A 72,089-nucleotide genomic window follows, 5' to 3' on the forward strand; every position below is an offset into this window, starting at 1 on the left:
TTTTAACTATATTATAAATGACATTCCAGTAGTAGCCTCTTACTTTTTAAAGTCAACCAAAATGGCATGATTGTTTTCTCGTTTGTTTAAGTGCATTATATAATATTTTATTAATAATAATTTCTTTATTTTTAAAAAACTCATATAGAATGAAATAGAATCATACCCACCTGCAATTTTCTTTCTTTGCTTCCCCAAATAATCCCTAACAGTTTCTTCTTTCAATTTTATTATCTTTCTTTTAAAGATCCACATTCAATTAATGTTGCCAATATATGCATGGATCCAGGGACATCCACTGGAGCATTGAAATCTACCCATGACCACATCCACAAGAAGGAATGGTTTATTTCTTTGCACACTTATCACCCACCTATAGTTTCTGAGTTAGCAATAGGTCCTGGAAACAACTCTTTAAGTTACAGTTTTAGCAGGCTATCCTGTACACATATCACAAAAGTAACCAAAGCAACTGAAACACTAGAAAGGAGCCTGGGTGGAGGGATCGGGAAGCATATTAAGAGAGGACAATAGAGTGTGGTGGTACGGTAGAATTGTCTGTATTCTGTCAATCATGTTTTAAATAAATGTTGATTGGCCAGGCAGGAGGTGTAGGTGGGAAAAACAGACAGGAAGTGGAAATGATGCAAGGAGAACAGGAGAATTCTGGGGAGGAGGAAGTTGATTCCTCCCACTCCTGCCCAGATCACTGAAGCAGCAGGATGTGAGCTGCCTCACTGAAAAAGGTACTTGTTGGCTGCACTTTTCTGTGAATTCCCACACCCGATTCAGGTGCACGCCTTCCCGAATCAGGTCCACGAGAACGGATAAATATCCTAAGGGTTGAACAGACACACAGAGAGACAGACTCATTCACCGAAAGAGTAAATGGCAGCTTTATTAAGCACAAGTCAGGCATAAATACTATGGGGCAGAAGGACACCAGCCCCCCATCAGGAACAGGGAAAGAAAAAGTCAGGCAGCCGTGCCAAAGGTCAGAGAGCAGCTGCAGGCGGGAACCTTGCTTGCTACAGGAACCTTGCTTGCAGGTGGAATTACCATAGAAGAGGGCGAGTTCTCTCTAAACTATACCCTCGGGCTGTAGGTGGAATTACCATAACAGAAGAGGGCAAGTTCTCTCTAAGCTATACCCTCAGGCTGTTGCAACCAGCAGAGAAACCAGGAAGTAGATGAAAAATGGCCCTGCATAGCGCCTCGAGCAAAGGGGAAAAAAACCTGGGTACCAACAGGTACTGAGCCACATGGCTAACATAGATCAGAAAAATGGGTTAATCAAGATGCGAGAGTTAGCTAGTAAGAGGCTAGAGCTATTGGGCCAATCAGCATTATAACTTACTGAGTCCTTTGTGGTTGATTTTCTTTGGGACTAAACAGCTGGGGGAAACTGGGCAGGACAGAAAAAAACAAACAAGCAGGCCAGGCCTCCTCATGTCACAGTGTGGGTAAGACAAAAGTAGGGAGGTGGACTACTAGGGGTGGAAATCATTAAGAAAAGATGGGTACAGAAGTACAGGGAAATTCCAGGAGAAGGGAGGAGGACCAACTCAAAAAAGAAAGGTTGTGAAAAGCATATGACAGTCTACTGGCTCACAATTCAGGTAAATATATAATTGGAGGTATCGTAGAATACATGTGATAGGGAAGAAGAGAGGGGAAGCCTGGAGGCATAGGACTAAGAAGAAAAGGATGGCTGCAGTGGAGAAGCTGATGGGTAGATGGGTTCACCAAAACTAAGGACAAATGTAAAAGATTTAATCATACTCCCTATTTAACAACCTCAAACTATAACTGTTTAAAAGAAAAGAGTTTATATATAACTACCCTGCCCTGTGTGGGTGTGCAATGCTACTCCCAGAATACATGGATTATCAAGATAAAATTTAGTGTAAGGTATCGGATACCACAGTGAGGGAGGCCTCCAAAATTCAGCTGTCATTTCTTAGAAAAGTAACACAACTAATTCCAGGAATGAAGTTTTTATAATCTTAATATTTACGAATACTGCTAGACAAGACTGCGCTCAAATTTTCTTGCATGTGGACTTTATCCAACAGCCACAAAAGATGCAACAGAGAGAGAAAAACAGCACAATTACTTAATGGGTCTCAGTTCTCCTTTTAAGATTGACAGATGTGCTTCCAAGAGTTACATTTTCCCAACACTTCTGTTTTATTTTTTTAATTTGCTTTTGAATAAGCAATTACTCTTGTGCCTTTGAATCTGTTGAGAAAACAACAATTAAATATGCCCCCTAGCTTTGCTAGAAGTCTTATATAAATCATTCTGCCTAAAACAGATTTTACTTTTAAAAATTCCCACAAGAAAAAAACATGAACTATTATTTTTAGATTATAATACAGTCACATTTCTTCCTTTCCATTTCTCCCTCTGTGCCCTCCTGTACAAACTTCCCAGTCTCCTTCAGATCTAGGGTCTCTTTTTTCATTAATTGTTGTTGCATATGTGTGGACTGAGCTCCATAAACAACAACTACAATAAAAAATTTTAGAAAGTTTAACAGAGTAAATCAAAGTTGAAAGAGGACCTCTAGTCAGATGCAATGACACATGCCTGCAATCCAGCACTGGAGATGTGAGCAAGGAGGAGGCAAAGCTCAAGGTCAGCCTGGATCTTATTTATGAAGAAAAAAGAGAAAGGGAGACGAAAATAAGAAAAAAGTAGAGAATGTCAAGGAGAAATTAAAAAATTAACAATAACCAATAATTGGTTTATCTGAAAATAATTATGCTAATCACTTAGATACTTAGATGAATTAAAAAACATGATACACACAGAATTCAGCAAATAAATATTGACTAATGTAATATTAATGGTAATATTTTTAAATACTAAAGTATGAACAAATTCTGCATATAGATAGAAGACTATTAAAATTTTATTAGACCAGGATTTTGATGTTATAAATTATTATATACAACAATAAAGGAAAATAAACGTAAGTCCAAAACACTAACCACACTCAAACATATTCACATCCAAAACAAAACTGAGCAGCAGGCTGAGTTTAAGTCCTGATTTTATAGCTGGGTTAGAGACCTGAGAGTTCTTCCAGATACAATGGCTTCAACGCTTCCTTAATTTCTTTATCTAATTAATCAAAATATCAGTGATGCCCCTTCGTGTACAAGTAAAGAATGATTATTTATTATGAGTAAGACATTATGAAATAATTTAAGAGGTCTACCATCCTCAAAGGGAAACATTTTTCTTGTTTTCACAATTGGTTGTTTAAAAAAAAAAACTCAACTTGCCAGGAAAGTAGCATTTTACAATAACTGTTTTTATTATTAAGGGGTCCATATGGCTTCCTGACTATCAGTAAGAGTACAGAATAAAAGACAAATGAACATCTATTTGAACTTTAGTATGAAAAGGTGAAGTTGGAAAGAATAGAAGCAGCCTAGCAATGTCCTGCAGCTTTTACCTTGGGTGAGGGAACAGGAAGCCCAACAATGTTATTACTGAAGCTCAGAACTTTGTCAAAGGCCAGCCATGTTTTATTTTGTTAGTGAAAGAGAAAAATATTCTATTTACTGTTATTATGCACAATCATAATACAGTGGTTCAAGAGTTCACTGGTGAGTGAGAGAATTAAATATGAGTGCATAAGAAGAGTTTCCTCGCTCTACGAGACATAGGCTTAGGTACTTGTCCAGGAAAGAATTTTTCCTCAAGCATAGCAATTGGATTAACTCATGTTTCTTTTATTGAGTTTTTTATTTTGAATGGAATGCTTTATCTTCTTGTTCCTTCAACCTTTCACAATAGAACCTTCCTGTTTCCAGCTGAATTTCAGCATAGGTGATAGTGTTAACTCAAATGTATTTAAATTAACTGTCAAAACATGACTTGGTAAGAATCCATTAAAATAATCTCCCAAATGCCCTGTTGCATTAAACATTTTCAGGTATACCCATATAGCAGCCAGGGGATGTGTTTATCTCCACTTTATGAATAGTCTTCAATGGGAAAAAAAAATGGGAGCCCAGAAATTGACAGCTGGTCCAGACAGAATTTCCACAGACTTAGTGTGTGCTTGCACAGAGCTTTTGTTCTGTTTGTATGGATAATAATGTGATTCCTTAATTAGTTTTGGAAGGCATCAATTGTAGACTGAATGCTGTCTGGCAAACACTCAAGAGATGCAAGGTTACAATTAATTTTTCTTTTTGGAGGGATATTCCTTAAGAAATGAATTTTAAATATTGGAAAAAAATATTCTCTTCATAAAATATTAAAGTACTGTAACAATCAAATATTTTTGCCATTCTATTTAATTAAAATCTAGTTCTTGAAGACTCAAGTATCTATAAATTAGGTATGAAATAGCTAATATACAAATTAAAATGTACCAACAAAAGAAAGATATCAAAGATCTACTCATTGCATAAGCTTATATAATGAACCCTCTAAAATTCCTGTTTATATATTACGCATTAATCTCTTTATCAACATAAGTATTTTCACATAATTCCCATATCTAATATCTGGTAAAAAAAAAAAAAGAAAGTGTTGTTTAAATAATTTTCACAATTGAAAAAAAAAGATATAAAAAATGATTTTTTTTTAGTTCTTTACTTTTTGGCACCAGTAATCTCTGCATGAATAAAGTAACAAAATCTACTTTTCATATTATGCAAAATGTTTTTAATATATATAGCATTCGTTGTATTCATAGCAGTCTTCTTATGAGATTAAGAATTTACAATGGTTAATAGGGACACTGTTATCAATGAACCTGGAGTACATGGCCATTAAAGAAAATATCTATGTGGTTGTCATTTCACAGAAGTGAATGTCATTGATGGTTGTAGTCTAGGAGATAGGAAATGTTTACTTAGAAATGATTGAACCTTGTGCTGAACAGAATTTAGAGAACAGGGAGAGAACATTCGGGTTCACTACCTAACACAACAGGGAGAAAGTGACTGAGGTATCTGAAGTGAGTGTAAGAAGTGGAATAGTGGGATGTATCTGGAAATGGAACAGAGTAGTAGCAGTTGAAACCATATCATAGTAAACCCTCAAGTGCTTGTGTAAGGCATTGGATCCATATTCATGGAGAAGAAAACATGACTTTTAAGAAAAACATATTGAAGAACTTCTAAGAAATAGTTCAGTGAATGAAAGTGCACCTTGAGAGGGCAAAGAGCATAAGATAAATTCAGTGTTTATAAGACACTCTTTCCTTACGTAAACTTCTTAAAATGTGTGAATTCCATGATTAGCAGCAGCATGAATAAGCTGATGGAAGCATATTAGGACGCAGAAATGTGTACGGATAATATCAGCATACAATGAGCCCTGGGAGCAAAACAATAAGCAGCATCCAAAATGCATAGTGATTGCAGAAGATGATTGTAAATTTTAAATATAACACTAGCAACTTTCCATGCAGAAAAAATTAGTGAAGTGAAATATAAGTGAACAATTATTTGTAGGCAGGGTGTACTCATCTCTCCAATTACAAGCTATATCATGTGTTCTTTCTAGGCATGTATATTCATATCTCAGGTGCATAGGTGCTGAAATTTCAGGTGCATCTCCGAGTAGAGGCATTGTGTTTTACGTTGCTTTCATGGTCAATACCTATAGCTAGTTTCATGCTTTTCAATGAGGTAAATTATCCACAAACTTTACATGAATCAAATTTCTGTAATTTCAAGAACATCAGAGATTCTACTCCAAAGAAAACTCTTGAAGATTTGCATCACTGACTGTTATAATTACTTAGTTTTGTATGCTTACTGAAAAGTAGGTGCTACCTGAGAAGTCTGATAATAGCTAATTCAGCTCCCTACACTTTAAAATCATAGATTGTACACTGGAAGAGTTAGAGAAAAATATAGGAATTTTCAAGCAATGTGGTTCACCACTGGCCACCAATGGGAGGAAGACTCCATAAAATATTTGAGAAAGAAGGTTCTGTGGTTAAATGAATTAGGAGACTATCCTATATAATATTTTCTTTCAGATGGCTTTGGTTAGTTTTAAATGCCAACTTCCCACAACTTAGAATTACCTTGGAAGAGGGTCTAGAGTAAATGTCTTTGTCAAGTTGGTCTGTGGCCATATCCATTTGAAATTATCTGATGGTTAATTGCCATAAGAAGACCCAGGACATTGTGGATAATTGCATTCCCTAGATAGGGAGTCCTGCTTATATAGATCTCTATTGGATAGAAGAAAGATAGATTGTTGCAGGGGAGGGGAGCTGCTTGTTTGTCCCAGCCACCCAGAACCAAAATAATCACACAAAACTGTATTAATTAAATCATTTTTTGGCCCATTAGCTCTAGCTTCTTATTGGCTAACTCTTACATCTTAATTTAAACCATTTCTATTAATCTGTGTCACCACTAGGTCAAAGTCTACCAGCAAAGTTTCATCACATCTATCTCCAGAGATGGCTCCATGGTATCCCTCTGATTCTGCCCTTCTTTCTCTCAGCACTCAGTCCAGTCCTCCCCAACTACCTAAGTTCTGCCCTATCAACAGGCTAAGATAGTTTTTTTATTCATTAGTGGTAATCACAGCACACAGATGGCACTCCCACATCACCTCCCCTTTTCTTAAAATTGTATCAAGAAACCAAGATCCATACCAATGCAAATTATATATTATAATTAATTATGATATGTATTACATATAATTTGCACTGGTATGGGTCTTGGTTTCTTGATATACGTATATATCCCCCTTTAAATGTAAGCAAATAATTACAAACAGTGTTTAGAAATATGGGCATAGTTCTGTCCATACTAATTCCTACTGTTTGGGGATGCTGTTAATTAGGTCTTTCATGGTATATCCTGTGTGCTAGGTTCATCTCAGTCAGCAGTTGGGCAAAGTATTTTCTTTGTGGGGGTGTTCACAGTAACCTTTCAGGAAGTCTTGTTCCATGAAACCATATTGGTCTGGAAGCAATCCACAGATTCTCATCTTCTATGGAAACAAAAGAAGATCTTCTTTTTCAAAGCAAAATATCCTTAGACCCAAATTTGGAAGTTATGATACCTTCATAACACACATGCTGCTTTAACTTAGCAGCCCATACAATGAAATGTCTCTCTCTCATTCACAGTCAAAAAATTCAAAGATAATACAATAATATACATAATCCAGATTTTGAATTTTTCATTTATACATGGATTATTTCTTTACTCCTTTTAATCTATCTGTATTCTGTCTCTTTAAAGATTTTGTTTTATTTTTTTTTAAAAAAAAACATTTACTTCTTTTTATAACTCTCTGTACTCTTTTTCTTCTCTCTCCCAAGCCTATGTATATTTATCCCATGTATATTTAGAGGTCTTTTCCATCTGAATTTGTCTTTATTGAGTATTTGTAATTTTTTACTTTTATAGCTTCTTAAAATGCTAAGTGCTTCTTAAAAACTAAAACTGTGTCATAGCTAGGTCAAATACGGTAAATAACTGCTTGCTCCACCCAGCCCAGCATGGCTTGCACCTCCGAGCTGTGCACATGCTGCCCCACTTCCAGATACTCAGCCGATCCACTTTGCCACCAAGCAAGCTGTAGTACTTTGCTCACAAACCCCATCCAAATTCTTGGTCTTCCAAAAGAGCAAGAGGTTGCACTTGCAACACATCCCAGAAAGCCTGCATTTCAAAATGGCATGACTTTTTTTCTACTGCTGCTGCTTAATCAGGAAAACTTCTCTTAAAGGAGCTGCAGCATGCCGCCATCAAACAGCAAGAAGCTGTGTTAAACTCTGTAATTTTTTTTGTCTAGAATTCCTTTTCAAGCCCTCTCAAGTTTTACATGGATTTAGTTGACCATGTGGGCGCCAATTGTTGCATGGAGGCTGCTTGTTTGTCCCTGGCTGTCCAGAATTGAAATAATCACACAGAAACCATATTATTTAAATCACTGCTTGGCCCATTAGCTCTAGCCTCTTTTTGGCTAACTCTTACATATTAATTTAACCCACTAATCTGTGTATTGCCACATGGCAGTTTCTTACCAGCAAAGCCTTGGCGTGGCTGACTCTGTCAGCAGCTCCATAGCATCTCTCTGACTCTGTCTTCTCTCTCCCAGCATTCCGTTTAGTTTACCCCCCCTCCATGTCTAGCTCTGCTCCCCTACAGCTCTGCTATAGGCCCAAAGCTGTTCCTTTATTAATTAATGAAAGCAACACATATAGAAGCCCACACCAATAGATGAAGCTTGAGTATATTTGCTTCTCTCCATGTTTGGCAGTAGATAGAAGTGATATTCAAGTTCTAGTATTAACTACTATCATATATTGCAACTCTGGAAGGGAAAAACGACATAGACCCTTTCTTTCCCTGAGTAACTGTTGGTCAGGGTGTTTCATAACCACAATAATAAATGAAACCAGAACAGGAAGTAAATATGAATAAAGGACTTAAGAGGGCAACTAGGAAACACCACCCCTTCATTTCCTTTAAACCCAAATTTTAAAATATGTAGAGAAAATTTCCTTCAATTTGCATAATTAATAATGAAACATTCTAATCCAGATATATCTTGTAGTTCATAATACAGAGAGGAGATAAAGAAGCCACTTGCAATGGCTTTCTCAAGATTTCCATTCTGACAGTTCACCATTAGCTCTGTTGCTCGGATAATTATATTGATTTCCTAAACCATTGGTTTCTTTGTCCTTTAATATATACAAATCTGTATTTAATATACATGGTCATATACATGTTATAAAGGTTAAACATAAAGTGGTTTCCAACTAAGGATTCCTGTGGTCACTCAATAACATTAAATATTCTTTAACAATGAGACAAGTAAATATAGACATAAGAGATGAATTGAAACTAAGCAGTGTTTGATAGTTACATAAGCTAGGAGGACTCTGAAGGCCATCTATGCTTTCTTCAAACTATATGCTGCCTAATTCTTGCAGAGATCTGTCTCATTAATTAACAGTGCACACTCTCTCTCCTTCACCAAGTTCTCTTGTGCACTTTGCTGTTCTTACTCTTCCTTCTCTGCTCCTCATTTCTCATTCAAACAACCCGGTGGCTTCCAGATGGTGCACCAGGACGTAAACATCACGACCATGACATCTGCACATTCAGCACCATGCCCAATTATGTCTGTAAATGACTTTTGGCCTATCCAAGATTCTCTCTCTACTTTAAGGTAATACACCAACTTCTAATAGCTTAGAGAGCAAGGAAATGGGAAAGGCATAGTAAGGGATTTGCAAAACAGTAGTTTTTAAGAAACTGTTAAGAATAAACAGTTAAGAATAAAATAACTGTTTTTTTTAAGTTAAGAATAAAATCTCATTTAAAATGGCAGGCTCCCCATATCAAGAGAAATATGTAAGAAAAAATTAGACAGATTTTTTATAGATTGCACTCATTAGTCTTTTATGAACTTATAGACTGCCTTTTAATCTGATCGCTTGTTAGAATTGCCAACTGGGTCTATTCTTTCATGGTAACACATGAAGTTATGTGAAACTAGGTTGAATGTCATTGATATATGGGCTATGAACTAAATGTTACTATATTAAATATGACTGTTTTAACAAGTCTTTATCGTTTTCCAGTTTCCATAACCATCCCTGATAATTATTCATACTTTGCCTTAAATATTAATGCATAAAACTGCCACCCCCCCTTTAAATTTACTAAAACATTTTGTTCATTCTGTACGAAAGCTTTCCTTTCCTGTATAAAGATGATTTTTATAGTTATGGCCTTTAGATACTTTAGTTCTGGTGAATTTTGATACAATAACATCACTCAGATTTTGCAGACAATGCACCACCTGGATTGACTAAGGACCACATTTCTCAGCAGGCAGTACAGTTAGATTGACTCTACATGGACATGTGCCAAATCACCAGAAAAAGTTAGAGCCAGTTTCTGGCTCCTAATGTCTCAGGGGGAACCACAAAGAGAGCAGCTACCTCCTTCAGGCCCTTACAACTCCCTGGGACGACACGATCATTGCCTTCTGCAGTATAAGACAGCTCCTCTGAGCATGGAGCCTAGCCTTCTGCTCCAGGTCTGAGTCCCAGGCCTGAAGTTTCAAAGGTAGAGATGCCTGGCCTCCCTGAATTCAGTGTTCTGCCATCTTTTTAAAGAAGACAACAAATTCTAATAATCAACGAGGTCTCTGAGGATACTCAGAAGGTCAAGATGACCCTATTTTGGGGGAGCCTCTGCAGAGAGAGCATGGGCAGAAAGGCCCTTAGATCTTTCCTGACAGATCTCAAGTGGATGGTACTTGTATAAAGTTGCAGAGAGTGAGGTGGTCTTCTGTTGGAAGGCATGATGACTGGAATCTTGATTCCAATATCATCAAAGCTAAAACATCTTTTTACAGCCAGGGCTTCTCCATACACCAGACTCTGAAAGAACTCCTTTAAGACATCAAGAGTGAGACAATGAGGAGCAGGAATATTTTCTGTCTTCTTCCCAGGCTACTTCAGCCCCAAACCATTCAGACATCCATCTTCACAATCCAGGGAGAGGGTCAGATTTATAATCTCAAGGAACAAAATTATTTCAAATGTTTATTTTTCATATGTGTTGTTGATTCCAAATTTCCCCTTTGTCCAGAAAGTTGAACATTGCTAATATTTACGACCATTTAGTATCGTTCTCATTAATGAAATTCCATCTGTCTATCTGTTTATTTCATGTTGTAATGTTCATCTTTTTCATTTTTAGACATTATTTCTGTAGTCAAACTACCATTCTTTTCTTACAATACTGCCAATATATTCTAGTACATGGCATTTTGTTGTTTTGCTGTTATTTGTTTATTAGCACCTGCTTCATGCAGAATTATTTAATGTGGGAAAATTTGCTAGCCGTTACCTTATATATTAAGAAATGTGATTATTTTTAAAGAGATAACTAGCATCTCAAAACTACTGCATCTCATGCTATTATTTAAAGGCTCATTCTTTTACTTATGGTTTTGTTGTATCTTGATAAGTGTAGAAATTTCCTGCCTGTGATTGACTCATTTAGTCTACTCCATTTTGAAGGCATTTAAAATTAATTATTTGATACTCTCTCTCTCTCTCTCTCTCTCTCTCTCTCTCTCTCTCTCTCTCTCTCACACACACACACACACACACACACACACATATTTTGATCAAATTACCCTCACTGTCAACTTACCCCTCCCAGAACCATCCAGCAATGTCTCCCCCTCTCAGCTTCATGGTGTCTTGTCCAATTAGTGCTGCCCATAAATGCATGAGCAACCTACTAGTGACCGCATCCCTGAAGAAAACTGACACTCCCTCAGCAACCATCGGCTACCAACAAGCTCCTGATCTAGGAGTGAGATCTCATGAGAGCCCCACCAACCTATGATGGGATGTTGAGTGGCTTGACCTTGTGCAAGTTTTTGCAGGGCCCCACAACACCTGTGAGTTCATGAGTGTGCAGGCTGTGTCCTGTGCAGGGACATTGCCTTAAAGTAGCTCCCCAACTCCCAGTTCAGACAGTCTTGCTGGTCCCTCTACATTAGGGGAAGAAGTTGTGATCTAGTTGCCCCTTTGTGGCTGAGCCCTCCACAATCATTTTATCAGTTGTGAGTCTCTATGGTAACCACCCAGCAAGAAGAAGCTTCTCTGACTCTGCTTTTCCTTCACTATGCTTTTAAATGCGCTCTAGCTTTTTCATGTTTATTTGCACAGGGCAAAACTAGGCAGATTTACTTGTGACTTGAGCAGTTTGGTCTCCCATGCTTTAATGTGCCATATATTGTTCCAGACGTCTGTTCTCTAGTCCTAGGATCCACATTTGTGTTAGGTTCATCAGAATGGAGGCAGGGGGGCGGGGGAATCCTTTAAAACCGAACCACAGAGCAGGAAACAAGAAATTATTTATCCACAAAAGTCTTAAAGTCTACCATGCTAGGTCATTAGGAGAATTTTTTTTTGATGGGTATGAAAAGCATTGCAAACAATGGAGTACCACATAACATCAGCCATAGACAGACAGACAGACAGACAGATAGTTCAATTAGTATGAACTCTGTACATAAAACATTTTTGATGATCATGAACAATCTAATATTTCAAGAGATCTAAAGCTAGGTAATACATGAGTTAGATTTAAAAAAAACAAAAACAAAACAGGAACGCCTTTTCCCTTGCTGCAGAAACAGGCATCTGCCTTCTGCACACAAAAGACTGATATTATCACTAAGGCATCTCCAGGAATAGCACGCAGTCAGTAAAGAATGTTTTCCTGAGTGAAACAGGTGGGTGCTGGTGCATCCATTATTAACTAGAACCCAAAGCCGCTTAATTACACATAAAAATGGTCCCTAAAAAATTTAATCTTGCTATTTCTCACTCACCAAGATATCTAGGAACAAGAACAATTGTCTCACAAACCATGGTGTAAAATACTTCTTTTATTAACAAGTAGGAAAAAAATCAACAGAAGCTGATTTAACACAAATGTGTCCTTTCAGCGTAAGACATAATCTGTTTCAAACACAAGCAAATCATACAGCTATGTGAGGACAGCATCATGTCTCTGTGTCTTATTTCTGTATAACTTCCTATCTCAGGAATAATTACCTAAATGCATAAAGTTATATAAAATGGAGTTATGTGGACTTGCATCCCCTCTCTGAACTGGACATCCCACAGTTCACAGAAGAAGGATCTGCTCTTCTGTGTCCTGACAGTTGCAGAGAAATCGCTAAGAATAACATTTACTGAAAATGTTTGGAAGATGAGACTTGAATGTGAACCAAAACAGAGTAATTTAGAATAGAGAATAAATGATTCCCCAGAGGAAATCAGATCATTTTTTGAAAGGAATCAAGAGTGAATGCTAGTCAGACAAAAACGACAGATGTCCACCACACGCCCCTGTCTCCTTGTTGCAGGCAATGTGGGTCTGGTCCACTGAAGTTTCATCCCTCTAGAGACCACTTTGTATTTCAAAATTACTGTTTGTGAAAATCGCATTAGACTACCAAGTATACAACTGCCTTGATATTCAACACAGAGGGCTGTGTTAAACAATTTACACAGCAGCAGGTGCATGTCTCCTGAATAGAAGTGAACCTTCCATACAGAAGCCAACCTTGTCAGATGCTGCGGGAAGGAAACTGCTTTATGCACAGTTGATGTTGAGCTGCATAATAATAATATATCACACAATTGCATGTGAGCTGTGCTAAATGCCAGGTTTAGCAAAAATCAGTGTGATACTTCTCCTAGAAATGAAGCTAACAATTATTTTCAAATTTAATGCTAGTTAAAACTGATTGTTATAGAACAATTTCCTCCACACAGTGTTGGAAAGAAATGTGTGTTTTCTTTATTTCATAATCATCTTAAATAAAGCCAGTGTATCTCTCCATTTTAAGTTATTTTCTGTGAGGAAATCTCTTTATGGAACTTTGGAAAGACAGACTGAAGTCAAATTACAATGATACCACTGGCAGGCTTCATAACCTTGGCAAAATTTCCTACCACTAAGGCCTCAGTAGACTTAACTACAAAACAGGATCACCATCTCTACCTGAGTCCAGATATAATCAAGGGATTCTTGGAAAACTTTTAATGTGCTCAAAGCTAAAAGGCATAAAATGCAAAGTAAATCTCAGAGCATGGCTCAACTTTAAATACAAAATGTCCTCTGAAAGCCAATAAGTTAAAAGCTCAGTGCTCGGTATAGCTCTTTTAGATAGATAGGGCTTTGGAGTGTGGGGCTCTCTGAGGGTTCACTGGCCTTCAAAAGACTGATGATAGGCCACTGTGGTTTTTTTTTTTGCCCCCTGGCTTGTGACATTAACATTTGGCCATGTCACAAGACCCCACCAGAATGTGGTATCCTTGCCAGAGGCCCACAGCAATAGTGCCACCTGCTCTGGACTGGAACCATGAGAATTATGGCCTCAAATCCATCTTTCTTTTTGAAAGTTAATTGTCTTGTATATATTGTTATAGTATGGAAAGCCAACACAAGAGCAGCACAATCTACACATTTCAATAAAACTTTAATGACATGAAGAAAAATTCTACAGAAATATTAATTCTGGATACTAGAGGTACAATTCAGCAGTTAAGAGCACTCTGGTCCTTTGGGGTGAACCCTAGTTCTGTTCATAGCACACACGTCACAACAACCTATAGCATTAGCTTCCAGTGACCAGACACTTTCTTCCGTACTTTATGGGCACCTGCACATGAGAATCATAGACAAAGACAGAGACAATACATACTTCAAAATAAAAATTAAAATTATTTTCAATACTATTATGGAGAAACAATGACCAAATAACTTTTATGAAAATCTACTGTAAAAACTTTCTAGATTTCTAAATATATAAAAAACAGTCTAAACAGAGTTACCTTATAATGGGAGGGTACAACCCAACTAGACATCGTATGATATCAATTAAAATTCTTAATGTCAGGAGTGGGTTACAATTTTTTGAATCGCTGGTCAATGTTAGTGGTTACTGTGGAGGTTTAAATAGGTATGATCCCCTATAGACTCATGTTTTTGAATGTTTGGACCATAGGCAATGTCCCTGTTAAGAGGTGTGGCTTTGCTGGAGGAAGTGTGCTACTATAGGGGTGGGTTTTGGTGGTCTCACCCAAGCTACACCAACATGGCACACAATTCTCTTTCTGCTGCCTATGAATCAAAAGGTAGGACTTTCAATTCCTTCTCCACACCATGTCTGCCTGCACACTGCCGTATCCCACCATTGTGATAATGGCTTAAACCTCTGAAACAGCCACCTAGCCCCAATTAACTGTTTTTCTTTTTAAGAATTGCAAAGGACATGATGTTTTCTTACAGAAATAGAAACCTAACTAAGACAGAGGTTACCCTCCACAACTTGAAAGTAAGTCCTGAAAATGCATACTTATATCACAGAACATGAAGAAACCTACCTGGTATTCAGCTAGAAGCTTTAACCTCACATCTAGTTTTCAATCTACCAGAAGAAAAAATATCTTTTATCTTTTATTACCATGCTGCCTGGCAAGTGATAGCATGCTGCAAAAGTTTATCAATTTTAATTTATTTCATAGAAATTATTTTTCAAGCTCCTTGGACTTAAAGATACGTTACTTCTTTCTTTGGAAACATTACTTTGGTGCTAGATGTCTGGTGTAATGAGTCTCCAGAAAAGAACTCAAATAAAAAAAAAAACTAATTTGGAGGCATCATATTTTCAAATAAACTTCAGACCTACTCATTCAAAGCATAAAGATACTCGCGCAGCATGGAAATTAATATCACTGCCTTGTTGAAACGCATGTTCCAAGAACCTGAAATCGAGTGTGTCGATTTCATATATATATAAATATGCATTATATATATAATTTCATATATATAAATATGAAATTCATATATATAAATATGCATTATGAATCATCCTTTAGTTTTATCAACCTTGGTGACCAGCTAGATTAGCAGCCATTTAATTGTTCTTCAAACACAGAAGAATGATATTGCATAGAAAATCGTGCATTTTTGATGTGTTATTGAAATTTTAATTTCAAAGGATTTCTTAGTTTCACAGCAGAAAGGCTAATACGAAAGTACTCCTTAATAAATTTGACCAGGCTAAATAAATTTGCAATCAGAAATGCTTTTTGTCTATTCACATCTTACATCGTCCTGGAGTCTCCCACTTCAACTATTTTCACATTTTCCAAGTGCTAATAAATAAAATAGCAATGAATAGCTCTTTACGATGAAAGCCAAAGCCTTAGCGTTTCAGGATGACTTGAACTCCAAAGAGAAATGTGTTTGCTTTCAACCTCAAAAGTGATATGTGTTTTTTATTTTCCTGTAGCTTCTCGTTCTCTAATTTTAAGTACTGGTTGTTCTCGATTCTTTGGAGCTTTGAAAGCATCCTGCCATTTTAAGTTTTACTGTACGGCTTCATAACTAATGCACTTGCTGTGTTTAAGTCAAGAGAAAGAAAGTGAAGGAGGAGAAAGAACTGAAAGCAGAGCCTGGTCTTTGTCCCGGCCGTGTGCAAATATGTCTGCCACTGCTACTCACCGCTAAAACTAGCGCTCCCCCGAAGATTTTAGTAGTCTTTCTTCTGGAATGACCAGAATAGATCCACCTGTGATAGATAACGTCCAGAATAACAGATATAAAGAGCCATGGTTTGGTAGAAGCTATGTGTCAAAATCTTAGGTTCAGTAATGTATTTACGCTTTTATTCCTTATATTAAAATAGATTTTCTTCTCACATACTATATTCAGGATATGGTTTCCCATCCTGCTACTCCTCCTGGGCCCTGCCCCACATCGCCTTCCACTCAGATCCACCTCAATAGAAACGGAATAGGCTTCTAAGGGATAATAATAAAATAATATGAGCTATAATAAGATAAAACTAACACATTGGGATAGGACAAAACCAACCAACAGAAGGAACAGAGCCCAAGAGAACAAGAGAAAAGGCACAAGAATCAGAGACTCACTCATCTGCACACTCGGGGATCCCATAAAAATACCAAGCTCTGATATATAACCAAAGGACCCAGGGAGGTCTTGTGCATGCTGTCTCAGTCTCTGAGAGCTCAGATGAGCTTTAATCATGTTAATTTAGAAAGCTTGTTTACTTGGTGTCCTCTGTTCCCTATGGCTCTTATACTCTTTCTGTCTTCTCTTCTGCAGAGTTCCCTGAGCTCTAAGGGAAGAATTTGATGGAGATACTAGTTAGGGCTGAGTGCTTCATGGTCTCTTACTCTCTGCATATTATTTGGTTGTGGGTATCTGCAAGTGCTTTCATTACTGCAGGAAGAAGTTTCTCTGATCATGACTGAGCAAGGCACTGATCTATAGATGTAGCACAATGTTATTAGGATTCATTTTATTAAAGAGCAGTATCTGAGTCTTTGGTTTTGCACTAGGTTCCTGGGCTTAGTCTCAATTTTTTAGACATATAAGCACTGTTAGATGTCAGTTTACTCTACTTTTTAAGAACCATATGTTAAAGTCTATAAATTATTGCTAAATTCACTATTATGAAAAACATGATAAAATATATAATTAGGCAAGGCAAGCTATTTGGAAAGCAATGCAGTTATAACATGTAATTGTCATAGACCTCAGGTTTGACAGAGCTCTCTAACTTCAACTCATGCTCAGGGGTCGGACCTATTGTCATTGTTTTCCTTTCTTCATGCCAGCTCTACAGATTTCAAGCCTTGTGATCCAGTCGCTACAATTGCTTTAAAGATAAAAAAATATCTGATTGGTTCTTCCCTAGGCTTCTGGAGTAGAAGTCAATTCATTAATGCATTATTGTATGCTACCCCCAAAAGTCAAGTACCAAAAGTACCCCAAAGAACACCAGTCTATGCACGTTTTAGTGTCTACCCAGTGTGGGAATACCTTTATAAAATGTGAGATAGCCCATTATTCTCCCAGGCTAGATATTTTATTACTAGAGAGTCCTTTCTGCTTATAGTGAAGAGAATACAAAACTAAGACATGGGGGAATTCTACATTTAAGCTAGAACTCACATATGTGAAACTAGAATAAATTCTGGGGGAGTGCGCATTGACTACAATGCTAGAAAGAAGAAAGAAAGGAAAATAACTCCCAGAGATGCTGAAATAGAGTATTTTTGTTTATATGACAGCTCAAAAATCTTAATATCTTATTATTTTACAAGTAATGAAGGGGCATTTTAAATCATAAATAATTATAAAGACTGATCAAAATAGATATTAGAATATGTTATCCCGAGACATGACATTATCTAGTTGGTATATTTTTATTGGTAGTATTTATTTGCTTTGAAAAGTTCTGTTCCATAACAATTTTAATAATGCTCCTCTATAACTTATTGTGACTAAAAAGATAAAACCAATGGACACATTTACTTCTATCTATGCATATATTGTTGAATGTTATTTTCCAGGTGAGGAAATAATACAAGCGACAAGTGAATAAATTATTTCATAGACTTCTTAATTTTAAAAATGGTTAGCCAGATGTGGTAGAGGAGATTTTAAACAACCTTGGTTGTGTGTCCTAAGATTTAACCAAAGGAAAGTACCATAACGTCTTAAGAACCGTAGTCATTTATGTTGCTTGAAAATACTCTTGAAATGCATCATTGATGAACTCATCAAACAGAAGCTAATGGTGGTTAAGAACATGCCAAGCATTTGAGATCAATGACATTATAATTTACTTGTGAGAAAAATAAATAATAGACAAATAAGCAAGACTGTAGAGTGGACTATTTGGTGAATCAACACTGCTAAAATTTAATTTTCTTAAAATACTTGTCTCTTTAATTTTTATAATGTCAAATGCCTAAGTAGCCTTCCTATTTTGTTGACGGGTCAACAGTGGATTTGTTTGTCAGTTTTATTAAAACCTCATTTTGCGAATGACATGCAACATGAGAAGGTTGAGGTTGTTCAAGGGATCACAAGTATTTGTGGGCTTTGCCTTTAGCCGCTGCCTTGGTTAGCACCTTAGTGGATGCGACGTGTTAGAAAACCCATGCGTATCCTTTTCTTCTTTTCCGTCAGCTATCTTGAACTCCTGGGAGTTTCTAGCCCTCTGACTTATCAACTGGAAATCTAATTTTGGAAATGGACTGTGTCTCTAGCAGAAGAGGAAAGGGGCTATGCTAGTAGATGGAAAAAAACAATGACACACAAACACAGTTGATAGATCAGAGCATTTGTTTTTGAGAGTATAATATCATCACAACTCTTCTCTCCTCCCTTTCCTCCAAACCATCCCATAAAACCCACCCCATTCTCCTTTAAATGAATGGCCTCTTTTCTCACTAATTATTATTGAGTGCATATGTGTGTGTGTGTGTGTCTGTGTGTGTGTCTATGTTTTTAACTATAGCTTTCCTGAGTAACCTATAGTTCTTTATGTAGGGTTGAGGCTTTGTGGGCTTCCCCATCCATTTTGGCATGTCCATAGTTGCCATTCATAGTCTCTTGAACAGTGGGATATATGCAGCCATTTCTTCCAACAACTTGTTACTATCTCTTACCTATCTGTTACTTATCTGTTATTTATCTCTTCATGTACTAAGTCAATATTGCTTTTCTGACTGACCTGTCCTGCAATTGAAGTCTCACAGCATAGGCTGCAGGAATGGCTCAACACTTAAGAGCACTGGCAATTTTTCCAGAGAACCTGGGTTTCATTCTCAGCACCCACATGGCTTCTCACAGCTGTCTGTAACTCCAGCTCAAGGGGATCTGAGGCACTCTTGTGGCCTGTATGAACACCAGATACCCATGTGGTACACACATAAATACATGCTGGCCAAGCATTCATATATACAAAATAAAATAAATAAATCTTCTTTAAAGTATCACATCCATTTCAAACAATTTTAAAAAAAAATGTTGAGAAGTGGTTTTTGAGTAATGATCAGCACAGAGGTCTGCAGTTCCCATATCCAGACACAGCTCTGCCACACACTAACAGAGTTAATACCAGTCACCCTGGCCCTGCTGCCTCACTCCACAGGCTAACCACAGCAGTGTAGGGGAGAAAAATACCATACACATTAAAATATAAAACACTGGGAAAGTGTTACAAACAATATTAAAGTAAACAAAGATTTTTCTTTCTCTACATATAAAAATACCAGAGTTAGTTGTTAAAGGTACTTCTCATCTCGAACTTTCACTCCAAAATATTATTTTTCTCAAACAGCCAAAGAAGACCTCTTGGCTCTCTAGTACCAGCAACGGACTCCTACTTCAGTCTGAGTTTGCTGCTGACCGAGTTTAAGTATGGAAAATACAAAAATATGGGGGGTTTTTGACAAACCAAAGGCTCCCTTAAAATTCACATCACTCTTGCCTGTCTGTCGGATCTGCCACTTCTATCTGTGTTGTTATTTATGCAACCTTTACTCACGATTTTTCTTCCTTCTCCATGATGCGACCCTGGCTGCCTCTCATTCTTGCCCACAGTTCTTCTCCCTAGACCATTCTTCCAAAACCTGAGTTCTCCTGTGCTTGACTGTCTTTATCTGTTTACCACAAATTCTCTGGGAAGGCTCCAGTGTAACCGGAGCAATGAACAACAGCACCAGCAACAAAGAGCTGCAGTGAAGCAGGACAAAGAAACCTGCTTCTCCTGCTCTTTTGCCATTGTCCCCAGATTTCTATCTCCAACGCCATATTGTCTCTGGGCTTGTCATACTGTGTAAGTGACATATTCCTCTGCCTGCTGGCAATCGAACACAGCATTCGACAAAAATTACAGACCCTATTCAAAAACGAAACTCCTCACTTTCTCTCATTGGCATCATTCACCTATCAGCTCTTAGACCAAAAGGCCCTCTCTGCAGGCTTCTGAGTCAGCTTTTAGGAAGCTGATAGTCCATGTCCCCATTATTATTTTCTTAAACATTATTTTGTTTCTGTTTTACTTTTTAAAAATTTATTATTATTGTCAGTACGTAGGCACACATATGTTTTATGGCCGGTATTAGGATTCAAGCATTATGCTGGCCCCTGTCACCTGGCAAGATGCACCCAGGCAGTACCCTGGCCAGCCCAGGGTCTTATGGCTGCTATATCACTAAGTAGTCTGTACTCGGTTGCAAAAGGTCCCTTTAAGAGACAAGCTCTGCCCATTGCTGCTCTCTCCCAGCTCTTCTTCTGAAGAGGGAAGCAGGTCTCTGCTTCTCTCCCTCCCCTTTACCCTTCTCCCAATAAACTCTGCTCTCAAGCTCTGTCTGCATGGTGTATTTGTCTCCTGCCCACCTTGAGGCCTCTGGTTCTTACCTGCCAAGGTCTCTCTCACAGTGCATATTAATACATTTGGTGCAGTGAGACTTGGAAGGCTCTCCTGTCATTTCCTCCTTCCTGCCAGCAGTCTGAGGAGTGCTGGGACTTTCAACCTGGTCACTTTTCCAACTAACGATCTCTGTCTGGAATTCTACACCCAACACTGGCAGAATCAGCAGTATTCATGTGACTTTTGATTTAACTTTATGTGTGAATGTAAGCTAGCTTTAACTCTGTATGTGTGTGTATGTGTGTGTGCAACTTAAATTCAACTGCATGCATGTGTGCTTATTATTAAAAATAAAGAAAACATTTTAAGTAGTCCTAATAAGCTCTGTTCATTGTATCTTCTACACAAAAAAGTCATAAATATTTTAAATTGGTATATACTTTTAAGTGATGATAAAACAACATGGTTAGATCTGGTGCAACATACTGTATATGTGAGTCAATTCTGCTTTAAAGTATATTCTAAATACTGATAAAAATTTAAGTTTATAAAGATCTAATTCAGATTGACAAAAGTTAATTTAGAGATTTACACCAATCAACCCTTCCTGTAAGCTGTTCAGGATATACCCAACAGAAGTCCTCAAATGCTCAGAGACCTAGAGAATATGGCGTTTAAAATGTTTAATTAAAAAGGCTTTTCATAACAAAGAGACAGCTTGGTTCCTGGCACTACCCCCATTTCCTCCAAAGAAGCTGGAAGGAAACAGAAGAACCTGCACCCGGAACATGCTTCATAAATGGCAGCATGAGTCACTAAGCAGCTCTGATTCCCTGGCACCAGCTTTCTCTCTAACCCTGCAACTGAATCTCCCATTTTCCCATCACCCCACCAACCCAGTTTGTGAAGACCCACAAATGTGAGCCTATTCTACCTTGTCTGAAACTCAAGAGTTTGAGCTTATTGTTTGCTCTTTAAAGTTTATTCGCAACAGGTGTGGCTACAAATGAGAAATTCTGGCCCACGGTGTGGTTAATTAGCATTTTGAGAGTTGACATGGATCCGTAGATCTGCTCCACCTGGATCGAATTTTGGAGAATTCAAGCCTATTCCTTGTGTTATGCTAATGAAGTCTGTTGCCTCCCCTCTCACCTTTTGGAGTGAAGAATATAAGTGTGTAGGAAATGAATGAGGCACATTCAGTATTCACTGAACGACCCTCCCAATGCATGTTTTTGTTCCTTAATTCTCCTGTTTCTCTGTTCCTCCTTCTTAACATTTCTAATCCTCATGGTCCTGCCCTAGAGCATACAAACCCATCATGGCTAGGACTGTGGCAGAAGTCACCCTGAAAATGTGGCTCACGGTATATAGCAGACCAAAGTGGCATGCTCACATCACCAGTTTCCCCAGGAAATCCCATCTACTTTCCCATCCATATATGCATATATGAAATCTGTACATCCCTCTTTGCCCCCCCCCTTGTTACATAGCCTCTCTGGGGCTATGGAATGTAGCCTGGTAATCCTTTACTTTACAGCTAATACCAATTTACGAGTGAGCACATACCCTGTTTGTCTTTTGGGGTCGGGGTTACCTCACTCAAGATAATATTTTCTAATTCCATTCATTTGCCTACAAATTTCATGATGTCATCCTCTTGTTACTACTGAGTAATACTCCATTGTGTAAATGAACCACATTTTCTTTATCCATCCTTCGGTTGAGGGGCATCTAGGTTGCTTCCAGGTTCTGGCTATTTAAATAATGCTGCTCTGAACATAGTTGAGCAAGTGTCCTTGTGATATGACTGAGCATCCTTTGGGTAAATGCCCAAGACTCATAAAGCTGGGTCTTGAGGTAGCTTGATTCACAACTGTCTGAGAAACTGCCATAAACAATTTCCAAAATGGCTGTACAAGTTTGTACTCCCACCAGCAGTGGAGGAGCTTTTGCTCCACATCTTCTCCAGCATAACCTGTCATCAGTGTTTTTTATTTTAGCCATTCTTACAGGTATAAGATGGAATCTCAGAGTTATTTTGATTTGCATTTCCCTTATGGCTAAGGATGTTGAACAGTTCTTTAAATGTATCTTGGCCATTTGAGATTCTTCTGTTGAGAATTCTCTGCTTAGATCAGTATCCCGTTTTTAATCGTATTATTTGGTATTTTGATATCTGGTTTCTTGCGTTATTTATAAATTTTGGAGATCAGCCTTCTCTCAGGTGTAGGATTGGTGAAGATCTTTTACATTCAGTAGGCTGCGTTTTGTATTATTGACAATGCCTTTGCCTTACAGAAATTTTTCATGAGATCCCATCTATTAATTGTGGATCTCAGTGTCTATGCTACTGGCGTTCTATTCAGGACATTGTCTCCTGTGCCAGTGCATTCAAGGATACTTCTCACTTTCTCTTCTTTCAGGTTCAGTGTAACTGGATTTATATTGAGGTCATTGATCTACTTGGAGTTGAGATTTTTTTTCAGTGCAGTAGATATGGATCTATTTGCACTCTTCTGCATGTTGACATCCAATTATACCAGCAAGATTTTCTGAAAATGCTTTCTTTTTGCCATTGTATAATTTTGGCTTCTTTTTCAAAAATCAGGTGTTCACAGATATGTGGATTAATTTGGAATATTTGATTTGACTCCGTTGATCCTTCTGTTTTCTTTTATTTACTTATTTTTATTAATTAAATTTTTCTGGCTCACAGTTTTAAAATATACTCTCTTGTGACATAGCATGAAGCAGCTGGTCACATAATATTCATAGTCATGAAGCAGAGATGGATGAATTCTATTGAACCACTTGCTTTTGCCTTTTTGACTCTATGTGTGATGTCAGCCCATGATATAGCATCTCTCTCGTTTAGTTTGAATCATTCTTCCTTAGAAAAAACATTGTGGCTACTGCCTCAGAGACATACCCAAAAGTTGGTCTCCTTGTTATTCTAATCCTCCCAAGCTGACAATGATAATTAACCCTATCAAGAACATTGTTTCATTTATGCAAAGGAAATAAGTCATGCACATCTTCTTAAAGCATAGCATATTTAGTTGATAGTATTGCATTGTTTGCTTAAATTTTGTACCATAGATGTTGGGTTATCAACAAAAATATAAGTGAAAAACACCTTTAAATAATGATTATATGAACAGAAGTGTAATGTAACTATCTCATACTATGCACTTACTTCCAAACAAGACATGTATGTTAGTTATGTATAGCTGTTGGTATATTATCAACATATATTCCATGATCAAAATAAGAGATAAATTAAAAATAAAAGTATAAACCATCCATCTGTATCTAGAAAGCATCATATTGAGGGAGGTTACCCAGACCCAGAAAGACAAATATCTTATGTACTCACTCATAAATGGCTTTTAGACATAAAGCAATGAAGAACCAGCCTACAGTTTATAATCTCAGAGAACCTGGACAACAAAGAGGACCCTAAGAGAGACATAAATGGATCTAATCAACATGAAAAACGGAAAAAGACAGGATCTCTTGAGTAATTTGGGAGCATGGGGACCGTAGGAGAGGGTAGAAGACAAGCAGAAAGGAAGGGGGGAGCAGAGAAAAGTATATAGCTCAATTAAAAAATTGAAAAGTAAAAAAAGTATAAATACATGAACAAAATAAAAGAATTTTTAAAATGAAAAATAATAATCTGTCATCTACTATTGCCAAATTCTGTGACTTTATCCAATTTATCAGCTCCCTGACTTCAGTTTCTTTCGATTATTGTTAAGATTAAGTGAAAATACAGTGATATTTTGTAAACAATATTGTTCTGTCTTTAAAAGTATGTAAGAATTGGTGGAAATATTTAATGGAGTACCTGGGACATGGGAAAGGTACTATCAAAAAAATTGCTGTTGTTGTGGTGGTGATTATTATGATGAGAATTACATTGGTTATCTTATGTTTATTGTGAGAAAAAAATACAAAAGGCAAAATGGAGAAAATAGGTAATTTAGGTCGTAGTTTCAAAGATCCATGGCTGAATGACTCGATATCTTTCAGGTCAGTGGCAAAGGGAATTATCATACTGAAATGGCATAATGGAGGAAGGAGCTATTTACCTCGGGACAGGCATGAGGCAGAGAGCAATATGATCCTACTCACAAGCTCATTACTTTTCCCTCTTTACTTTATATTTATTTCTTTTTTAATTTCAACTATGCCAAGACTATCTGATGATTCCTTCCATGTCCAAGTTGGCCTTCCTATACAATTAGTCATCTTTAAAACAATCCGTGCAACCAGAAGAGGAATGTATTAGTCTTTTAAGCATGTCTCAATTCAATCAAGGTGACAATTAACCATCACAATAATGAAGATTCTAATTATCCGAATTCTAGTCCTGCTATGTGGTACCTGCTCTATGTGGAAGGTTGGCAATGTTGCTGAGCTTGACTTTCTTTATCTGTAAATAGAAAGAATGATTTCCACTCCTCCAAACTATTGGGAAGATCCCCTGTGACAATGCTTACGATGGTGCAATTAAAAATTTAAAGTCATGTACCTAGTTTTATGTTGGTACAAATAATGATACTATGCCTAACCATTGATAGACTTTGAGGTGAAGTCAATGGAATTTTAATATATCTCCAGATGAATGAAATATAATTGGATTGTCTCCTGAGACTTCTAAACCCTCAATAGTATTTGCTTCAATAATAAAGTGTTTCAAAATCATAAATAATCTCTCATTGGAACAACGATGAGAGGAAAGAGTTTTGAGAGTAAGCTCAAAGAACAACTTGAAATTCTGATTTTATCTGGAAGAATCTGTATGCATGCAGGAGTTCTAAGGGCAGAGGGATTACAGATAGAGGACAAAGAGCTCCAAGTGTTAGGGCAAGGATATAGATGAAGTGATAAAGGATCAGAGAAACTGGATTGTTCTAGCTCCTGTATTTCACTAACAAAAACTTTTCTTAAGATGTGGGGTGCAAAACACACAGTATAATATACATAACAAGCATCCTAACTGCCCCTCACACAGGAGGTCCCAAGGACCTTATTGTAACCCATAGCTACTCCAGAGGTTCTCTACAGTGGAACCATGGTACTTTTTAGAAGCAGAAGCAACTGATAACCAAATAAACAAATAGAACAAGCTTCCTGTGATCCCAGGCAAACCATTTAACTGAACTGAACCATATTCTTCTCAACACTGAAATAATGCTACCCCCATTTTCCTCTAAGGAATTGTCAACATAAGCGAGTTATTTATCAGAAAGAGAAGGTATCCTAGGATGAAATATGCTCTACAAACCCAAAGTGTGATCATTTCATAATTTATAAGTCTTGGAGAGGTTTTGTTTTGGTTTGGCTTTGAAACTGAGACCTTGGGTGGCTGTTCTGTGAAAACATTTTTCCCTGCTGTTTCTTTTCCCTTCCATAAGAAAGAGCTGTAAAAGTGAAGGGCCTTGCTATGACTTCAGTAGCAACAGCAGAAATATAGAAACTGAGAAAAATAATTCTCTGAAGTATCTACCATAACTCGACTGGAATTTGGCTTTACCTGTGATAGATATATGAGATTTGCACACATTTGAAATATATTAGTTGAGTATATTCTCCTTGTCAGAACATTTACAAATGCTAGCAATACCAAAAAGACTAAGAAAGGTCTGACCTTTGGAACTCTTTGATGAAGACAAACACATAAATAAACAGGTAGAAGACCAGAATGTGTTGCAGTTGTTTTCTAGCAATTATTAGATGGTGGCTGTGGAAGTTGCTAATTCAGTCTTTCTTTGCTTTGACTGTTTTTAATTAGCTTCACACAGTAATCACGTATACTTGTGATCCTTAGAATATTTTTGCTCAGTGTCTGTGAAAACACAAGCTATCTCCATTTTAGGCTAAGAAGTCATCTTATAGTAAAAACAAGCTAGATTCTTTCCTGTTTATGACTAAACCTTTGCTTTTCAACGATTATACAAATGGTTCTGTACTGCCTGTTACAAGAATGGCAATCATGTTTTTTTTTCAAAATATTGTTCATAACCATCTTGTAACCATCTTTCTTTGTTTCAAAAGGTTATAAGGTCGCGTGTTATGACTACCTTATTATGCCCAATTGCAACCATGTCTTTGTTTCAGGAGGGACAAACTAGTTTTGTTTATGCTGTGTTCCTATAACCCCAATTATTTTGCCCACCAAATCCCCCATTTAGAAATCTTCTTTCCCTGACTTACAAAAGTCTTGTCTTCTTCACATCCAGTGCTGACTACTTGAACCTGGTCTACATAGTGAGTTCTAGGACAACCAGAGTTACAGTAAAACCCTATCTCAAAATTGAGGGTGGGGAGTAATATTGTTTCCCTATGTAAGAAAAAAAAAACTGAACTATGATTAGGTCATGTTGACCAGTCTCTAGGAATCAGGATTTAAGAGGTCAAGATAACAGTGGGTATAGCCATTGCTGTGCAAGAATTAAGACCTGAGTTCAAATCCTGAGTATCCATGGTAAAAAGCCAAGTATAGCCTTGCATGCCCATAACCTAGTACTGTTGGGCACGGAGATGGAAGGATTACAATTACTGACTTCCTGTGTAGTTCCATGTTCATAAAAGACCCTGCCCCAGTGCAATAAGACAGGATGATAAAGCAGAACACCTAAAGCAAGATACCAAGAGCCCTTCTCTAGCCTCTGATGGATAAAGCACACGCCTGCAGACATGCACGTTCTCTCTATCTCTCTCTGCCTCTGTCTCTCTCGCGCACTCATACACACACACATACACACACACACACTCACACACAAACATTCAAAAAATAGAAACAAACATTTTTCTTTAAAGGAAGGAAGGAAGGAAGGAAGGAAGGAAGGAAGGAAGGAAGGAAGAAAGAAAGAAAGAAAGAAAGAAAGAAAGAAAGAAAGAAAGAAAGAAAGAAAGAAAGAAAGTTGGGATTTCACTGAGACCCTTTGTCTGTCCCCGTCAAATGTTTTTACAGGGTTATAGAACCGATGGCTGTACAGGGAACGATGCTACCCACAGATGACAGCGTTGAAATGTAGGCTGTGACACTGCTTCCTAAAGAGAAACGGATTAACAAACCGGCTAAATCAACTGCATATGAAAAATTGATCAACAAAGTACAAAATAACGAACAGCCCTAGGATATTTTCACTGCCCGAGGAAAAAAAAACAGGCTGTTTCTCATTTTCAAATCTCTCTGCGTTAACGCTGCAGACACTTAGGCCTCTATGACCCTGAAGAATTTCCAAGTCAAGGCTTCCCAGCCAAACGGCGCTCACAGTGAAATAGTTCAGGCTGCCAGGAAAGGGCTGGGGAGCTGACAGGAAACAAACTGTCTGCTGGGTTGTGAACTGTCAAAACTGCACAAAAAGCGGGGGGGGGGGGGGGGGGGGAGAGGTGATTCTTTTAAACAAGCCATTATTTGAAGGAAACAAGGGAAAAAGGAATTCTTGGGGTCCTCTCCACCTTGAACTTCAGCTCCAGATTGTGAAGGAGCAAGGGCGGCTCTATTTCGAGTAATGGTTTAATCAAAGCCCACATTTCCATGAGCTCCTGTCATTTTTCCTTTGCAGCCAGCTTAGCTTCTAGCATGCCAGAGACAAAAGATTCTGCTGGCAGAACAAGGCTGATGCAGCCTTGCTGCTGCTATTCCAAAACATCCAGCAAAAACCCTGCCTTGGGTTTCTGGAGATCTGGGAGCCCCAAGCCTAACACAGGCATGGGCCATCAGCTGCGGAAGCAGCTCCCAGCAGAATCCTCCTCTCTGGCCAGCTTCTGGTTTCCCTTTCAAGGTTTTTAATTGACATTTTCACTAACATCAGGCTCAAACTTGGTTTGTCAGCATGAATGTGTTTTGCTTCTCCTTTTAAAGAAAAGCTTAAAGCACGGTAATTAAAATGCTGATTAACTTTTAAATACTGAAGTGTTTTATTCTGCTTCTGAGAAGCTCGTGCTTCAAGCTGTGCTTTTATTTAATGTGAGGCCAGGGGTGTTCCTACTTATTTTCAAATGTGGAGCACTAAGAAAAAGGGCAAGTGAAGCTCAATTGAATGCACAGGGGATGTTATGATCACAAATGAAGCCCAAGGAGTGTTGGTGCTGTGGAGCATAAACCTTTACAAATGTCAGTGGCTGGGAGAGATCGGAGCACTGACCTTACCAGATGGGAAGGGGGAGAGTAGCCTGGAGACAAAAGTGGAGAGGAAGAGGAGAGGGGGTAATGGGAAGGAGTTTCATTTGATTCCAAATCTACAAAACCTTGTTGGAGGTTTTGAAGTAAGTAACTGATGTGATTCAATATGTGTTTTTGAAAAATAATCTTGAAACATTTTTATGTATATCAAAGTGCGTATGGTCACATGATGGTTTTCATATTTGAATCCTGGCTGAGCATCATACTCTACAGTCAGTCTTCAAGAGAGCAGCGTGTTTTTGCAACTTGCTCCAAGCATACATTCTTGTAAGTAGTAGAGCTAGGACAGAAGTCAAGTTGCAGGATTGCAACATTTCTGCTTCCAGACCACTAAGTCGTGCAGAGGTAAACCAATGACGGAGCAGCCCAAGGGTCCGGGTACCGTCCTGCACATACTACACAAACTGCATTCCGTAGAATTGATAGAACTGGGTCTACTTCTTAGGGCTATAGGTAGATCTTGGTGTGACAGATGATAACATCTGGTCTTTCTAACAACTTTGCAATTCCTGGTAATTAAGGAAATGTATATACATCTAAATGTGCAAGAGAGCCTTACATAAACTCTCCCTAGGAAGCACCTTAAAATAGTGGTGATAATCTTGCTTGCATGTATGTTTTCAGGACAGACCATCCCATATTGGATAACCAATTGGTTTGCTCATCTCAGGTCTCAAGGAAAGACTATTTCTGCAGCTCTCAGTGTTCTTTTGGTTGCTGTTTTGATTTAATTTGATTTGATTTCATTGATTGATCTGTCAGTTGATTGATTTTTGGTAGGATCTCTCTACATAGTCCTGGAACTCATTACGTAGTCCAGACTGGCCTTGAACTCACAGAGATCCTGCTCCCTGATCATCCCAGGTTCTGAGATTAAGGGTGTGCACCATCACACCCCTATAGTTCTCAGAATTCTTTAGTTGGTTATAGTTCTTTATGGAGGGTTGCAGCCTCTTTGGCTTCCCTCTTCCACTTCAGCATGTGTATTGTTGTCTTTTGTTGTCTTTTTCTGCTTATGTTTAGCCAGTTATGTTGATGAGACTTTACACAGAGAACTTGTTGTATTTAAGAATGTGTGTGTGTGTGTGTGTGTGTGTGTGTGTGTGTGTCACAATAAATAAAGAAAAAGAGACCTCGAATTGAAAGAGAACAAGAAGAGATACATGGGAGGGTCTGAGGGAGCTAAAGAAGGGAAGTGATGAAAGTGATGAAATCACATTATAACCTCAAAAACCAAGAGAAATAGTTAAAAATAGTATTGATAAAATAATCACTGATATACAGAAGGTGAAATCCCCTCTCTTTTCCAATGTCTCATCTGTTTACTAGTTTAGTTAGCAAATGTTCCTTAAGAGCCCCCACTTATTTATTGGCATTGTAACTGCTGATTTTCTGACTTAGAGGCAGGTATCTATGTCACTCTTAGATCAAGCCCTCACTTCTCTCTCAAATCTCTGATTAGTTTGACATTAAACAGTCAGATATATTCACCAGACTATCATTACCTTGTGTCCCTTGCCCAAACCCACCATTAATTCCATCATTCATTATCATAATCATGCTGTGTAATAACCTCATCCGGCTTCACATCCCTTTGCCCAGCCAAGACCTGTTATTCACCAGATTTGGTTTTATAATTTCTACCTTTTTTTTTAAGTAGAAGAATGACTTTGCACTTCAAATTTGCCACAGTCAACATCAAATACAGTGTGTGATCTATCTCCTCCCCAGCTAGGCAGCTAATGTCTTGCCCAAGCAAACTAGTTAGTTGAAAAATAACAAAGATGTCTGAGTTCTACATAGCTCCAAGTGAATTGATCCTTAGAGAGTTTACGATAAAATTTAACATATTTTTAGATGGTATTCATAATGTAAAGTCCATGGTTAAAGAACTATCAACCTTACTACTTCCAGTGGCTGACTTTTTCCTCATAAAGTGGTAGATAAGACCTGGTGATGCATGTTTACAGCCCAGCTATTACAGAGGCTGATGCAGGTGGGTCCCTAATTTCAAGCCAGCCTGGGTGACAGACAAAGTTGAAAACCAATCTGGGCAATTCAGTAAGATCTTGTCTCAAAATGAAAACTACAAAAAAAGATCTGGATTGGTAGGACACAGATTGGCCATGCAAAGTTTAGTCCCTAGAATTGAGATCGATGCAAAAGAAGGGGTAGAGGAGATAGAAAGAGAGTGGGTATAAAAAAGAAGGGAATAATGAAGGAATGAAGGAACGAAGGAAAATGAAAAAGAAATAAAAGAGGGGAGAAAAGGGACATGAAAAACATCTTAATTTGGAATTCATTCATCTTCCTAGAGAAAAATCTGCAAACCCTGTCAATTCTACTTGCATATTGCTTCCTAAAATACATCCATGTGTCCATCTTCAACCTTGCAATTCTAGCCCAGGTCATTGGTCACCTCATACTCATTCCCATTCATCTTCCTAACTCATGTTCTTCTCTGTAAAATCACTCTCCATTCAGCATCTAGGAAGATTCTTCAAATGCTAAAACCCTTGCATATCCCTTCATTGTGCTGTAAAGACATAATCTTACATAATATAAAGGATTTGCCAAGGCCAATAAGATAATGCACTCTATCCCCCACTTCAATACCACATCTCCTCTCTGTGTCTCTTTTCTTGTAATATGGTTCACATGAAGCAGGAGCATCCAGCGTCTTCCTTTCTCACAATACTCTGCTTTTTTCTTCTTAATACTTTCACCTTTTGTGCCTATTTCTTTTAAGTTTATTTGTAGATATTTGAAGGCTTTATGTCCATGAGGTCATTAATCATGTTAAATTTTTCTCCACTATGAAAAAAGTGCCAAATTTGGTCTCTGTTTCTTGTTACAAATGAAATAGTTATACACCAAATGTGCAATATTTTTAAAGAAGTATAAATTACCTTTTGCTTATTTCTAGACATTCTTAGCAATTTTATTAAGGTTGAGGAGAAGGCTACAAGAGTCAAAAAGCACAATGACCTCAATGTGAATACGCAGCACCTATAAAAGAAGCCAGGTGTGGCTTCCTTCAGTGGGCATCAAAAAGCATATCCCAAGAACTCAGTTTGCAAAATGGTGAGCATATGGTTCTGTGAGAGACCTTGTCACAGGAGGAAATGGCTATGGAAGAGAATGACAGAGGGAGACACCTGACCTCCATAGGTACACATGGCCGTGGACACCCTGTGCACCTGTGCCCTCAAATGCTTCCACAACATGCTCACACACACGCACGCACACACACACACACACATTTCAAAAATTCTCTTAATGCTTGACAATATTTTTAAAAATTAAGCCAAAGTATCTCCTTCACGGTAATCACGATGATGTCAAACTGTACACAAACCCTGGAAGAAACACTTCCCATTGTTTTATATTGTAGGCCAGGCCATGTGTAAAGGGTTCTTTTTCACAATAATTAACACATTATTTGTGGTCTTTAATTCCCAGGATGGAACCCAATCTGCAGCTATAGTATATTCATATTGAAGTGTTCTTCAGAATATATTTCAATGAAATAATTGTGCTATTTTTGTCTGGCATTTATGATTGTGTCACTAAGATAAAGCTTAGATGCAATAGTTCAATTTCATTAACCAGTTCAGATGAGCCATCTTATGGATATGCCAATCTTCATATTGAATGTATTTTAAATTTAATTGGTTTTTTACAATTTTATTCTCTTTTTTATTTATTCTTTGATTAATTTTTAAGTTCCAAACTGAGCTTATTAATTTTCAGTGATTTTTTGATGTTATAAAAATTAAAGACCATATAAACCAGTAAATCAAATTAGCAAACTCCAACACGTAGGTTGAATTCAGATGTATTTCGTGACTCCCCAGTCCTATGATGTTATGAATGGTTCGTTGTTGTTCTTAGCCTCTTCCTTGCTTCCTTCCTTCCTTCCTTTCTTCCTTCTTTGTTTTTTTTCATTTTTAAACATTCACAAGTACATCATATAAAAGAACATGTAACAGATACCACATAGAGTTCACAGAGCACATGCTCTCATCACTTTTAATTAGTGTTCACTGTACTAATCACCACTTTTTACAAATATAGTTGTAGCCTATATTTTTTGTCATTTAGTATTTTCTTTGTTAATGAAGTGTATGTATTTGCCATTATACTTTCTTTGTTAATTCAGTACTTATCGCAAGTTAATGGAAGGGAATTACAATAAGAATGTACATTTTGGTTTTCATTTTTCATAGAAACCATTATTCAGAATTTTTTTTACTTTAAATTTTTCTTTCATTTTACATACCAACCCCAGTTTCCCCTTCCTCCATTTTCCCACTCCCCCATCTCTCTCCATGCACTCTTCAGAGGGGGTAAGGTCTCCCTTGGGGAGTAAACAAAGTCAGGCATACCAAGTTGAGGCAGGACCAAGCCCCTCCCCCTGTACCAAGGCTGATAAGTATCCTGCCATAGAGAATGGACTCTAAAAAGCCAGTATGTGCACCCAGGATAAGTCTTAGTCCCACTGCCAGGCATTCCCTCAACACATGAAGCCATATAACTGCCATTCACATTCAAAGGGCCTCGTTGGATCTCATGCAGATTCCCCAGCTATCAGTCTAGAGTCCTGGAGCTCCCACTAGCTCAGGTCATGCTGCAGAAGCTCCTTCCACTCCTTCAGCCAATAGCCTTTAAGATACCAGCCCACTTGGGCATGGTCTCTTTAGCTTTAAACAGCAGCAGTAGCGCTGTTCTCTCTCTCTTGCTTCGGACTCCACTTCGGGAGCAATGATTTCCTTTCCCAACAACCCTAAGCAAAGGATGACACTCGTCGCAAAGCAGCAGCTTCCACAGGTCACCACTCAAATACCTACTCTGGGAAGATCCTGATCTGTACACAGTAAAAAGCATCTCTAAACTCAAGAACATCCTAACAAGTAAGGCTCTCAGTGGTGAGCCCCACCCTTGGAGAACACACTCTAGAGTCAGTATTTTCAATACAATCAGCAGTTTTCGAAATTTAAGTGTTCTTATTTATGTGCACCCAGATGTGGATTAGAAATACTTTTAAAAAATATTTCTTCGGACACATCACTATAGCTGGACAGACAAAAACGGAAATCTAAATGACCATTTCTGGGTTGTTGTTGTGGTGGTGGTTTTAAGATTTATTTATTTTGATTTTAAGTGTATGAGGGTTTTGCCTGAGTGTGTGTGTGCACATGGGCACATATATGTGTATCATAAATGGGTGTGGGCTTAATGCCCACAGAGACCAGAGAGTATGACTGGTACTTGGAACTGGAGTTACTTACGGTGGTAAACCCATCAAGTGGGTCCTGGGAACCAAACCTGGGACCTCTGCCAAAGCAGTATTCTAATCTGCTGAACCATCTCTCTAGCCCTGAAGCTCTGTTTAACAGATTTCTTTTTATATTTTGATTTTGAAGAAAATGAACAAAGAATAAGAGCAAATGCCTTCAACATTTATATTGTAACTGTATGTCCTTTTCTTAAACCAAAGAAAGAGTAAAACAGCTATATAAATACAATACCACATTTCAACAAAACTATATTGAATTAATAAGCTCCAAAAATCTATGCTGTGACAATAGACATCCTGTTTTACACTGATAAATATGACAGTAGACAGAAGAATTTAAATTGTCTTCTTATAAAATTCATATGTTTAATATAAGCCCAAGTTGACTACTTTCAGAGATTGTTCCTTGAGTGATCTAACAAATGTCAGATGGGGTAGAGACCTAACTGAGAAGATTAGTGTCCTTGCAAACGAAAAGATGCAGGGTTGAGCGTACACAGCAGAGAGGTCATTTGAGGACAGAGCAAGCAGGTAGCCATCTCAGCTTAAAGGAAAACTTATTCTGATACAGATCTCAAATTCTAGACTCTGCTGTTGCATTTTACTCAAAAGTGAAGTAACTACAAGAATATTTGCTAAAAATGTCATATAATTGAATTCCAATGCATTGTTTTATATAGATGCAGTGATAAGATCGTCTTCATAATTAATATTTATATAATTTTCAGTGAATTGTGACAGGTCTAGTCTATTGCACAAAGGAAGGATGTCTGTACTTTTCTGCAAAATATATATGTACAATTTTTGACTAATGTCAGTAAATCATCAGCTTCTCTTGTACAGACCAACTTAATATCCACCAACATAATAATAATGCCATATTTAAAACTGCTACCATTAGTGAACTTAAGCATTTCTTTCATTAGACAGCAGCTAGGTTACATTTCAAGCAAATATGGTATGAAATTAATTTAGCTATAAACTAAATTTCATTGCTTTTAAAAGAGACTAGATCTATAATAAAAGAAACTTCATTTCTCCTGAGTTAATTAAATAAATGATATATTGTGTAATCAAATTTTAACATAGTCACTAAATTTTTTTCAGTACATTATTTCAAATATGAATCTCCAAAACTTATTCAAAGCAATAAATCATAGTTAGGATCAAATTAGTAGTATGCTCCATTAAGATTTTGAGTGAACTATTAATTTTAACATTGTAACTAACCAATTGAGAGTTTTATGGTTACATATACTGTTGTTCATCATCTTTAAACTCTTAATTGGTCAAAACAAAGACCTCAGACCATCCCTTAAAATGTTCACAAGTTTAATTCATAAGTTTAATATTTCCACTTAAAATAGTTACTCAATAATCTTAGAAAATGGTTTTCTGATAACTAAAGCAACAAAAAGCTAAAAGATTAGGATTGCGAAGTGGATAAAAGTATACTTGTGATTCATATAAACATTTTCGAAGCTCAGTAAAAATGTTAGAAATCAATTTACCAAATAGCTATTACCACTTTTTTTTTCCCCAGTTCACTCTACAAGTGCTCTTTATTCAGAGGGAGAAATAAAGAAAGTGTAAGTTCTTCAAGTCTTTGGAAAGCATTCATTGTCCCATATGTGTGAAGGCATGATCCTTGACAATTCGTGAAGATATGGCAGAAAAGACGATTCTGTTTCAGAGTTCAAGGCCACCAAAGGAGGACACAGATTAACTGGGATGGCAGAAGAATACAGAACAAGAGCAGCGCTGGGTCACGTGTTCAAATGATATGAAGTAGCGAGGAAGCAGAAGAGAATCAGACTATTAACAGGAGAAAGAGACCATCAAAGGCAAAGTCTAAATCACTGTGCACATATCCCGTATTCCTTAGACACTTATTGATTAAACGTTCTCTGAGAAGATTTGCTGAACAAGCCAGTTAGTGAATAAATACATGTGCTAATATCAGTTCTGCTTTTTTTGCACAAGAGGAAAAAAGTCAAATATGTAAAACAAAAAGGATCTCAAATAAGAATTTAATATGAGCAAGGTCAGGAAAAGAAGAGCATACTCTAAACAGGGGCAGAGTGGGGAACCAGTGGTGTGGGGTGTAGCTGTGTGCTGATAAAGATGGAAACCAACCAGGTCTTGTGCAGACTAAAGAGATGCTCTGTCATGGAGCTAAATCCAGGGCTGAAAGGGAAGGGATGTCTGGAGAGAGAGCAGGGTTACAGAACAGCAAGAAATGAGACATCACCACCATTGACACCTAAGTAGCGATAAGCTTGTAATTGTTACTCTGTGAAAAACTGTAGATGAGATTTATGGGCCTGTAGCAGAACTGGATGCTGTTCTTTAAAACATCTTCCTCCACTGGCCCACAGCACTCCTTTGAAACACTCATCACTGTTAATTACCTGCCCTCCCAACACAACTGGATACTTGATGATTGAAGGAGCCATACCTGACAGTTCATTGCTTCCCCCTGGCCCTCACAAAGGAGCTTTGATACATGGAACCTAGGAATAAAATGTGAATGTGCCTAGAAGTAAAAAGAGGAAAGTGAGTGATGGGAGGAGGGAGAAATAAGACTTGCGGTCAATGAAGAAGGGCTAAGACACAGCTATGCCCACTGTTCCTTAGTCTGACTCCAGGTGTCAAAGCCCAATGTTTCTGGATCACAGTGATACATCCTTTTCTTCATAAATGCATTCTTTCCTGGCAGCTTCAGTATTTTGGTATTTTTTAATATTACTCATCCCTGTAATAAATAAAAACCAGGAATGTCACTAATTTCATTCTCATTCTGTCTAAGAAGGATAAATTTATATGTTTAAGAGCCTTACTTCATTTTTTTTTCCTCCTAAAGAAAGCCAGCTCTTTCCAAGCAGCAGAAGGCTACTTACTGCCTGTTGAAATTTCTACTCTCCTGTGAGATTGGGTGCAGAAGGCAAGTGACCTAAAGTCACTCAGTGATGCCCTCATGTTAATCGTCACATTCTGTAAGCAGTCTAGAGCTCTTGTTTTTTCAGAAATGGGCACCTAGAATAGCATAACAACCAAGATACGTCTTCTTAATTCACCCTTGCATTTATTATTAGTGCAGGAAGAAAACATACAACTCCAACTCTTCCCTCTGTGTCCTTGTGATGAGAAAACAAGACAGTTGCCTTCCCTCTGTTTTCTAAATCAGCTGAGAGCCTGTCCCCAGCTTTCCTGCAAGTCTGACTGCGTATGGGCTCCTACTAGATATTCCCTGGCAGCCTCTGAATCCCGCTTATCAATGACTGAAAAAGATCCATCACATTTGAGTCACTACTGCAGCATCTCTGAAGAGGAAAGTAGGTCTTAACAACCGCTTTCAAGTTATCTTCAAATATGGATGAGATAAAGTAAACATTATGAATATGACTTTGAAGTATGGTTATGCATTTGTGCAAGGTGAACTCTGGTCTTTGGTGAACATTGTTATGGGGGAGATTACTTAAGATGGCCGTCCTTATTTGACATAAGGCAAAGAATGATGAAGAAAGTTTCTGTGATTTCAGAGTTAAGTGTCCAGACAGAAGACAATATGAAAATGTTCTGACAATGGCTGGCTTCAGTAGTCATATTTGATTATCAACTCTAAGTCATTTGATGGGAGTCCTCTTACGTCTCCTAGAAACATCTTATAATATCTTCTGGCCTGCTCCATCAAGTGATAGACTCTAAAACATTAGCAACTCTCACAAGCAATTTTCTAAACAGTCATGTGTAATCTGCTGTAAAGGGAAATGTGATTATGGAGAAAATCATTTCAAATATATTTTCTATTAGAAAAACAATGTACTTGTGACGTAATTTTATGCCTTACCTGATTCACTTAATTCCTCTATTTCCTTGTAAAAGAATTATATCCTGGAGTAAGGAAGAGCACGGGGGTGGGGTGTTGCGTTATAGGCTTGTGCCACTGTTCTTAGTAGCGAGGACAGTCCTCTGAAACTCGCTTCTGTTCATAGCTTCTCTTCTGGTCTTCCTTTGTATAGACTTTGCAATAAGGAGTGAACACCTTTCAAAGAGGGGTGCTTTGTGTCTGAACAGTAGGCTCCTTTTTTTTTTATTTCAATGCCCTGGTTGATAAGGCTCAAGAATACTTAAAAGGGAGTTTACCTAGAAAATGCATTTGTCGTCAGATTTGGCAAGAGTCCACACTTCAAATGCCAGGAGCTCTCCATGAGCCTTGGGCTGTCAGCTAATTTCAGCTAAAAAAAAATGATTCCTACTGTGGATTTCTTCATTAATTATGCTTAAGAACCAGTTAATTGTCAGCACGGTTTTAAAAATAACTTTTCCAAAGAGTCTCTGGTTACATCACTGTCCTTCGTAGCTTGCCCCTGAAAACCCAGGATACTCTAGTGACCCGCTCCTGGGGACAAAGTGTGTCTCCTCTGGTGTCTGTGGCAATTGGTCCAGTGTGTGAAATGGCACTGCTGTGCAGCCAGCAGGCCTTTCTGAGAACCATCCTGTTTATTTTCTTTGACTCTGGAAGGTGAAGGAAAATATTTGAAGAACTTCCCTCTCGGCATGGTCATCGCTGTAATTATCATTGTCAAACTAGGAGAATTAAGTCATTTAATCCCATGAGGTCTCCTCACCTCGCCTACACACACACACACACACACACACACACACACACACACACACCAGTCAAAACAGGGATAAATAAATGAACAAGCAAACAACAAGAACAACAACAACAACAAAAAAAAACCTAAGACATCCAAATCATCAGTAGTTCCAACATAGCTCAAATTAGTTTATCTACAGCTCAGAACAACACTTCAGTGTTTCAGGTTGTTAGCTACTATGTCTTAGAAGATGAAGCATGTTTGCTGTCATCTCCAAACGGTCCTTTCTTCCTTTATGAATTTGGCAACGAAGAACTTCAAAGAAACCAGTGTGGGTTCGTTAGCATGCACCAGCTAAAGCTGTCAGGCCTCATTACCTCCAAGACAAAAATTACAGACTCGTGTATTAAACGTTCGAATAGAAGCAGGCACCATCTCCGTTCGGCGGTAATGGGATGACACCAGCAGCTTGGAAACTGAACTACAGCCTCGTCCCCGCCCCCTCCGCGGCGCGGAGCGCACAAGTGGCGAGATGATAAACATCCCAGTCAAAATGGAAGGGCTGGATTTACTGCCCGGAGGACCCAGCCGCGCCACTCTTCCCGTGAATGCGGAGCATTCATCTTAACAAAACCCATTTCAAGGGGTCTGTCACGAAGCAAATACACTTCTTATCTGGCTGAATATTAGCATTTCAGCTCCCGGCCTCAATTTATCTCCTTTAGAAAAGGAAATAGCAGTCAATTTCAGTGGTTTGTTCTGATCCTATAAAACAAATTGTTTGCAATGATTGCATAATGATGTCACCCTGGCTGAAAGGGATTCATTAAAAAAGAAGAAGAAGAAGAAGAAATAAAGGAAGAAGAAGAATGTTTTAATTTCCCAGCTGCTTTACTTAAATTTCACTTTTGCTTCACTCTCAGGTTTGTATCTGCAGACATCATAGATAAGACCTTGAACATATTTCGACTCCTCTGAACAGAATGAAGTCACATTTTAAAAGCCACCACAGTGACAGCCAGGGTGAACATTCCCTCTTGGTTATTCATCTTTCATGCAAAGCCACAAACAAAGAGCCCTGTACTTCATCTCTTCCGGCCTGTGTTTGAGTTAAGCATCCTTATTGTCTGAGGGTGTTGTTATTGGACCGTGGACTCCTGAGAGAAACAGACCAGCAGAAAGGAAGTAACGGCACTGATTTGTGTGACAGATACATTGCTCTGCCCTAGTACGAAGGGAATATGAGCATCTCTTTGGACTTACAGGCGTCACACTTCGGTCCTCACCACACACAGCAGAGCACACACCTTTTCCATTTCCAACCTAGACATTCTAAGGTTTCAAACCCCCAATATTGCACAGGAAAGCTTCAATCACTGGAGAGCTGGGGAGCGAGATTTCAGGGCATAATTCTGTTCTACTACTTTTCCGTCAGCGGCTGGACTTCAGTTTTCCTTTCATGGGAGATGGAAGGAGGAACACGTACTTTGAACATAAAGCTATTGGAGGATTGGGAGAGAAGACCAGTGCGATTTGCTCAAAACAAAGCACGTCACATTAGTCACATTAGGGAAGTTCAGTGCGTGTTAATGATGATTGTTTATTTGGGAGTCGTTTTGATTAATCTATTAAATGTTTTCCCTTGCCAAAATGTTGGGCTTTGCATTCACAGAATAAATATTAGCTTATTATATTTAGAGCGATTGTTTCCTGAGATGACTTTCCCTTTACAAGGCTTTATGTATACATTTCTGTTCAACTATCACCACGTTTCTAGTCATGAGATTTTGGGTGGCTTTGAGTTCAGGTATCGTAGGGACATTGTGCATCCATTTCCTTCCTCCATCTCTATGATTCTATCACAGTTGGAAATCACTCAGAATAAAAAAGAAACACTTTGATATCAATTTTTCACTTCTGTTTTAATTAATATTTTATTGCTACTACTATAATATATTATATATGGATGACTACCCAGGAGAATTTAACCAAATGTCCAAAAATAAAAATGTGTTAATTTTCTGTTGCTATGACAAAAACACCTTGACCAAAAGCAGGAAGGCAAAAGAGGAAAAAGAGATTTACTCTAGCTTACAGCTCATAGTCCATGACTGAAGGGAGCCAGGGCAGGAGATCAAGGCAGAGAAGCAAGAACATGGTAGGAACCCAACCTACTTCTTTGCTTGCTTCCCATGGTTGCTCACTTTGTTTTCTTGATCGCTTTGCCATCGTGGTATCCTCACCCTGCTCACTAAGACAACAGGGGTCACCTTCCCAAGAATGCCATCATTTACAGCGTGCTAGGCCTTCCCACTTCAATAGGTACAAAAGAAAGTGTAATTTAAGTAAAGAAATGATTTAGTGTATACGGAATATTGAATGTATATTATGTTGTGGGGACTTTTGAATGTTTAGGTTGTGTTTTGTCCTTAAATTATAAGTAGTGGGTAAATACCAATAGTTTGGAAAAAGAAATTATAGAATTTAAAAATTAAAAATTTTGAAGGGATGGCTGTTTCTATCTTTTTTAACAGTTATACATCTGTTTAATTTGCTTATCAGGTCTTGATTTAATTTAGAAAGTGATATTTATCCAGAAAATTATCCATTTCCTTGAAGTCTTCCAGTTTTATGGAGTACAGATTTTTGAAGTATGATCTGATGATTCTCTGAGTTTCCTCCATGTCTGTTGTTATGCCCCCCTTTTCATTCTGATTTTGTGAATTTGAATATTCACCATCTGGATTTTGGTTAGTTTAGATTAAGGTTTTTCTATTTTGTTGATTTTCTCAAAGAACCAACTCTTGGTCTCATTAATTCTTTGTATTGTTTTCTTTGTTTCTATTTTGTTGATTTCATCTCAATTTGTGCTCATCTATGTTCACAGCAGCATTACTTGTCATTGCCAGAATCTAAAAACAACATAAATGCCCCTTGACCAAAGAATGGATAATGAAGATGTGGTCCATTTACAAAATAGAGTACTACACAGTGGGAAAAAAATAATGACATCTTGAAATTTGCTGGCAAATGGATGGATCTAGAAAACACCATACTGAGTGAGGCAACCTAGACACTGGAAGAGAAATATAATATAATATATACTCACTCACAAGTGGCTTTTAGACATAAAACAAAGAAAACCAGCCTACAAATCAAAATCTCAAAGAACCTAGATAACAATGAGAACCCTAAGAGACATACATAGATCTAATGTACATGGGAAGTAGAAAAAGACAAGATCTCTTGAGTAAATTGGGAGAGAGTAGAAGGGGACAGGAAAGGATAAGAGGGGAGAGGAGAAAAATATATAGCTCAATAAAAACGATAAAACAATAAATAAATAGACAGATAGATAGGTAGATAAGTGTTAAAGACAAAATAAGTAAATAAATAAAACCACTCAATAAAAAAGGGCTTTTAAAGTGATGAACCCAGCAGCAGTGCCAAGTGTGTTTTAATGAAGGGGTAAGGTCAGGAAACATCCATAAAATCCTAATTCTGAACATAATTAGTAAGTGCCTGATCCAAAAGTCTCTCGGCAATTTTTCACAAGTCTCCTGGTAAAAGGTCTATCACAATTGGATCCTTAATAATTTAATAATTGACAGGGCACAAATTAAACAGCCAGGCAATCTTTTCCTTCCCTCTGTTGACTGTAAACCCCTGAAACAGCGATTACGACACTTCTCCCTAACCCCTCAGTGCAGTATAGGGTGCAGAGCAGAGTACCGCCAGCATTTCTGCTCTGGGGTTGAGCCGTTATCAGAGAGGAAGCCAGTAGTAACCGATGTCCCAGGACACTCTTTTCTGAGACCATCACAGGCCATATAAGGCTCTGGGCAGTCTTTAAAGATGGCTTTTTTTTTGCCAGATCCTTGGGGATAAGGTAGAATCCTGACATCTACAAAGTAGAATCTTTGTTTTGTCCAATAGGCACAGATGATCTTTTAAAAACCCTTTCAGTAAGCCTCTGAAGGAAAGCTTCATGCAAGAATCATCCATCCTATGTTTACAGATGGGACCAACAAAGACAGGGTGAGTGAATGGCTTGCCTGAGGTCATGAAGCCAGTCAATTTCAGACACAGGAATAAGAATCTCTCCTGGTCCTCAGCCCATGGCACGATGCTGCATCACTGTGAGTCTGCTCCGTGTGAGCTGTGTGAATGGCAGCGAGTATTAAAGAGATGCCCACCCTGCTGTAAATACATACCAGCATTAGACTATCACAGAACAAGATTCAGATCTCTAAGAGAAAGATTATAGGGTTGTGCTCCCATCCCCTCCTCTTCCTCCTATTTATAACTTACTTTCAAACTTCTATTTCGGGTCTGAAGACTTAAAAGCTTTTGTTTCTTCACTGCAGCTAATGTTCAAAGGATAAGTTCTGCCCAATGGAACAGCAGGCCTCTTTGGATCAAATAATGCATTTTTCACACCTTTTGACTCTCACAGTAATGTTATAATAATATGTTACACAAAGTGCTGAAGCTCCAGATAAGATACTGAAGGAACTCAGTTCTTAGTTAGAAATGTGTTAGTCTGGAAGTAACAGGAAGCCAACTGCCAGAGACTTAAACAATGAATATAACTATTGTGTATTTAATAAGAAATCTGAAGGTAGACAGTCACAGGATTGATTTAGCAATATGATGCTGTCATCAAATACACAGGCTTCTATGTGCCTCCATTTCCATAATTCTTCTCACCTTGTAGCAATAAGTGGGTTAATGTGAATGCCAAAAATTCGAGGAAAAAGATCACCCACCCAAATCGGCATGGCCAAATTAATTAAAATGAGCTTTTTAATTCATGTACACCGACTGCCTCCCCTAAGGCAGAGTTCAAGAAATCAACATTTCAACATTGGACATGAGCAAGATAAAGGTTTTTATAGTTCAGATATAGCGGATTTCTAAATAGAGGATTTTGCAGGTAAATAGAGGTTACAGAAGCAAGACATATCAAGCTGGTCATAACAATCTCTTGTGACACAAAGACATGCTTGCAAGGTGGTTATAATAATCGTTGATCACAATAGCCTTTTGAAACAAATGCATGATTGCTAAAGACATGCTTGCAAGGTGGTAATAATAATCGTTGATCACAATAGCCTTTTGAAACAAATGCATGATTGAAATTTCCTGGAGCAGGTAGTACAGAGCCATTTGTAGTTAAGATTATAGGTGAGGCGTAGCCCAATCCTTGAGAAATAGATTTAATCATACACAAAAATGAATCTAGCTTGTCTTTACTATAGGCTTTCAAGTTCAAGATAAAGGCAGGCTGTTCCATCAATTAATGCAGATCAGCCGTTGCACATGTGCTCAGGATTGGGAGAATTGGAGAGTAGGCACACCAGGAAATAACTAAGAACTCTTCTTAGGAGTAAGAAAAAAAATATTTCTATCCCATGCGCCAGATCTGAATCTTACTTTATAAACAAATTTAAAATAATTAATAATAATAAAAATGTCATGACCAGGATTACTTAATGAAGATCGTTTCCTATTACTTTATTTATATTTCACATGCCTTATATCCTTTTCAATAAAATATTAGAAATAAATATAGAAAGCTCACCTGCTTTTTGTACTCACAAAATAAAGAGATTCCTGATGTCTGTGTATAATTGGGGCCACGAAACATAATTGAGTTGTCTACCTATAGATCTGAAGAGGCCAAAACTTTCCCTCGGGTGTCTATGGCTCAGAAAAGACAAAACCGTCAGGATTCAACAGAACTCCAATTGGCAAATATGTATTGCATAATGCAAGGCAACATTTGAAATGGCACCTCGAAGCCAATAATGTGACAATTTCCAATTGCTACTGCCTCTCTGCCTTTTGCATTTTAATACAAGTGTTTTCTTTTTTAGCCATGCCCTGAGGCAAGCCAATCAAGAGTGGCACCTGGTTTAAATTTGATAAATAAAATAAACAATGTCATATGCTGTGATATTTTAATGCCAGCTCTTAAAAGGCTGGATGCCCTCATACCCACAGTCTCAGACTTACTAAATGTTCTTCATGGTAAGGAGAAGCTGGGCCCAGCTCCTTGTCCTCCATTCTGGTCTCATGGACAATCTCATGATGGAGCCATCAACGGCATATAAGCAAACCTGTATTAAGACAGGTAAATGGTGGCAGGTCCCATGCTAAACACTTTCTATTTCGATGTCAACTTAATCCTCACTGGAGATCTTTGAGGTGGGCAAATAATCCTACCTTGTAGATTAAGAAATGGAGAGTTAGACTTATTGATAACTTTGCAAAAATATACACTAAGTCATTTGTCACAGGTTGGCTTTAGAATTAGTTCCACAATTAGCACAATTGTTTCAAAGTCCCTCCCGTTCTTATAAGAGCTAGATACTCTATATAAGACATCATTCACTTTGCATTCTAACACTCAAAAGTCAATATTACAGAAACTTCATAAAGTAACAAACAAAAGTACTTATTATGCAAGAGTATGTATCAAATTGTATAAGGCTTACCATAATGCAGATCCCTAATAGTTATTTAATCAAGATGTGTTTTTATTTATTTGTGAACTTCCTTTTGCCCCCAGGCAGCATTACCTTATTAAAATCAGAATGGGTGCAGTGGGAAGGCTCAAGTCACTATGACCAGATAGCCTCTGCACAACTGTCGTACAGAGCATTCCCTAACAAGCCAGGCCTCTAGGTTACAGGCACCAAAATGGAGTCAAACAGTTCATTGATTAATTGTCTTCTAAGTTTTTATCGTACCAAGAATAGTCTTGACCGACCAAGCAAGCTGACAGCAAAATATGTCTTCTAAAACCTTCTGACCTGGAAGCACTCATCTCAAAGTCTTTCTCCACCCACAAGCTGATGTGTTTATCCATCATCCTGTGTGTGAAGGAAGATGCACCTACTGAGAAGCGTTTCACTGCAGAAATTATAGAAAACTACTTGGGTGCAGTTACAGCCTGTTGACTGTTTCCAAAGGCATCTGGAAAAGCCATGGGGAACGCCACATAAATAGTACTCCCAGGGCCTCATTGCTATATGCTCAAGGGATAGCTAGAATCTAAGGAATACCTGACATTCATAAAAGCTCATAGCAAATATTAACTCAGCTTTACCCAATAATTCTTGCTTATTGAGGTGCTTATTTGATAAAATGTGTAATGTCTTGTTCTTCAACTTCAACACATGAATTAAAAAATATCATATGCCCAAGCACCATACACAGACACACACACACACACTATCCATTCATCCATTCGTCCATGAAAAAAATCTGTGGTAGTTTGGTAGTTTAAGAAGCACTATTTATTCTATTTCTGGTAATATGATCTCCCACTAGCCATTGCTTGTCTAATTTAAACCCTATGAAAGTTAAAATACCAGTACCAACTATACTCGTTTCTCATTATTAGTGATAGACATTTCTATAAAACCATGATGAATGCTGAATTATCAAATACTGAACCATTGCACCCAGGAGAAATACAGTTAGGTTTGCGAGCCCCAGGTCACCCTTGTCAAGCCATGAATTTGTAATTTTTCTAATGTGTTTTCTGTAAGCGGACACCTTATTTAAAGTGTGCTAGCCATTTTTTCATGAGCTCAAAGTCCATTTTATACTTATGCATAAAAGGACTTTACTTAGCACATCTTTTTTTTCTAGTAAGTCTTTTTTTATTCAGGAATGCCAGACAGGAAGCTTTAAGCTCTGGGGACATTTGAAACTACACAAATTTATCAACAGAAGGCATAAGTATCTTCGAATGTGACACTAACTAGAGCATAGAAAGACCACTGTGTATTATCATGCTGAAGCAAGAAGATGTACTTCAACCTCATCCAGTCTCTATTGGGACTGTGGGGTAGAGGTGGGGCCCAAATTTCCACCTGTCTCAGATTTGTAAAACATTTTTAAGTCTGGGAGTATGAGTTTTCAATTAAAAATAACTTTTAGTAAGTAAGCAAATTTGAAAATACACAATTTTGATGAATGACAATCAAATATATTTACTAATATAACTCTCATGGCTAAAGGTTGAAGAAATGATTCACTGACTGAGAGTATAGGGCGTACCATTCTTGCAAAGGATGAAAGTCTATTGTAAGCATCAAAGCTGGGAGGCTCACAACCACCGATAACTTCCAGAAGGATCTGATACCTCCGGCCTCCAAGGACACCTGAACTCATATCTACATAACCAATACACACACACACAAACACACACACACACACACAGGGGGAGAGAGAGAGAGAGAGAGAGAGAGAGAGAGAGAGAGAGAGAGAGAGCGCCAAAGAGTCAAAACTGTATTTATTTCCAAAAGTAAAGTTCTTTAAAATGATCAGGTCTTAGGCTCAAAGCCTACCAGCATGGGAAGGTCTGTAACATCCCTGCTCTGCTGCTGGCATAATTCTAGACATGGGAAGACAACAGGTAAGCAAAGCTTCTGCAGAGAAAGGGGTACTGATTTCCAAGGGCCCACGAAAGAAAAATCTAAATTACATCTGTCTTGTAGCTCCTGAATGAGTTTTAATCGTTTGTTTATTCACCAAATGAAAACTGTAGGAAGTTTATTTGGTAACAAATAAAGCTGCTTCCTCTGGGACCATTCTCAGTTTCACAGGGGATACACGGGTCAGAATTCTGCAGCTTGGTCTTCTGCGGGCACAGGGTGCACAGCCGTGTGTTTGCTTCACCTGAAGTCCTCTCAGAACGGTCTTTTCTCCTGACCAGGGACAAGGGATAAGGACATGAAGGTACCGGGACAAGAGAACTAAGATAAGGTAAATCAATCAAGAGCCTCCCTGCCCGTCAGTTTACTGCAAAGCTAAAGTGCATATGACAGCAAGATGAAATTGTGAAAGCCTGTATTCATGTTAATATAGTATTATTGATGACATCTCATGTTAATGTTATTAGTGATGATGGGAACAAAGTAATTCCATTTTTATGTCATCAGCTTCAGGAGATAGCTGTTTCTTTTCCCAAATGAGTAACAATTCTGAAGAAGCTCCAGGAATGGATGTTGGGAAGCTTAAGATTCTGCAGACACGCTGGGAGCTGTAGGTATGTGACCTCTGCTGCAGTTTCAGGATTTCAGACCATTAGTACAACTAGATAGCAGAGCATTCATCATGCCTCCGCTAACAGAAGGTAAGCTGAAACTCAATGCTGATACAAAGGATGGATGGTACTGGAATTGAATTTTTAATGTACGGAATTAAGAAACAACAACACAAGTTCATTTGCAGATAATCTCAGCCTGAACAGCCGGTGTTGAAAGTAATTCCCCTCTTCTCAAACCCTCATTGTCAAATGTGGTCTCACCATCCATCATCCAGTCAGTCTGTGACAGGGAGACTTTTAAATCATGTCTTGAAGTCAGTTTTTCATCATCCACCTCTTAACCCTAACCATCCAATTCTCAAGAGCTGGAGGCTGCATATTTATGGGCACCCTTACTTACTTTTGCTAAGTTCTATGTGAGTCAAGGAAACTATCACTAGCTTCATTATTCCTAATTAATCATATAAAAAGGGAACCAATGAAGTGATTGTCCTGTGCGTTCTTACATTAGTAAAGCATTTGTTTTCTATGTTCTTTGTATCAATAGATGTAATTTCCCACCATTGAAGATACTAAATTTGAAGTAGGCATATTCTATCTATATCAGCAATTAACTATAAATTTATTAGCGTGCTATCGTTAACATAGTATTCCTTGCTGATTTACTAATTCTTGAGACACTGCTCATGCAGTTCAGACTGAGTTCAAACTCACTATGGAGCTGAGGATGACCTTGAATAGAACCATGATTCTTCTGCTTCCACCTCGAGAGAGTCACCATGCCTGTGTCTGTAACTCTAGGAAATGAAGGAAGCTAGACAAACACGCTTCCAGTTGAGCTGCATCTCCAGTCCTTACTCACTAATATTTTATCAATAACCATTATGTCAAATTCAGAGTTTATTTCACTATCCTCCTAAAGCAACTAAACTTCATGGGACAAAGCTTCCAGCTTTGGTTAGAGTTCTCACGCATGCTCACATGAGCTCCCTTGCTTTAAGGCCTTGATTCTACAGGAAGGTGAAGTTAAGGAGAGCCCACAAATGGCAGGAGCTACTTAAGGAAATATGATTCAGAAATAGAACCATGGCCAAGAGTAGTAAATAATAGCCCGAGTCCTTCATATGAAGAAAACAATATATCATCAATTTATTTCAGGCTGCAGAACCAGCAGGTATTAGGTAGGTGCCAGGGTGGCAAATTATCACCCCAAATGCTGTTACAGAAAAAGATGACCTTTGAAGATTTTTCAAGTAAAGATATCATCATCTTGGCAATCTATGATGAACATTAATTTCTTGAATAAGTATGAAATGAGTCCTGTCCAACAGTTCTGCCTTCAAATAGGATTCAAGTCTTTCCCAAAACAAGAGGTAAATATCAATGTTTGCTTTTTAGAATGACTTCCAGAAAATGTTTATGTAAACATATCCAAAAGAACAATATTTCCACAGGACAATCGATTGGTCACATTTTAACAGATTTGTGTGTGTGTGTGTGTGTGTGCTAAAATATAAGGACACGTGGCTGCTGTGTGTGTTAGAGCCTGTGAGGCTCCAACACAGATAATTATTTTTCCTAACTGGACTGGTACCGAGGCGCAAGGAAGAAGCAGACACAGCTTACACCATTTTTACGGAAAAGGGCATCTCAGGCTTCTTCCTCCTGAAGATCTCCCCTGAAGATCTCCCCTGAAGATCTCTCCCGAAGATCCCTGCGTTTATTTTCCAGACAGCTTTTATACCAATACATAAACTGGGTGGGAAAATACATCGTCATACTGTCTCCTAGGTAACCAGGTGAATGGCCTTTTTGTCACCTCCGCATCTAGCTGTCTGCTGAGTATGCTAGCTGTCACACAGGCTTGAATTAGCATCTCTATAAGGCATCCTCTAAATTACAAAGAAAGGGAGCAGCCAACATCCTGACCTTTGTCAGGCATAGATGGCCTGTCTGCAGGGCTACATGATCACTTCGGATCAGCCCAATGGCATCAGAGCCTGGCTACTATACCATAAAGAAATATGGGCCTACAGTGTGGATTTTGAGATTTGGGAAATGGTCCTTCACTTTTCCCAGTTACACCTGCTTAATCTTAAGACATTCTCCAAGGGAGTCAAGATGAATTCGTTGTTCAGTCCTTAAACACTGTAGAGTCTGTTGGTTTCTTAACACCATGATGTAAGAAGGATGGTATTTATGAATCATCAGTCACATTATGTAATTCGAATAGTAACCACTACATATTTTTCTTGTGTCCAGTGACTAATGATGCTTATATCACCTCATAATTTTTTGAAAGAATGCAGTTTGACCAATTAAATGTCACTGCATGTTGAGAGAAACCAGAAATCTTGACAATATACCTCAAATTGGAAAAGAAGGCAGTTCTACTGTTCTGTATGAGAAATGTGTGACTTGATAAGAAAATATAAATTGTTATGCAATTTGAAGATTATGGAACAGGAAAAGAAATCCATTCAATATGAACTACAATCTAGACCACTCCTCTGTAGTCTTTCAAGTTCTGAGGATTTTTCAGTCTTTGGGAATCTACTCTGTTAAAGGATATACCCTTGATAGGATTGTAACTGCTGGTCTTATCATGTCTTGATTCTCAGTCAGCACACTAAAGCAATTCACTTTCTGCTCCATACATACTAGGGTAAATCCAGTAACAACTTTATTACTAAAAAACAAATCAGTGCTTTCAGATAAGAAAAGAAGGGAACAAAAATTGGACCACTGCTTTCTAGTTTCATCAAGGGCCTACCTGCTAAATGTAGTTCTTTCCCCTGGTATTTTGTTATGATATGCATGAGCTACATAAACCTATAAAATCATTAAGCAAAAAGAGACAGACTTGTGTTTTGGAGGTTCTCATGTACACAACTCCCAATGTCCCCCCAAAAAAATCCCTGGTATGATTTTCCACATGCTGATCTCGGTTGTTACATTGATTGCAAATGACTTTGAATATAGACTCTTCAGTGTGTATTCAAGTATTTTTCTCCTACATAAAACATGAAATTGTCAAGCTTCGAGGGCTATACAGTTGACTACAGCCACCAAAAGTCATTGATTCCTGCATTTATTTCTTCCAGAGTTCAAATCTATTTTTCATGCTGCTTGTCACATTGGGCTGACATGCGTCACAAGATGCTGCTACATGCTGAAGTGATGCATAACCATACAAACTTCTGAAAAAATAATACATATCAAATGTTTCTCCACATACATTGATGTTCACAGACAAATGCTAACCTTTATGAGAGTAACATACATTAATTATTCAATGAGACCAAGAACAGGTAATAACAAAAATCAAAGAAAGAGAGATTCCTGATTCATTCTTTTCAGACTTTAAAAACATGAAGCTAACAATTTTCATTCAAATATAGCATTGAAAAGTTGGCAGATAATAACCTTTCAACCTCTGTCTTGTTATCATGGATTCTTGCATTTCAGTCTCTGGGATTCTCATTTAATTGCAGTTCTGATTTTCTCTGAGCTATCTAGAGATCCTTTCGTTTACAAAGGATCAATTTTTCTCATCTTTTAAATCTTGCTTCTTCTCTAAAAAATTATTATGAACTACAGGAAATGAGGACTATAGGAGAAAAGAAAATCACTTTAATCCAGTAATAAAACATTTATTCAAGTACCTCTGTAATAACACACATATGCACACAGGGAGACAAACATACACGTATGCATATATACACATACAATGAAGCTGAGTTGATACATGGTTGCCACACAAATTTTGTATGTATATTCCACTTATAGATGAAGCAGGAATATTATAATGTTGATATAGTAATGTTGGTATAAAGTAAGCGGCAGAGCTTGCTGTAACCTGGTGACCCACGGTCTAAGTGAGAAATATAGGCATATTTCAGACTAAGAGACTATAACAACAACCATAGAAGAAAAAATCATAAGTTCAAGAGAGGTCAGGCAAGATATGGGAGGAGGAGGAAAAAGGAGGGACAGAACTGATGCAAATACAGTGTAGGACATGTCATACCGTTCCTTTCCATCTTGACATGTCTGCACCCGCCCCCAACACATACGCACGATAGGGTGTGAACTCATGCCCATGTAAAAGCACAGATGAAAAGCTGCCATGATCTTTACATTGATCAACTTTTGGTGCGTGTATGTGAAAAGTAAACACAAATTGGCACTGCAGAGATGGTGAGGAAGTAAATCCTTGTCCAGCAAGCATGAGAACTAGAGCCAATGCCCAGTACCCATGTGAATGCTGGCTGGCACTGGCAGCCCACCTATAGTCACAGAAAATGCAAAAAGGAATTTCCTGGACAAGCTGGCTAGGTAGAGCAGCCAGAGTGAGCGCTAGATATAACTGAGAGGTTATGCCTCCGTGAATATGGTGGAGAATGATTGGGAGTCTCCTCGTGTCAGCCTTTGGCTCCCACAAACATACTACAGTGCACACACACCTGTGCCCACACAAATGTAAGCACACATACACACATGCACACTGCATGCACAGATATGTGCATAGAGTAAAAAATAAGTAAGAGTAGACATAAAACAAAGATGAGTTTGACATTAATAGAATGGGCAAAATAGAGGACTCCATGAAAATTTAGTAGATACTAATTTTCCATATCATTACAGTGCCTCTCTCTTGACTCTTGGCTTTGAGTATCTAAAAAGTAATTTACTCACTTCATATACCTTATACAGGTTAGTATTTACTGTTTTCTAGTCATCATTATTGTTATTATTATTACTATTTGGTTTTGTTTGCTGCACAGTTTTATGTAGCCCAGAACATCCTCAAACTAGCTATGTAATCAAGAATGATGCCAAACTCAGGATCCTCCTCCCATCTCTACCTTCTAAGTGCTGGGCTCACAGGCCCACACTACTGCCAAACCTACCTTTCTGGTGCTATTTGTATCAAATCCTGGCACCTGCTCTTACTACCACTGCACAATCATAACCTCTTAGGTCTACTTAGAGACAGTTTCCAATATTTGAAGTATAAACCTATCAAAAATAGCAATCCCATATATTTCAACCCACATCTTTTGTGTCCCCTGGTTATGTCTGGGAACTTGCTCAGGTCACCACTCCTCACTTGCTTCCCCAAGCCTGGTTCCTTCCTCCCTCAACTTGGCTCCCTCATGTTGTATGAGGCCATTTGTAGTGGGAAAGACACTTGTTCGTTCCCTGCTGCCCAGACTCCCAAAATAACCACACAGAAACTGTATTAATTAAATCATTGCTTGGCTTATTAGCTTATGCATATTTCTAGCTCACTTGTATTATTTAAATTAACTCATTTCTATTATTTTATATTGTACCATGATGGTTGTGGACTACTGGCAAGGTTCCAACTGGCAGCTTGCGTCTTTCTTCTTTGGCGACTCCATGGTATCTCGCTGACTCCGTCTACTCTCTCTATATATCTTTTCCAGCCTGGTTATGCTCTGTTAAGCCATTGGCCAAAAACAGCTTCATTAACCAATAAAAGCAACACATAAGCAGAAGGACTTCCCACATCACACTCCCACTCTTCCTGTAGGTCTCTGCTTCTCTGCCTCTTTATTAAAATATATTTTTTCTGAAGTAGAAAAAGAAGCAGATTGGGTCTATGTTCTTCCTAAGCAGAAATGTGTAAAATCCAGTGTAAAATCACTCATGTAGTTCCCTGCAGTCACCACTGTCTCAACAGTGCACTGAATCTCCCCACCCCTGTCTGCTTTGTTTACTATTATGGTCCCGACAACAGGCACCACTCTCAAGTACCTGTACACAATGGAAATTTTTTTTAATTAATTTATTTGTTTGTTTATAAAAATTTCCACTTCCTCCCCTCCTCCCCATACCATCCCATTCCCCCCACTCCATCTCCTTCCCCTCACTCCCTCTCCTCCTCCCTCTCCAGTCCAAAGAGCAGTCAGGGTTTCCTGCCCTGTGGGAAGTTCAGGTTCCTTCCCCCTCCCTCCAGGTCTAGGAAGGTGAGAATCCAAACAGAATAGGATCCCAAACAGCAAGTACATGCAGACAAAACAAGACCCAGTGCCATTGTAAATGGCTTCTCAGTCAGCCCCCATGTCAGCCACATTCAGAGAATCCGGTTTGATCACATGCTTGTTCAGTCCCAGTCCAGCTGGCCTTGGTGAGCTTTCATTCGATCAGTCCCCTTGTATCAGTGAGTGAACGCACCCCTCGCGGTCCTGATTTCCTTTTTCATGTTCTCCCTCTTTCTGTTCCTCATTTGGACCTTGGGGGGCTCAGTCCAGTGCTCCAATGTGGGTCTCTGTCTCTCGCCATCCATCATCAGATGAAGGTTCCCTCTGGTCCTGCCTATCTTGCGCACGTTTTCCCTCCTTCTGCTTCTCATTTGGATCTAGGGAGTTAAGTCCAGTATTCCAATATGTGTCTCTGTCTCTATCTCCATGCATCGCCAGATGAAGGTTCTATGGTGATATGCAAAATATTCATCAGTATGGTTATGGGCCAAGGCCAGTTCAGGCACCCTCTCCTCTGCTGCCCAGGGAACAATCTGGGGACCTCTTCTTGGGCCTGAGAACCCCTCCAGAAACAAGTCTCTTGCCAAGCCTAAAATGGCTCCCTTAGTTGAGATATATACTTCCCTGCTTCCATATCCATCCTTCCTCCCCGCATCTCATTCCCCCACGCCATCCCCAATCCTCCCCCTCTCTCTTCTCTCTAACCATCTCCCCTTACTTCCACCCCCCCACACCCCTCCCTAGTCCACCCAAGTTTGCCTTGCAATCTTGTCTACTTCCAATATCCAGGAGGATAACTATTTGATCTTCTTCAGGTTCACCTTCCTATTTAGCTTCTCTAGGATCACGAATAATAGGCTCAAAGACCTTTAACTATGACTAGAATCCACTTATGAGTGAGTACATACCATATTCCTCTTTTTGAGCCTGGGTTACCTCACTCAGTAAAGCGTTTTCTATTTCCATCCATTTGCATGCAAAATTCAAGATGTCATTGTTTTTTACCACTGAGTAAAACTCTAATGTATATATGTTCCACACCTTCTTCAACCATGATAGCCAAAACAATCTTATACAATAAAGGAACTTCTGGAGGCATTACCATCCCTGACTTCAAACTCTATTACAGAGCTACAGTATTGAAAACAGCTTGGTACTGGCATAACAACAGAGAAGTCGACCTATGGAATCGAATAGAAGACCCGGATATTAACCCACAAACATATGAACACCTGATTTTTGACAAGGGAGCTAAAGGTATACAATGGAAGAAGGAAAGCATCTTTAACAAATGGTGCTGGCATAACTGGATGTCAACCTGTAGAAGAATGAAAGTAGATCCATATCTATCACCATGCACAAAACTCAAGTCCAAATGGATTAAAGACATCAACATTAATCTGACCACATTGAACCTGATAGAAGAGAAAGTGGGAAGTAGTCTACAAGATATAGGCACAGGAGACCATTTTCTAAGTAGAACCCCAGTAGCGCAGACAATAAAAGAATCAATGAATAAATGGGACCTCCTGAAACTAAGAAGCTTCTGTAAAGCAAAGGACACTGTCAGTAAGACAAAAAGACTACCTTCTGACTGGGAGAAGATCTTCACCAACCCCTCAACAGACAAAGGTCTGATCTCCAATATATACAAAGAACTCAAGAAACTAGATACTAAAACTCTAATTAACCCAATTAAAAAATGGGGTACTGAACTGAACAGAGAATTCACAACAGATGAACTTTGAATGGCCAAAAGACACGTAAGGTCATGCTCAACTTCCTTAGTGATCAGGGAAATGCAAATCAAAACAACTTTGAGATATCATCTTACACCTGTCAGAATAGCTAAACTCAAAAACACCAATGATAGCCTATGCTGGGAAGGATGTGGAGAGAGGGGAACACTCATCCACTGTTGGTGGGAATGCAAACTTGTGCAGCCACTGCGGAAATCAGTGTGGCGGTTTCTCAGGAAACTGGGAGTCAACCTCCCTCAGGACTCAGCAATTCCACTCTTGGGAATATACCAAAGAGATGCCCTATCATACTACAAAAGCGTTTGTTCAACTATGTTCATAGCTGCCCTATTTGTAATAGCCAGAACATGGAAACAACCTAGGTGCCCCTGAATAGAAGAATGGAAATTTTTTTTCTCAGTAATGAAAGCTGGTTTTATGGCACTTCCGTTCTTGTTATCCAGATAAGCTAATATATTCTCTGTAAATCAACAAGAGCACAGATGTGCTTGCTTGTATGTTAAGACAGGGTCTCATGAAGACCATAATAGCAGTTATGTCCATAATAACATCCAGAGATCATTCTCGCTGTGTGGCAGAGTCTGGCCTTGAATTGTTGGTTCTCCTGCCCTCAGTCTTCCCCAGTTCTAGAATTAGAGCATGTGATACATGCCCAGCTCTGTTTTATTTAACATTCTCTTTTCTTATCAATAGAGATTGCCATATGAATATTAAAATTACACTGTTTAGACAGAAAAAGAAACTAAATGTTTTCTGTGAGAAAACATAGTTTAGCTCACAGTATAATCTAATTATTACAAGATTAGACCCGATCACAAAGTGGAACTCCGAGGAAACACTGAAATGTGGAAAATAAGCTAATATGGGCTATCAAGGGTGCAGCCATTTCAACCGTTTAAAATCTCCTCTGGAGAATTTATTATTTTGGACAAAAAGAGTGTAGCACGCTCATTTTAAAAGATAGCATCTATAAAAGAATTAAAGCCTAATCAATATAAAACCATAATTTCTTGAGATACGAGCATCAGCAAAGATGAAACTATAAAGTAGTGCCTCCCCAGACTCTATGATCTACATCAGAGTCTGTGTGATCCGGCTGGAGAGAAAGCTCAGCATCTAAGAAAGCACACTTCTGTTCCAAAGTAAACCAGTTAGGTATGCCCATGTCTGACCTCCCATAACTCTCCGTCACCCCAGCTCAAGGAGATCCAACACCCTCTCTGGCCTTCTTGAGTACTACACTCACATACAAATAATTAAAAATAAAATTTAAGTTAAAAATAAACTGTCCAGGCACAGTAGCACATACCTTAAATCCCAGCACCTAGAAGGCAGTGGCAGGTGGATATCTATGAATTCAAGGCCAGCGTGATACTCCCAGAGAGTTCCAGGACAGGCAGGGCTATATACTGAGACCTTATTTATGTTTTAAAAAAAAGTTAATTAAAAACAACCTGACTAATCTAGGGAAACTCTATTAATTTATTCTATGGAATATCTATATTTATGAAGTGCCATAGTATTAGGCTTTATACTTGGGTAATAAGAAAACAATGTCACTGCTCTCTAGAGTCTAGTGTCCAGACACTCTCTGTTTGGTAGGAAGCAAATAAATAAAAACAGTCTCAGGTTTGCTTAACTCGTAACAGCCATGCTCACCAGTCCACTTCTAGGAATGCTTCTGCCTCCGTATCTGGTGAGAACATTCTTGTGTAAGCTCTAGACAGAAAGGGAATCCAAAGGATCAAATTTCTGCAAGACTCCAAAGGATCCCCCACATTCACAGTCCCCACGCATCTCCCACCACATGGATTTGCTCTTCTTTTAAGTGACCCAGCTTCAGTTCCATTTGACATGAGAGCTGAGAGGCTTGTTTGCTGTCATTTGTTAAATGTGTCGCTTTAAAGTCCCAAAGATGGAACGCATGGGGCAGGGCCTTTGGAGATCAGTGTTCACCATCATTTTCCCATGCTTCTGCCTTGTAAAGGTTCCTGCTAATTTCCTAGCTGTGCAGCCGCAAGTTCCCCTCACTATCCAGTCAAAAAGAAAATAATCTTAAAATTTAAAAACCTTTCATTAAATTAAAATTAAAAACCTTTTATTCCTTGGTGAATAAAAACAAAATGATCAAAGTCAGTAAACCACCCAGAAAAGAGAATTCCAAATGAATGCTGTGGTGTGGTATTTAAAACATGAAGTGACATTTACCGCCTAAAATATATAAATGACAGTGTCAGAGTGGGGTTAAAGTCTGGCAGTGGATCTTGAGGAGACAAGACTGAGAATCATGTGGGACAAGGTATCCAGAGAGGAGAGAGGGGATCCTATGATCTGGCTTCAGTCAGTTCAGGAGTGTGAGGAAAGTTCTGGAGGCTAGCGAAAGAGTCATCTGAGCAGAGAGATGGAGCAATCTCTATGGTTTATGAAATACCAGGCGTGGTCTTTAGTTTCCCCCGTCACAGCTGTTGGAACCCTCCAGTTCACGAGGTACCAGCAGCCAGCATCCTCGGAGCGAACTGCAACGTGCCTCATTAGTAGGAAACATTCTAGGGTAACAACACACATCTGGTTCTGCCTAACACATCTGTAAAGTAAGATCTGGAGGGACAAAAAAAATTAACTTATCCCAGACTAGTACCCTTAATATCAGATTCAGTGTTCATTGAGATGTGTGTCGGTTTGTTCCTGGTTTCAGTTTTGGTTTTTAACCATGACACAAGCCAGAGTCATCTGGGAATAAGGTACCTCAACTGAGAAAACGCCTTCACTAGATTACTGATAAGCAAGGCATTTTCTTGATTTGATATTAATGTGGGAGGGCACAGCCCACTGTGGACAGTGTCATACCTGGGCAGGTAGTTCTGGGCTCCATTAGAAAGCAAGCTAGAAGGGTACAAAGAGCAAGTTAGTAGGCAGCACTCCTCCATGGTCTTTGCTTTAGTTCTTGGCCCCTGCTTTCTACCTTGCGTTCCTGCCCTCCCTGCCCTGGCTACCCTCGGTGTTAAACTGTGACCAGAAAGTTTTAAAACAAATAAACCTCCTCCCCAAGTTGCTTTGGTTGGGGTATTTATCACAGCAATGGAAATAAAAGTAAGAAAACATTCAAAAATATTCAATGAAATGTGAAAAGGCTTATAAAAAATAATAGGGAAATTTAAGTCATAAATAAGAGAAAATAAATGAAAAGAAATTGACCTAGAAATTATAGATGATAAGACATTAGACAGCCAACCAGTCTTCGGACAGTCCTAAAATTACTCTACTACTCTACTGTATATATTCTAGGAAGTAGAAGGACAGTTGAGCATGCCAAGGTGTAAACTCAAATCAAATTTCTAATCATAAAAACTAAAGTGACTGAAATAAGAAGAAATGCACTGTGGTTATTAGCAGATTAGGGAATGCGGAAGAAAAAAATTAGCCAACCTAAAGGTATGCTGACAGAAACTATGCACGGTAAAATGCAGATAAAACTAAGCAGACTGCAGGAAAGAAGAATAAGAGAGCGTCAGAAGGCAGTGAGAAAACTTAGGTCATCTACTATGTCTAAAAGAGAGAAAATCTGTGTAAAAATAGCCAAACAGTTTCCTAATTTTATGAAAGTTACTAACTTGCCTCACCCAAATCAAGCTAAGCACAAATACTTAAAAGAATAGTAAAAAGTAATTGTTTAAAAGAGACAAACAAGCCAGGCAGTGGTAGCACACGCCTTTAATCCCAGAACTCAGGAGGCAGAGACAGGAGGATGTCTGTGAGTTCGAGGCCAGCATGGTCGACAAGAGCTAGTTTCCAGGACAGGTTCCAAAACTACAGAGAAACCCTGCTTTGAACTCCCCTCTCCCCCTAAAAAAAGAGAGAGAGGGAAAGAGACAAACAAAACTCTTTAAGGCACTCATTCTGTGCAGATTGAATAAAAAGAATGACACAGTATTTCCTATTGAAATAATAAAAGCCCTCAAAAAAGTGAACTAATATTTATTCAGTCCTGCAAAAATGTCATCCAAAACATTTATATGTCATCAAGTTAGTTTCCAAAACTGAAGGGAAATTATAACATTTCAGACATTAAAATGTTTAAGGAATTTGCCATCATTCAATTCTCACAGCATGTAATAACAGAGCTCTTAAGAAAATATTATTGAGTGAAATATGGACTATACAAAGGAATTAAGGGCAGTAGAAATTAGATAAGCTCTTTGGATCATGAAACGAATGTTCAAGCAAAAACAGCATGATCATAGATGATAGTGTCAGACACATTCCCAAGCGGAGTGAGTGTTTGTGATGGAGTTGTTTAGGGCCAGTTCTGTGGTCCCTGCAGACTGAGTCATGCAAGATGTCAAAAGTGAGTGAACACGTAAGTGGATTGAGTTTTTTATAACTTTGGGAGCAAAAATAAGTTTTACCGTAGAGTCCCTCCATTTTTATTCTTAATCTCATGCCTGAGGGGAATTTGTGCTTATGATTGTGCAGAAACTTGTCCCTCACTCAAATCTCAAAATTTGCATCTGGAACAGAGGGAAAGAATAAAATCCAGGTTTCTAAGAAGAAATAGACCATGAATAGTTCCTTTTATTTATTTATTTATTTATTTATTTATTTATGTATTTAAAATTTTCCGTGAATACTTCTAGGGTATGTCTTGACTGAGAAGGGAGGTTAGCTGTAAATACTGTCCACAGATCCACCAAGAGAGTAGGTGAGCCTTTAGTAAGGGCACGGAAGTGAAAGACGCTTTCTAGAAAAGGTGTCGCACACAGGTTTTAGGGCAATTTCTGAAAATGCAGTTCAGGAGTTTATGATTGAATGTGAAAGTTAAGGGAAATTTAGCGAGAGCAAGACATTCCGAAGCTATGACAAACAAAAATAAATTCGAAATCAAATGCCTATGACTTTTAAGCTGACTGAGACACCAACCCAGCGTGGAATATCACATGACTTCACTTTAGTTACTGCACTAAACATGCGTGCCTTTCACTGCGCATGCCCTCAAGGTACACAGCACCAACTAACACCGCCTAAGCATCTCAGACAAAATCCAAGACTCTTGTACACTGGAAGTTGTAATGCTTTACTGGACATATAAAGTTTTCTGTTCTTATAAAAAATAATAGTTTAATTGCAGAAAACAAAGATTTTGCAAATGGCTTTCTGCTATTATACATCAACATGCAAATATAAAATTAATGCATCTTTGAGTGGTAAACCTCCTGCCATTTTATATTACATATTTATTAAAAGTAGCATTCTCAACATTGACGGTTATCAAATAAAAATGTAGATAAATGTGTAAGAATATTGAAGATGTTTTATATACTGCAGCATCAAACTTTCAGCCAGGGTTAATTCTTCATGTAAAAATAAACAATCACATTCTTTCATTAGTATGCACATTTGTTTTCCTCCTTAATAAGTAGTAAAATTATATTTAAATCATAGAATTGTTATTAAAATAAATTTCTTTATGATTTGTTAGTAGTAAATATTTGCTTATGCTCTTATTTTACACAGCTACATACAAGGGGTCTTTCAATACCTCTCATTTGGAAAGCAGTCACCAGAGAAATACATTGAAAAGGCTCTCGTCTAGAGTGGCATCTGCCCATGTATGAGAATTGGAGGGAAGCCGTTCAGCATGGGAGTTCTTGAAAGTGCCCTGAGAATTGTCTTTAGTATTTGCTAAACTCAAAGACAATAATTGTCTTCCCTTTCATCAACTTTCTCCACCAAGTATCATTTCCTTAGGAAACAAAGCAATGTTTTCAAAGCAGAAGACCCTAGAAATGGAAACCAGTTACTTCCCAGGAAACAAATAGCCAGCAGTGAGGGGTTAAAATGAGGCCAGCTGACTATGTGTGGTGGTTCGCATAAGAATGCTCTTATGTTTGAATACTTGTCCCAAGTTGGTGAAAGTGTTCGGGAAGGAGGTGTGGCCTTGTTGGAGGGTATTTGTCACTGAGAGTGGGCTTGGAGATTTCAACAGCCTCTGATATTCTCGATTAGTGTTTTCTTGCTCTCAGCTAAATGCTGGCCTGCCTCCTGCAGTGTTCCCACCATGATGGTGAGTCTAACTCTCTGCAGCCACAAGCCATGAATAGTTATTTTCTTTCATAAGTTGCCTTGGTCATGACATTTTGTCATGGAAATAGGATAGTAACTAAGACATTAGGTATAAGAAAAATAAGAGGCTAACCAAAAAGTACCTATAAACAAATGTAATGATACAGTTCTATCACAGTTAGACCCACTAAGTTAGAGATAATCAACCAGCAAGGCTTTACTTGTCCTTGACTTTATTGTGACATCATCAGCCTCGTGAGATTTCTTTCTCCCATCATGCATCTGACAACATACCCCATCCAGAAGACTGTATGAAGAGAGAAAAGGGGAATAAACACCATTAGAGGACAATCCTATCTCTTTCCTGCAACCCCCCCAATCTTCCTCATCTCCTGACTCCCACTATAAATCGCAGCTGAGCCTCTTTTCTGCTGAAGTTCGTACATCTGGCCCCTCTCACGGGGCTTCTGAGAAACCTATACTGAGTCCTTGGGTGTGGGTGGACCTTTGCTGTTTGGTAACGTTTCTCCCGACGGCTTGTCTCATCTCTGAATTTCTTCTTTACTAGAGGGAAGAATGTATAAATACTGGCTAGAGGTCTCAGTCAGCTCAAGCAATAAAAATGTGTGAAGAAGTCCTGTGTGGTGCAAATGCCTTTTATACCAGCACTCAGGAATCTGAGGCGGGAAGATCAAGAGTTCAAGATTAGCCTGGGCTACAGAGGGAAATTTTGTCTCAAAAAAAAAAATTATAAAAAGGAGACCAGGATAATTCCTCAAATAGAGTGTAGTGAATTATCCTTCGTAGGAGTAGACATCTGGTTTCAAATGCAAAGCTAAGTCTCTTAAAAAGAAAGGCACACCTTACATCAATTTTAAGAAAGCCATTTTGAAATCTGCTAAATCTTAAACGAAGCATTAAACATGTCTCTTTGTAGATGTATGGTCAGATTTTAAGAAACATACAAAGATATGATGTTTCTTCTGAAGAAAAGTAGCATACACAGGAAAGGAAAACCATTGTTTCTGTATTTCTTCTGCTATTTGAATCTTGCCTTTTCTCTTCCTAACTGTATTGTTGCAAACATGGAGGATTACTGCCCATTAGCCATTCACCCTTCTTAATAGGAGAGCCCTAATTTTGCTCAGGGCAACAGTCTGCTCTGCCCTAAGTAAACAACTGCATATGGTCAACATTCACATAGAAAACTCCACACCTGATCTCTTACCCACTCCTGCCCGTTAAGGAAACAGTGCAGCTCACATGTTAACCCAATAAGTAGGATCCAGAGGAGCTCATGTCTGCCTGACTCCCTCTCTTTTCCATAAATGCAGACAGACGCCTGGTGCTGGAGCAAAAGCCAAGTCTCCAACCTGAAAGAACAAAGAGGTTTTTCACGATGACATTGTTGAGACAGTAAATCAAAGCCAGGACTTTGACCTCTCATTGTGTGAGATCTCAAGTGTATGACAAAAGGCAGCATCGGCACCACCTGACCCCAGATCTGCATCCAATCATCCAATCAGAACATTGACAAGGTCCCCTCAGGATTGGGGATTCACACACACATTGCAGTGTGAGCATCACTGCTGTGCAAAAAGAAGAAAAGGAGGAGGAGGAGGAGGAGGAGGAGGAGGAGGAGGAGGAGGAGGAGGAGGAAGAAGAAGAAGAAGAAGAAGAAGAAGAAGAAGAAGAAGAAGAAAGTAAATTGACCCCAGCTGCCTAAGTTGCTGACAAGTTTCTTATTAACCGAAGCTGAAGCCACTCAAAAACATTAATATTTAATTGCATTTCGATTTAAAAAAAGATATCAAACTAAAATATAAGGTATGATAAAATAGCAAAAATATTAACATGAACGTAAAAAATCGCAGAGAGACTTTATTTTTATTGTAGTTACAGAGGAGCAAACAGCTAACAATGTAAAAGAGGTTTCTAAAGATATTCTTCAAAGATTTTTTTTAAAAATGTATAAAATTGCCACAGATGTCAGTTCCTCCCATGGTCCAGCTGAGTAAAGTCTGACTTGGCTGTAAACGACTCCAGTAGTGGCTTAGCATAGCTCCAGACAGAAACACAAAAATAAACGGCGTGCTAAGCAGCCAAGCTTTAAAATTTTTTACAGACTGCTCTTTATTCTAGAGCTGAACTGCAGATATGGGTACTAAACTAATTGTACCAACCAAAGCAGATTCTTTCTGTGCTCTGTTTTTGTTGTTGTTTTGCTTTGTGCTTTTTGTTTTGTTTTTGCGGGTATTTGAACACTAGATGCTGGTTAAAATACACAGACTGAAATCACCTGCGTTTGCTCCGAACAAGCTCCCACCACTAGCAGCGTCTGCTCCCAGCTCAATTGGACTGCTCGTGTGTCCTGGCTCTCCTGTAAAGAAATGCTGGGCTTGAATCCCTGGATTGATTCCCCTGCTATAGGACTGTCAGCGACAGAGGTCTGTAAAATTGCCCTTCCTTGAAGTCTCGGTTGTGAGGAGCTTTGCACTAACAAAATTTCACAGGATATGGAAGAGAAACAGGAAAAGGTGACGGGATCAATCGGTTTTACGGTCATATTCTAAACATGGTCGCAGGATAAAAACTGTACCTCGTTGGTAAACTTAAAAGGTACAAAGTGGGTTCCATAAATATATGTGTTAAATACGCATGCAAAGTTGGAGGGAAACGAGGAACAAGAAGATAACTTACAAGCACACTTCCACCAAATAGGGTGCAGTACCATTGGGAGCAAAACTTCCTACCTACTTCCTCTTCCTTGGAAAAAGAGAAAAGGAGGATGTTAGAATAACTTCATCTTCATTTTCACTTTTACGCTTACAATATTAGGATGATTGAAAACAACGTGATAATTCCATCAAGCTGCCTAAGCGTTCACAGAAATGTGCTGTTCTTTCTTGGGGCTACTCTTCAATAGACAAAGTCTACTAGGCAGTCTCCATCTTGGAGCACTCTACAGTTTGCAAAGTCTTTTTACATACCCAACCTCTTTGACCTACTTGACAATGACCCCATCCCCCTGCCTGGCTCATAGGAAGTATTACATCTTTCACTTGGTTATCGGTTGGCCTTCCTATAGAAATATAGTAGTTCGCTGTACCGGTAGAAGCACGTGTTGTCCTTGGATGGGCGAGAATTCTCTGGTTTGCTGCTGAGACTGGTTTTGAGGGAGGCAACCAGGCTCGAAATAGTACATTTTCCCTGAGGCTGAGTAGGATTGCAATGTATGACCTTGGATTTCTGTCTGCAGATAATTAGCCTATTTCAAATAATTCCCTGACCCCCCTGAGCTTCACATGCTCACCAGAGTCAGTTCTGCCCCAGATTCAAGAGCTCTCAGGGGCCCTTCCCATCCTCCCTTAACCTGAGCTCTCGGTTTTGCCTCTTTCCCCTCCCTCCTCAGCCCTTCCCTTCCTGCCAGGCACGAATCCCAGAATAGTGTAGATGGATCCACTCAGAGAATGTGTTTCATAACACTGAAGATCCAATTGTGCGGGCTTTTCTCTGACAATTATTTTTAAAACTATAGGTAAGAGGAGAAGGCTGGAGCCCAACTTTTAATGAGTAGACACTAAATTGTCATACCTTTAAGCAGTGTTCCAATTCAGAAACAGGCTTCTCCTCCAAGATTAATTACCACTGTCTGACACGATTACCCATTGAAATGTTTTATAAGCCCACAATACCAAGAGTTTCAAAAAGAGTCACACACCAGCAATTTCTATTACAGAAAACATGAATATGACAACCGAATGGAATGTTCACAGGGAAGCTGCCCCCAGGCGGTTCTACCTGGCGCAACCCCCTCCACCAGGGGCTGGTGATGTGGGCATTGACCTTGGCCCGACTACCTAGGACGTCTAGTAAGTTAAGGTCGCTTTTAAAACACTTTTGAAAATAAGGCAGAGTTCTGTTGTCAACATTCAAATAAGCTGCCTGGCATCACCTCTTCTGTTTCCTGACACACATTTGCATAGCAATTGCCCAAGAAAATCTCTCTTTTCCCTTCTAATTGGGTTGAATTGCTCCTAGATCTGTCTTCTAGTCCCCAAAAGCAATAATGAGGGGGTGGAATACGTTAAGCTAAAAGGTAGAATTATTTAAAATACTCACAAACTGATTTGAATACCGGAGTGGGTGTCTCGGGGCTCTCTCTGTGTGTCTTTTTCTCCCCTCCCTTTCTTTTGAGCGTCTTTTCTTGGTCGTGTTTTTGCTTACAGACCTGCACTTATTTTCCCCACCTTGCCCGAGAATGTGTAATTGTGCATATTATATGTGTCATTGAATTGGGCTAAAACACAGACCGGTGCGAGGCCCTACTTTTGCAGAGTTGTACCGAGAGCATTTTTACCTCCTCTCTTGGGCCACACAAACCAGAGGCGTGGAGAAGAGAAAGGAGTGAGCTGTCCTTGCCCGGGTTTAGACTTCGGAACTTATTTTTTGTCAAGTTTAGAAAGCTCAGGTTTCTGGTAGTCTTTCGTTCCTAACGTTTTGGCCCAGCAGGTGTATCTATGCATTCCTGTACTCCTTCCCAGCCCTCAGGAGGCAGAGGCAGGACTTTCACTGCCAGTTTGAGGATACCCAACTGTATCTAACAAGATCTAACAAGGTCCAGGCCAGCCAAGGCAACATGGGGAGATCCTGTCTGAATGAGAAAAGAAAGAAATCATTTCACCCTTGGCTTTCTTCTCCACACTCTTGGGTTTTCTTTACTGAATCAGTCTTCTAAATATAGAAAACTACAAACAAGTATGCTGTGAGGATATCTATGAAGCACTGTCTTTCCCAAAGGTGTTTTCGATATTTAACTTAACTCACTATCCTAAGCATGCTACATCAGACACATAGAGAAAACACATTTGAATATTTCTATGACATCAGATTTTATTTACTTAAATGCACATCCTGAGGCAGTAATGTGTCAGATATTTCCAGTTTTCTTGATAGTTCTGAGTTGAATGCATTCTTTAATTCCAGTCTTAACTATAATAGTAATTCACAGATTGTAGATTGTATGTCACATAATCAATGAATCTATGAAAGTGTCTATATATCAGTTACAGAACATCTACCATGGCCTAGAACACAGAGCAGGTGGAGATGCTTCAAAGTCCTAAGAAGCCTGTATTGGTAAGGTGCTGGAAAATAAAAGGATCCATAGGTCTTGTTGGAAAAACTCCTGTGGCTGCTACAGGGTCAGGCTTCAGGATCAGAGGTACACTATGGGAGAGAAGAAAAATGAAGGACAGGACTCTTCATATGGATAAACATCACACAGATGGATAAATCTGAATAGATCGCATGTCCAGAAAGAAGAATGGCTATGTGGGTAGATGAAGCAGGTCAAGTGAGCAGCGGGAATCAAACTGAGTTGAAGTCATTGGAATTGGAGCATCTCTTTTCTGTCCATCTCTGGTGCACACATTAAGAGGTTAAATGACAAGAATAGTGGGGACCACAAATCCACGAAGGAGTTGTGAGGGAGTGCACCCTTTCCTTCATCTGGTGTGTCCAAAACGTTATTGGACCTGATTTTCCTGATATGGTTTTAATACACCATGTACCCCATTTTCCTTTTCACCGTTCTGCCGCCAGGAATGCGTCATTTCTGTCTATGCTACATGGGCGGTGCCAGGGAGGTGGTGCCATTCAAGAGCCCACCCACTTCCACAGGCAACCTAAAATTAAGCCACTCAGGGAAAGGCATATAGTTAGAAAAGTCATTCTTCTAACAATATAAAGTAACTTCTACAGGGCCCAGATTGATCTCAACTTCAATTAAATTCAATTAAATGATTAATTGCAAAGTTTTAAATTAGGCTTTATCGTATTTTGCTGTCGTTGTCCCTGCTGCTCCTCTTTATTTTCTTTTTATTTCCTTGTTTATATTGTTCTTTTATTTATGAAATTATAATATAACCTCATCATTTCTACCTTCCCTTTCCTCCTTCCAAGCTCTGCAATATACTTCTCTGCTCTCTTCCAATTTTGTGTCTTATTTTTTATTAATTGTTAATACGTGCATATATAATATATAATATCTTATATATGAAATTATATATACATATTTCTAAGTAAAAACCTGCTCAGTCTGTACAATGTTACTTGCTTATACGTTTTCAGGTTGACCATTTGATATGTGGATGACCCATTGGTGTGCTTTTCTCGCCACTTACTCTCCCTCTGGGCTCCGAAAACATTTCAAAGTCCTTGTGATCTGAAGTAAAACATTTTTTTTTTCTAGAAAGAAGAAGGACGCTCATAAGACTGAGGAAGCTAACTACTCTTAGGACAGCTCAGAAAAAAAATCACGAACGTTACAATATTCACAGCATCCTTCCCCAAGGTTAATAATAATTTCTGTGATTTTTCTGAGCTGTCCTAAGAGTAGTTAGGCAGAAGAGCTTCTTCCGTGGCGGTTGCTGGCAAACTGGGCGACAGACTCCCAGTTTGCAGCTTTTCTGAGTCATCACCCGTTCTGTATGAGCGTTTGCTAGTGGTTCACCTGTAAAGTTTCTTTATTTTCCCACCCATGCCCCAATAATAATCCCAAGCAACTCACTCGTAGTCCAGCTAGACTTGGATAGTTTGATTTCTTTTTTTCTCATTTTGGTTCCTTATATAGAGGAAATGGATATTTGTTTGTGTTTTACAAAGAAAAGTCACATACATCCCTTGAATGAATCCTGCTGAAACAGAACGCCTTGTGTCGAAGATCGAGTTTATTATAGAATAAAGTGAGATGCCTTTAAGGATGAAAGAGGACAAAAGTCAGAGGACCATTATGCCAACCTTGAAGTTGATGAGTATTATTTTTAAAGTTTCTGCAGCAGACAGACTTCCTGAGAGGCAATTTTGTGTCCAGCTGAGTGACAGGCCTATTTAGATTAACTCTTAAGGGAAGAGACAATAGAATGCACTAAAATGTCCTTTTTTTATTTTTCCTTACCAGATATTCATGTTTCTACCAGGGTCAGAACTAGAGCTCAGATCACATTCTTTTGACCAAAGTTCACAGAACTGAGTAGATTAAAAATTGTTAAAGAAAGAAAAATAACAAAAAAATTTTTAAAAATTAGCCTTGTTTTACCAGAAGGAATTATCCTTACGTTAACAGGTCCCAATAAAGGTTTGAATCTTAAGAAGGGGCAATTGTGATGCTTTCTGCCTTATATATCTAAATATTTTACATTTTAAGGAGAGTCAAGTGTGGTATTTTCCCCATTTGAAAAATTAGTGTATTACCATTATAAATAGGTGGGATCTTGTTAGGAGGTCCCTTGTTTGTTCCTGGCTGCTCAGTCCCAAAATAATCACATATTTATTATAACCATATTATATGCAATACTGTTTGCCCAATAGCTTAAGCATATTTCTGACTAACTCGTATCTTGAATTAATACATCTCCGCTAATCTGTGTATCACCATGAGGCTGGGGCTTATGGGTAAAGTTCTGGCATCTATCTCCAGTGAGTCTACATGGCTTCTCCTGACTCCACCTTCTTTCTCCCAGCATTCAGTTTAATTTTCCCTACCTAGCTAAGTTCTGCCATGCTATAGGCCAAAGAAGTTTCTTTATTCATTAACCAATAAAAGCAACACATAGACAGAAAGATCTCCCACCCCCAAAAGTAAAGATTTCACCTTGTTTTACCAGAAGGTTATCTTTAAGTTAACAGGTTCCAATAAATGTTTAAATCTTAAGAAGGGGCAATTGTGATGCCTTCTGCCTTATATATTTAAATATTTTGCATTTTAAGGAGAGTCAAGGGTGGTATGTTTTCCTCTTTTGAAAAATGAGTGCATTACCATTATGAATAGCTGGTGTTTTGGCTAGGCGTTGGTAGCACCTGCCTTTAATCCCAGTGCTGGAGAGGCTGAGGCAGGTGAAGCTTTGTGAATTCAAGGCCAGTCTGGTCTACAAGAGCTAGTTCCAGGATAGACTCTAAAAGCAACCCAGAGAAACCCTGTCTCGACAAAACAAACAAATAGGTGGACTCCAAAGCCAATGGATCTTTGAGTCTATTAGTATCTGACAGGCTACTTAACAATTCATGGACTTGTGATATCTGTCCTATATCTATTTATTATTCCTGTCTATCGATAATTAACTACTTATGTGTGTGTCTGCTGTGCGGGAGAATACAGGAGCATATGTGCCATAGCACACTTCTGTAAGTCAAGGACAAATTCCAGGAATTGTTTTAACCTATTTTGTTGAGGTAGGGTCTTTCTCTCTTGTTTCTGCTGTTAACACTTCTTGCTCACGCAAGCTGATGGTAGAGTTTTTGGGCAATTGTCCTCTCTCCCCGTCTCATCTTGTGACAGGAGTCCTGGGATTGGAGATGTGCTCTCTTGCATCTTGTTTTCATGTGATTTCCAAGAATAAAACTTGAGTTGTCCGAATTACACACCTAGCACTTTGATGGATAGCATTTCCCAGCCTCTTTCTACAGACTCGTCCCTCTCTTTAGTTGTTAAGTAGCTATATTCCTAAATGTGCAACCTCAGTTGCCTCCTTGAGTTCCAAAAGAAAAAAGAAATTAAGAGACGGAAATTAGTAATGAAAACATGTTTACTTATTTTGACCAATTGTGGTAAGAGAAGTCTAATTTCCTCCTCACCATGCTAGTGACCATAATTGGAAGAGACAAGACCACAGGGTATTTTGCTAGGAAATCCATGCTCACTAAAGGACTGGGAGGATTCTTTCTCCCTAGTTAGACTTCTTTGAAAAGAGTAGGAGTGGAGAGCAAATGGTGACAATCCCAAAGATGGGGAAAAGATCACTGATCCAAATCATCATGCTCAAATTAATTAAAGCAAGCAATGAATTAAAGCCAGTTTTTATATTGGTGCTGGGGACTGCAGACCCTCAGACTCTGAATTTTCTATGATCCCTTGCCTGCCAGAGAATGCAGCTTGTTTTCCTGTGCTTGCAGCTGCTCTGGGCACAAGACCCCTAAGAGTTTCTGATGGCAGGGGAGTGGTTTCTAGTCGGCTTGCGGTTGAAAATAAATCCCAAGAGCTAGGGTGTGGCCATTAGAAAAGAAAAGCCCTATATAAGCTGCCCTGGAACACAATAAAATTGGCATTCTTGTTTCAAGAGTGACCCATGGCTCTGTGTGTTTTTTAATCTCCAGACCCTTGCCCAATCGCAGTTCCAGGTGACGCTGGTGCCACATGTTGGTGTACATGGAATGGCTCCCCCAGTGTGTGGTTCAAGAGGTCAGTATTGGATGAAAGGAAGACATAGCTTTTATAACTTAGGGGTAGGAGATTTCCACATAGGAAATTTGACAGGCAAAATAGGCAGGGTTACAGGAGCCAAATATAAGAAATTAATCCCCCCTGAAAAAAGACATGGTTGCAAGGTGGGCATAACAAAGTAATCATAACAAGATAGTTACAGGTGGTCATATAACCTTTTGGAACAAAGATAGGGTTACAAGACAGTTATAAACAACTTTTTGAACCAGACATGAATTGCCATTCCTGGAACAGGCAGTACAGAACCATTTGAGTTAAGCTTACAAGTGGAGCATAACCCAATCCTTGAGGAAAGATTTAATAATAAACAGGAATAAATCTAGTTTGACTTTCTTATAAGAGGAGTGTTAGGTATTTTCTCTTAGATGAGCCTCTCTGTCAATGCAAATAATCCCAATCAGACCTAATTAAACTGAATTAAAAGATGCCCATGTTTAATAGATGGCATTACTCCTGGGTGGTCCCAGGGAAACATGGAGAGGGGAAGATCACAGGTAACCTAGAGACCATGAGTTCATTCCCTGGAGGGCAGTTTAAATAGCCTGTAGGAATGGTCTTGACCTTCTCTGGGGAGGGGTTAACATTTGGTGGGCTTTCTTGACCCTCCTTGGGGAGGGGGTCACCGTTTGGTGAGCTTTCTCAGAGGTAAATTTTGGACTGAGGCAACTCCCAGGGAATTGAGCTTATGCCAGGAGTTGGGGTGAAGTCCCCAGGCAAACAATCTAGACGTTTTGTATAAAAGGGTTTTAGGGAACTGAGGTGATGCTTCCAACCAATCAATGAGGTCCAAGATAAAGACAGGATGGTTCATCCTTTAATGTGGATCAGTTACTGCATACTTGCTCAGGAAGGGGAGAAGTGGGTAGTAGTCCCACCACAAAATAATTATGAACTGCTTTCTTGGGAATCAGAAAGTAATTATTTCTATCCTATGCACCAAACCTGAATCTTCCTTTATAATCCAGTTTAAAATAATAATAATAATAAATAATAATAATGTCATGACCACAATTACTTTATGAAAATAGTTTCACATTACCTTATCAAT

The sequence above is a fragment of the Myodes glareolus genome, chromosome 20, assembly GCF_982192425.1.
Source record: "Myodes glareolus chromosome 20, mMyoGla1.1, whole genome shotgun sequence".
Classification (NCBI taxonomy): domain Eukaryota; kingdom Metazoa; phylum Chordata; class Mammalia; order Rodentia; family Cricetidae; genus Myodes; species Myodes glareolus.